The sequence below is a fragment of the Erythrolamprus reginae genome, chromosome 2 (assembly GCF_031021105.1).
Source record: "Erythrolamprus reginae isolate rEryReg1 chromosome 2, rEryReg1.hap1, whole genome shotgun sequence".
In the NCBI taxonomy this organism is placed as follows: Eukaryota; Metazoa; Chordata; class Lepidosauria; order Squamata; family Dipsadidae; genus Erythrolamprus; species Erythrolamprus reginae.
In genome coordinates, this window is record NC_091951.1 from 87,155,985 (window position 1) to 87,228,073 (window position 72,089).

At 36.4% G+C, this 72,089-nt stretch overlaps 1 protein-coding gene across 1 annotated transcript; it reads right to left on the reverse strand.

The window, feature by feature from the left end:
* Window positions 1-27,748: 27,748 nt before the first annotated feature.
* Window positions 27,749-48,218, reverse strand: SLC6A1 (solute carrier family 6 member 1). Its single transcript, XM_070738604.1, has 14 exons — window positions 47,981-48,218; window positions 44,917-45,048; window positions 42,684-42,784; window positions 39,329-39,438; window positions 39,091-39,223; window positions 38,577-38,711; window positions 38,314-38,417; window positions 37,244-37,368; window positions 36,308-36,420; window positions 34,531-34,662; window positions 32,508-32,610; window positions 31,069-31,169; window positions 29,651-29,818; window positions 27,749-27,853 (listed from the first exon to the last, which is right to left on the reverse strand). Exons 1-14 carry the CDS (start codon window positions 48,216-48,218, stop codon window positions 27,749-27,751), a joined length of 1,800 nt encoding a protein of 599 aa, XP_070594705.1.
* Between the last annotated feature and the right edge of the window lie 23,871 nt (window positions 48,219-72,089).

Genomic DNA, 72,089 nt, shown 5'->3' on the forward strand with positions numbered 1-72,089 from the left:
AGGAACTGTTTCTGCACTATGGTTGCAGAGCAGCAACAGTTCCAATTGCCAATTGGTCGGACCTCTGCATGGGAGTTTCAAACTCCTGCATGGAGGTCTCAAACCTCCTGCGCTATAGCACACAGCGCAGCTTAGGGGGAATGTTGACACCAAATAGAATACTCCTGTATTTTTATTGCACCTGTTCCTAAACATATATCATCAAGCAATGATCCATCTATCTATCCTCTTTATAACTACATATCCTGTATGGTTCATTATCAACAGAATAAAAAAGCTTTGTTCTATCTTATTTTTTCTTACTGTTATAATCAAAAGCAGCAAATAATAAGTAATATATAAACAAATGATAGAACAAAAAAACCCTAACATTTACAAGGAGTTTTATGTCTTTGGCAAAGCATTCAGTTTAAACTTGGCATTTACCTTTAGTTTTACTTCCTGCTTGTTTAGCATGAAATATCCATTAGCTAACTTAACCATAGTTTTTTCAATTAACCCAATTTTCTGATTACTTAAAACACCTTAAATGTAGAGAAGTGGTCTATGCAGTGCAGTTATAGTAAGCTTGGTCAGCTGGTGGTTCAGTGTGTCATTTAATACAATTCTTAGGCTGGAATAATGGAGTTCTATTGCTTTAGGATTATGTGGCTCAGATACAAATCCTGCAGGCCCATCAAAAGTTGCTAGAAAAGTGGGGGAAAGTTTTAAATATATAAAGTATGTAGTATTCTGAATGCATTTACAAATTTAGTTTTTGCTTTGGTTCTACTTATTATTTTCTCTAAGTCTATCCCCTTGTTTGACTCCCAGCATGGTACCCCAAAACTAACTCTGATAGTTTTCTATGGAGAAAAAATGTTTTGCTTGCCTAGGTTATAGCTAAACAGCAGAAGTTAAATGGAGCTGTCTGGTTTAGAAAAATCAGCAAAAGCAAATGGAGGAATTAATTTCTGGACAAGAAGAACATAGTGTTCCAATATCTTTGAAAAATCAGCCTCCCTCTATGGAGCTACGAAAGTAATGCTTGACTTGAACAAATAGAAATGACAACTGCTGATCTGATTGGGGAGTTCAGCCAGCTTTGAAAGACTTTGATGACATTAGTATGATTAGCTTGCAAATGGCAGACTACAAGGAGAGGAAAATATGTCCAAAGGTTTTGAACAGTTAGCCTTTCCCCCCCCTTTTTGCACAAAAGTCAGTGGGGTCCTATTGTGTGACAAAATAGTTTCCATTTGGAATTTCTGACCTGTAAAAACCTAATTTTGACATTTCCCCCCAGGTTTTGACTACTTATAATAACCGAGAACTGCTGTGAAAAATATTGGTGATTATTCTGTAACCACTCTCAAGACCTCAGCTGAAAGGAGGTTTAAGCATTTTAAAACCACTCAATAAATGTAATTGCTTTGGAGCTGCAAATGCACTTGGCTGAAGTTTTATCTATGCCATATTTAAAGAAAAAGGAGAGCAAAATGTATGTGCCACACCAGCCTTTTGCCTTGGCAACAAAATGGAAGCATTGAAGTAGCAGAAGGCCAGACCTCCTGCTGGTTTCCATGGAAACAGCTGGGCACTGCTGGACACTCGTCAGTTCCACTGATTTGTATTGCAAGCCAGAGAACTCAGGACAAGGATGGGCAGCAGTTCAACTCCTGTGTTCTTCTGCTGAGGGAAGGAAGAGCATGGAGGGAACGAAGAGGCCCAGGTGACTTTTTAGCAGGCTCAAAAAGAAATGTTTGCAGTGTTGGGCCATCCGCAGTGTTGCAATATAACTTGAATTAATATAACCACATAGAAGGGTCAACAAGGAGGAAAACCTGAACTGAAATCCACATCTTTTATGAGCAGTTGTGATCTTCCACTCTGTTGCAATTCAGAGTATAAATGAATAATTTGAGTCACAGAGTTGCCTGTGATTAGTTGTACATGATACTACATAGTTAAATAAACATATAATTTGTAGGGTCAAGAGCATTATGGGTATTTTTAATTTTTTTAAAATTTATTTATTTTGTCCAATACACAATGAGGGTTTTAGTGGGTATATATCTATATACACATAGTAAAATACATGATGAAGGTTATAGAGGAGATACACATAGTAAAATATATCTAAGAAATAATAGAAAAGAAGATATAGGAATAGAATATATCAATGAAAGAATAGAAGAAGAGATACTTCCTAAACAATTTATGTAGAAGAAATTGAGGCCATCAATGGTTCCTGAATATCCTTTGCCTGCCTGTTTTACATAAAATTAAGCTATTTGGTCACAATATCTTCAATTGGTAAATCAACTTTTTCCTACAAATGTCCTACCCTTATGGCATACACCTTTCTGGAGTTGTTTCCTTTGATTCACAAACAACCTGTCTCCATGAACAACAACTTTTTCCAACTACGTTGATAGTGGCTGCGTTTACTCCATTCAAAATGGGATGCAGGGTCAAATTGTTTGTGTAACAGTCAGGCTTATCGGCATTCATGCTTCTCAAACACAAAAGCTCTGATTGTAGAAAGTATTATTTCTGAACATATGGATGTGCTGTGTATTCTTTCCCATACTTATTATTTGCAAAACAATTCATTATCCATGGTCAAATATATACACATGTACGTCTCTGTAACCCTATATAAGGACTTGGTTGACCAGTGTTTGGCACTCCCACTCTTAATACCAGGAGAAAAGTGACACAATTTAAGTTTTACTAACTTTACTTAAACAGTAGTTGGATCATCTCCAATTGTTGGTGTGTTCTTGAGTTTTTGTATCCACAACCTCCTTTCTTTTTTATATGCTGCTTCTCATATCTTTATTTTTTTCCTCTCGATATTTTGAATGATGTTTTTGTTATATCTATTTCCTTTGAGAGCTCAAAGCAGCATATGCAGTAGTTTTCCATCTTTACAATTGTACAAAAAATTTGTATAGCTGGATTAAGAAGAGTAATTGACTAATTCCATCTAATTTCATTGCCAAGCAGGACAAGAACCAAGGCTCTTTGGTCTCTGTGTAAAATTGTAAGCATTTGTAAGCCCAACTAGGCTAAGAAAATAAAACCATTTAGTACAGGACTCTTTTATTATAACAGCTACAATAATACAATCTTACAAGTCTGAATTGTCTCCCTCTTCCTTTACCTTCATGTCACTGATGGGCTCCTAGGGTATGGTCAGGTATGCAGAACCAGTAGAAAAGTTTTGAATTTTTTTCTTTTTTCCCCCTTCTGGGCTCTGGGTATGTTTCTCCGATAGCAGTAAATGAGGTTGAATGTGTATAATTTTAGAAGAGCTATGTGTGCGTGTGTACATACACATACAGTTTATATAGTAGATAATGTATATTTTGGTGTGTCTATGTGTAATATGTATGTACACATATAACATATATACATAGAATTATATAGTATATTTTGGGTGCTCAGTAATAGTAAATACATAGGGAAATTGTATGTCTTTGAGGCAAGGAGAGGCCAGGCACCCTAACCCAAACCCCAAACCAAACACTTGACGTGATGACTTGTGAGTGACACAAGACTTAAAGGTCTTATGACTTTAAGCCAGTCACAAGACCTTTAAGCAACCCCCATCACATGAGCACCAAGTCACTCACACCTGGTCACATGGCTGGCAAGCCACACCCACAAAACAAGTCACCGCCCATAGTGTGGTAGTAATATTTTTTGCAGCCCTTCACTGCTTCATGTGAACTAAAGAGGGTCAAGTCAAAAGGTTTTCTCAAGTTGTTTCCTTTGCCTGAACTCAAGCCCCCTTTAACTGACCATTTCCTTGGCACTAACTCTTTCTCTTGTCCTTCAAGGCCATTCCTTATCCACTCTACCATTAAAAAAAATTAAAATAAAGCACGAAGGTTCTTTTTTCAGAGATTTATTGTAGAATTATGATGTAGTAGATCTGCCTGATGGGGCCTGATAGAGTAAGAGAGAAGAGAGGGCTGTTTTCATTTCATATATGCCCACTGCAAAGGATATGTGAGAGATGCTCTCTGCTTTTGAAAACAAACAGCCCTTGAATGGAAATGGCTCATTTTCACTACTTTTATTTCATCCTGTGGACTCATGCTGTTCTAACATTCTGTGCAAAGGATGCCTTGGGAGCTTTGCCACTAACTCTGACTATGCGTTAGGCTGTAAAGCACCCACTCTCCCAGAACACAATTTTTGGTGTTTTGTTTTCCAAATGCAGCTGGTGCTGGAGCTCTCAAATTTGTTCCAGCTGCAGTGCTCATGTGACATGGCTATTAGCTTGATTGGTAGGCTAAGCAAGATGTTTTAAGGACAGTTTAATGCGATAAATTATTGTGTTGCAGGCTGGGTTTAAAAATACTTCTAAGTGAAACAACTTCCTTATAGAGTTCTAGAAAAGGTCCACTGTGTTATATCACCTGATTTCCAGGCTTTGTTCAAGAAGGTATTTTTTGACTTCTGTTACTTTTTACCCGCCTCCTCTCAAAAATATTTCAAGGACAGATTATGATAGACTCTATCACATAGATTCTGTATACACAAAGGGATTAGTGAACTTTGAAGTATTATTATGTAGATGAGAAGAAAAAGAAACTAACTGGATGATTTGGAGCATCTGCAGGCTCTAAAATTTGGGAATGGGGACATTGAAGGTATAATCAAAGGCTTCTAACAGGATGCAAAGAGGCAAGGGAGAGAGGGGGAGGCATAGGGAGGGAGAGAGAGTGAGTGAGTATAAGGAGATCACAGAAAGCCCTAGAAAATGGCAGAATGGCCCTAAAATATGTTGTTCTTTATAAGTTCACTATGCCCTCATATAAAAAAACAATAAGAACAAAAATCTCTATTGAGTCTTGTATTACAAATAGATGTGAGAATAATCCAGGGGCAAGAAAAAGAAGGATCTGAAGACTTAAATGACAACAACAACCTGCTTTCAGCTAATTGGAGAAAACTGAATGTCAGCATCAGCGAGGAGGAAGAGGAAGATGAAAACTGACAATAGTGCTGGAGTGAATGTTACCTGCCTGAAATTTTGTGACCTATGAACAGCCAACATTCTTCAGCTGGCTGTCCATTGTTCAACTGGGGGATACGTTAGAAAGAAGCAGTCAGAACAAGGCTGTGACGGACAATATTGAGATAAATCATACCTCCATGGCTTTGGGCTATATTTGTCCTCAGAGACTTTTTAGCTCACCACTCTGTAAGTATCTATTCCTCTTCACTCGTCTTCTCCCTCCTGATTTATCAATGAACTTTGCAACACACCATGTTTATACTAATATACATGGATTTCATGACAGTAACAATCACTCTTGATCAGGATCAAATTTCTAAATATTCCAATTCCTTACTGCTCCCACAAACTCATCCCCCGCCCCTGCAATATTCCTCCTTTTCATGGAACAAAACCATCTCATTCTTTCCTCAAAGAATGCTGGAGGCTTTGAGGGAGCCATTAAACTTGGTGATTAGAAAGTCTGAAGTGTACACATAATCCAATCAATATCAATATCAACTTTATTTGATTAGTCAATCGACCATATCAAAGAGAGGAGAAGGACCACATTGGTCGTCATAAAACTGTGACTGGTTAAAATACAATAAAATTGGCTAAAATAGAGGGAATTTGAATAAATAATAAGTTAAAATGCAGTATAATATGCTAAAATTGAGTAGTAAAACATGAGAATATAACTTGTGCAATCCAGGAAACGTAAAACCATCATGTTGGAAATAAAACATGCTCATTTTTTGAGTAAGGGCGTGAGAATTAACAATGCTTCATTTTATCACTTGACCCTTCCTCATTGACAGGTAGCAAGAGGTACAATTTGGCTTCTGCAGTCAAAATTTGGAAGATGTGTTCTGTACTGCCAAACCCCCCTAATAGATGAACCTTCCTTTTAAGAAACTATACTGTATATGTAACATAAGCTAAATGAAGCAGTCGACTGGAGTTATGGTGTTCTCACAATACAGTGGACTGGTGAAATTAATTGAAAGCTACGTAAAATTAGGTTTGTTTTGAGGAAAGTTCTATGATTACCAGATTTTGTGGAAAGGCAGTCATTCATTAAATCCTATAGCATCATTTCTAAATCAGGAGGAAGTAAGTAAGTGGTTAAGATGCTGGCTTAGAAACCAGAAGATGGTGAATTATAGTCCTGCCTTAGGCATTAAAAGTCAGCTGTGCAATTTTAGAGTTGTTCTCTCTCAGCCCAAATAATCTCACAGGGTTGTTAGTTTGAGGCAAATAGGAGGAAGGGGTGTTATATAGTCTCACTGTCTATAATTATTTGTAATCACGGTGGAATTAAAAATATTCAAAAAAATGAAATAAATATGAACAAGTATCACTTTCTCTTACATCAAAGAAATATAACTATGGGGAGAAAATAGGCTTGTGCATAGATTTATCCACATGTTTATAAGCATGGGTGGTTTCTACTGCATCATCAAGCATTGTCCACAACCCTAGGGGCTGAATTGCTTGTCCATCCATGGATCACAGGAACATAAGCCTTGACATAGTATAATGTAGCTTCTTAAACATCTATGATTTGTTCTCAGATCAGCCAATAGTTGATAAAAGGGTATGTTTCAGATTCAGAACATTTCAAAAATTATCCAAACAGGGTGTTTTCCCCAAAAACATTGAAACAACTGTTTTGAACTCTGAAGAGACCAGTTCAGATTTGAAATGTTTTGCACCCTACTAGTTAGCAGTACACAATCTAGTAGCAGAGGAGAAAGGTGATGACAAAAATACTCGCACTATATATTGGATATTAACACAATTGAGAATGTCCAGAGATATTTCACGAGAAGAGTTCTCCCCTCCTCTGTTCTCAACAGAATATGCCACCAGACTTGAAATTTTGCTCTTAGACCATTTAGAACTAAGCCACCTTCGATCTGATCTACGTGTAGCTCATAAAATTATCTGCTACAATGTCCTACCTTCAGCCCAGCTGAAAAACCTGTCTGGCATCTAAATGGTAAGATATCCATATAGTTATCGTGAGGCAGCCGTCCCTTTGAAAACTTTGCCCCATATGGAGAGCCTAAATCTTGGGGTGGAAGCGATCACACACCCGGAAAGGTGGTGATCCCGAGGATCCTCCCAAGATTCCCATACCATCCCTCCCATAACTTGCCCATCAACCACCCCAAAAATCACGGGAACAATCAGTGTTGGGACGCCAGACATACAGACTCCTGACAGGCAGACAATAAATAAACACACGCACGCACAGATTAAAATATAAAACTCCCGCTCCTTCTCCAAAAAAGATTGTTTCAAACAGGGAAGGCAATGAAAAGAAACAAATCCTCTGATTGCCTGGCGGCTAAGTGTCCCCTGCGCCCAAAAGGCCAGGGCGAAAGGGCTTTTGAGACCTATTTGGCGAAAGGGCCAGGCAGAAAAGGCAGCAACCAATGGCTGGGGGGCAAAAGGCCGGGCACGGAACAGGCTCGGCCAAGTGGAGGAGGCTAAACGTCCTAGACTTCTCCAAACTTAATTTCAAAAAATATGACTTCAGCAACGGAGTGGTCAATGCCTGGAATATATTACTTGGTTCTGTAGTTTCTTCCCTCAACCCCCAAAACCTTAACCTATAGGCTGCCTGTTTTTACTAATATTTTACACACACAGAGTTTCAAACAAAGTAGTGGTAAATTTCTGCACTCAGGGAACAATATTCCTAAACCCTGAACCAAGATGTATATGTATAAAGCTAGAAGAAAGAGTAAATATTTCCAACATTTGCATATCCAAAATCTAAGTTTTATCTGAATCTTAAAAACCTTTTGATGTGGCAGGTATTAGATTATTGTGAATACTTTTATCTCTGATTTTTCTTAATGCTAAAAAGTATGCAGAATTTGCTTTTGGAGGGCGCTAATTCTTACTTTCCTATTGAAGTAAGGAGAGTAATCATTGTGAATCACATACAGATTATTTATTTGATCAATTATCAAAATAATAAGAGTTGGACAGCAAAATTATAGCATAATTTTGTCATATAGCCTAATAAAAACTGATTTAAATTATTTAGATTATATGTAAAATTCTGATTACATTACATGTAACATAACTGACACTGAGCAATTTTGTGCTTATTTCTTAGGCATTTTATTGTCAGAAAATATTCTGAGCACTTTTCTGAAATGGTTGTTTGCAACAAATGGCAAATTTAGTTTAAAAGTGAAAACAAATGCACATCTGAAAAAATGGTTCTGCATTCACTATTAATGACTTATATAGATCAGTACTCAGAAAAAAGGTTCTTTGTTTCTTATGTTTAAAATTCCTTTTATCTCACAAAACATACCAAAGGACTTTGAAAAATCAGAGGTATAACTGAACATCTCAAAAAATAAAGGGAATACTCAAATAACACATCCTGGATCTGAATGAATGAAATATTCTCATTGAATACTTTGTTCTGTACAAAGTTGAATGTGCACAACAGTGTGTGAAATTGATTGTCAATCAGTGTTGCTTCCTAAGTGGACAGTTTGATTTCACAGAAGTTTGATTTATTTCTGTTATATTATGTTGTCAAAGTGTTCCCCTTTTTTTTTTTGAGCAGTGTACATATGATTAATTTTTCTGATGGCTTTATAAATCTATTGTTATTTGACTATTTGTTTGTGTTGTTTGTTTCTGTTTCTGCCTAATGGAATAATCACATTTTGAAAGTGTGGCTGTTCATCCAGGAAAGTTGGAATGATAATGTAATTTTTAATCTGACAAAATAAACACAGTATTTAACCTCAAATAAGACTAGTAACACATGGCAAAAGACAATCTGACAGGAAAAGATTTTTACTGTAATATTGAGAAAAATTTCATAAATGAGTTGAGATTGTGTGAAGAAGGAATTCCACAAAATAGAGGCTACCATGACCACTAAAACATTCAATATTTCTGAAGGACTACAGACATAACAAAAATAGTTACTTTAGAATTATATAGGAAATTATAACAGGCTTTAATGGGTATTCCATTAAGGGGTGATTGAAGTCAAAGAAAGAGAGGAAACTAAAACATAATTCAGGTGATAAAATTATGCAGAGATAATTATTATTACGATATTTGCCTCAAGCAGTATAAATGCACATGGCACATGCTATATTCATAGGCCCTTTATTGACCTCTTTTTAAATAAAAAATTATAAAACAGAAGGAGGAGGAGAAGGGAAAATCAATAATCTGGGAAATTTCCAGTAAATCTAATGGAATATATCACAAATTATAGAAACATAGAAACATAGAAGACTAACGGCAGAAAAAGACCTCATAGTCCATCTAGTCTGCCCTTATACTATTTCCTGTATTTTATCTTACAATGGATATATGTTTATCCCAGGCATGTTTAAATTCAGTTACTGTGGATTTATCAACCATGTCTGCTGGAAGTTTGTTCCAAGGATCTACTACTGTTTCAGTAAAATAATATTTTCTCACGTTGCTTTTGATCTTTCCCCCAACTAACTTCAGATTGTGCCCCCTTGTTCTTATGTTCACTTTCCTATTAAAAACACTTCCTTCCTGGACCTTATTTAACCCTTTAACATATTTAAATGTTTCGATCATGTCCCCCCTTTTCCTTCTGTCCTCCAGACTATACAGATTGAGTTCATTAAGTCTTTCCTGATACGTTTTATGCTTAAGACCTTCCACCATTCTTATAGCCCGTCTTTGGACCCGTCCAATTTTGTCAATATCTTTTTGTAGATGAGGTCTCCAGAACTGAACACAGTATTCCAAATGTGGTCTCACCAGCGCTCTATACGTATCAAATATGAGTTAAGTGTAAAAAATGAAGACAGCTATGATGGCCAAGTAGGACCTGAGGAACATACCACCAGAATACAAGATCAATTTAAGGAACAGAATGTAATATGCTAAAGTTATGCTAAACTAATAAACTGTGCTAAAAAATAAATACCAATAATAATAATAATAATTAAACAAAACAAAACAGGGAATAAAAACATCAATGGTTCAAAGATATCTATAACTTTCAGAACAAGCCATTCTTGTTCTGAAGCACAGGAAAGATAAAAGTCTTGGGCAGAAAAAAGGTCAAGAAAGGATATAGGGGTATCTGCAAGGCATGGTTTAAAAAAAAGTCAGGATGGTGGCTGTGATGATGTAATTGAAGCTCCATCTATTTTTTAATGTGCGCTTTATGTAGGTTATCTCAGGCAAGAATATCAATAAAAAGGAATATAACAAGAAAACATAATTGAGATAAAAAACAAATAATAAATGTATAGTTAGATAGAATTAATTTGAATTTAACATGGAAAAGATTAAATAGAGGCACATGTGACTGAAGGAACTATATTTATACCATTTAGAAATGTGATTATATAATAGCAAAAATATTTGCAGAGAGAGAAAGAGAACATCCAAAGACTAACTTCACAAGGAAGTGAAATATGCCTGGCAGGATATCAGCTGTCAAAGAGAGAAGTATTGAAGTGTCCACTGAATTTTTTAAGGTTGCAGAAGTTAAAGCGTAGTAGTGTTTGGTGTCATTAGATATGGGACAAGATTGCTGGCCAGAAATTGGAAATATCAGTGTATATATTGTATTTAGAGAGCTCATATAAACTGGATAACGAAGAAACATAGAAACATAGAAACATAGAAGTCTGATGGCAGAAAAAGGCCTCATGGTCCATCTAGTCTGCCCTTATACTATTTCCTGTATTTTATCTTACAATGGATATATGTTTATCCCAGGCATGTTTAAATTCGGTTACTGTGGATTTACCAACCACGTCTGCTGGAAGTTTGTTCCAAGGATCTACTACTCTTTCAGTAAAATAATATTTTCTCATGTTGCCTCTGATCTTTCCCCCAACTAACTTCAGATTGTGTCCCCTTGTTCTTGTGTTCACTTTCCTATTAAAAACACTTCCCTCCTGAACCCTATTTAACCCTTTAACATATTTAAATGTTTCGATCATGTCCCCCCTTTTCCTTCTGTCTTCCAGACTATACAGATTGAGTTCATTAAGTCTTTCCTGATACGTTTTATACTCTAGACCTTCCACCATTCTTGTAGCCCGTCTTTGGACCAGTTCAATTTTGTCAATATCTTTTTGTAGGTGAGGTCTCCAGAACTGAACACAGTACTCCAAATGTGGAAAGAAAGCATACAGATACCAGAGCTTCCTTTGCATTATTGACTGCGCAGTTCATGTTAGAATGTGAATGCTATTAAGATTAATGGGATGGTTGACCATCTGATTCTTCTTCTGAGGAATCTTTATAGTAAACAAGCCACCAGAAAACCTGATTTAGAAAACCAAAGTGTTTCACAGAAAGAAAGGTGCTGAGACATGCAGATTGTCAATATATCTACTTCTTGCTGGTTGTTAACAGCTTACAGCAGGGGTGTCAAACTCAAACTCACAAACCTGGGACTCTCACTGCCTCCTAGTCAACCACATACATATCATGGGGTTACAATAGCAACCCAAGCTGCCTGGATTGCATCAAGTGATGAAGTTATGGGGTGTTCTGCTTTATAACCTCATCACTCAGTAACAAGAATCCTGGTCCAATTTGGACTAGAGTTAGTGCAAGGCATAATGACAGAGTAAGGTCCCCGATCCAAGGAATGGTACATGAGATGAATTGTTGATTTACAGAAAGTATGAAATGGTGAATTTATTTTATTTAAGTTTCATGAGACTGCTCATCTCATTCAGAACTCCGTTTGGTTTGGACAGGCTCTGGGCTGGAATTGTGGAGTACTTTTAACAAATATGTTGTTGCTGAATAGATAAAAGCAGTATAGAATAAAAATAACACATGTAAGAAAATAAACAAAATTATTAGTGAATGGTTCAACAGTTTAAAAAAAGGGAGGGGGGGTAAAACAAGAATGTATGATATGAATGTGAATATGGCTGATGCTAAGATGTTGGCTTAAAAAATATTTACTGTGAATGTGAGGTAAATTGTATGCTACAAAGAGGAGTATGGATATCTGAAAAATAATATATCAAAATCCATGGAATGATTAAGAAGTAGGTATGGCAACATATGTATAGATAGAGTAAGGAATGAATGACTGAATATGGATTTGTTCCAATAGCATTCTTGAACTGGTTTACTACCCCAAAGACTATGAAGAGACAATAACATTAGACCAGACTGCTGCTGAATCTTTCAAAACATTTGTTATTAACCTTGCAGCTATTTAAAGCAGGGGTCTCCAACCTTGAAAACTTTAAAACTTGTGAACTTCAACTCCCAGAATTCCTCAGCCAGCAAAGATATTGAAGTCCACAAGTCTTAAAGTTGCCACAATTGGAGACCCCTGATTTAAGGGATTAGTGACTTCTTGTCATGACACAATAAGTGGGTTAAAAGATGGAATTCCTCATTTCTTTTCCTGCTCTGCAAATAATTAATGGTAATGGGAAGAAAGAAATAGCACTGAAATTCTTCAGTTTATTAATCAGACTCATAGAGTTGGAACGGAACTTAGAAGTCATCCAACCTACTGCTCATTGAAGACCTACTAGAGCAGGGGTGTCAGACTCATGGAGTTAAGTTGTCATCACATGATATATTACAATTTTTCTCCTTTGCTAAAGTGGAGATGAGCATGCCCAGTACATGGTGTATCTAGCCCGTGCACTGTGAATTTGACATCCCTGTACTAGAGCATCTGCAGAGAAAGTTAAATACATGAAAAGTGGGAACAGAGACAAATATTCATCCTGTACATATTTTGATTGTATTTGATTGCAGACATTTTTGCATTTTATTACATTTCTTATTCTATATAGTACTGTGATGGATTTTTACTGACTTCTATTTTTTCATAGCATTAAGTTTATAGTGGTATTGCTATCAAAATAGGGCTACATTTTCTCAAAGAAGACAAAGCCATTAGTGAACTAGGGTGAAGGGGGAAACTGGACTGTAGCTCCAACAAATGATGTGTGCATGCAGCTGTCAGACTAAATCAGCATCATCTTGACTTTGACATTTACAGCACTGTTTTTCACTGGCAAAAAAGGAAGATAGAAATTTGACAAATTAAGGACAATATCTACTTTTTCTTCCAATAATTTCAGGATTTTCAGCCAAATAAACTCCAGAAATGTATACTCATTAAAAACATGAAATTGATTTCAATCAGATGGGAATTCTAACATGATTTCTGTGAAATTCTCACTTCCAGGGAGACAATGTATTAGATTGCAGTCTTATAGCTCTTCTATTAGCAGCCTAAGCTGCTAAATGTCTCTGGAGATTCTCAATCATCCAAATCATAGTTGTCCCAATGGTGCTTTTTCAAGATGCAACTGGACTTGCTTGTTTTTCTTTAAAGACATTTTATTTCTAATCCAAAAAGCTTATTTAGCTCTGATTGGATAGTGGGGCATGGAAGGATTTATCCTTCCAAGAAAACAATAAACAAAGCAACATTGTCATTCCATATTTATTTATTTATTTATTTATTTACTTACTTACTTACTTACTCACTCACTCACTCACTCACTCACTCACTCACTCACTCACTCACTCATTTATTTATTTATTTATTTATTGTTAGAGTTGAAAGGGACCATGCAGATCATCAAGTCCAACACCCTGCCTGAGCAGGCATCTTAAAACACTCCAGCCAAGTGGCAGTCCAATCTCCTCTTGAAAGTGTCCAGAGTTGGGGAGTTCACAACCTCCGCAGGCAGGTTGTTCCACTGGTTGATCGCTCTAACCATAAGGAAGTTCTTCCTTACTTCTAGGTTGAATCTCTCCTTGGTCAGCTTCCAGATGTTGTTCCTCGTCCGGCCCTCTGGTGCTCTGGAGAATAGAGTGGCCCCCTCCTCTCTGTGGCAACCCCTCATATACCTGTATACAGCTATCATGTCCCCTCTGGCCCTCCTTTTCTCTAGGCTAGTTAAATTGTTAACTAGGGGGAAATAATGTGGGGGAGCTGACCAGACTAAGGATGCTAGCTGCCCCGAGTCTTTGGAGAAGGGCAGCATACAAATCTAATAAATTGAATTGAATTGAATTGAATACCTGGTAAGGAGATTCTTTCCCAAATTTTCCTCCACAAAAACTAAAGTGCATCTTATACTCCTCTGCGTCTCATATTCCAAAAAATATAGTAGTTAGAAGGCAGATAATTCTAATTTGCATTTGGATTTTCTGCCTTATTTTGTTGGATTTTGTGTATGTTTAAAGTACTTTATCATAAGTTATTAATTTAACCTTTAGTGCCATTCAGAAGGAAGGGAAACAGATGTTCTGAAGTGAATAGAAAGTTGTCTGCATATTGATCCTATGAATAAACATCAGGCACTAGAGTGAAAATCCTTTATGGAACCAATTTCAGTATGGCTTGATACTGAATATGTAAGCTTTTAAATAAAACCAACCCCCCCTCCTTGGGTTAGGAAATCAATCAAACAATACTGTAATTATAGTCAAGATCAAGGTTATGCACTTATGCAAGTAATTTAAAGAGATTTGCATAGTTGCTGGCTAACTGCATATACTCTTTTCAATTTTAAAAACCCACAACGCTTCTTACTCTACAGTTTTAATTTTTCACACACAAAGCAGAAATCAAGGTTTACGTGAAAGAAAGATTTCCACGTTCACAGATACAGTTTCCCAATCTTTAAATGTATTCTATGCTATCTTCATGCATTTCTTTTAATTGTTACATTTCTGCATATTTTGTTAGAACATTTGTATACTTTGCAGATTGTTTACATGATGCTAATTTTTTCATTTTAGTTAAATAATTTCAAAGAGAAGGGTTTCTTCAGCAAAGTGCTCATGGATGTCAAGAAAATAGGCAGTCAAGAATATGTACAACTTCTTATTTACTGACTGTTCTCTATTAATTTGAATTATGAAGAACTTAATATAAAATATATAGATCCATAGGGAACATCCCCAAAATATGAACAAGCGGGATGATACCTCCTGCCTACCAGACACCTGGAAACTAGGCCTCATTAACAAACATCCCAGCCATAGAAACTGAAACCAGACTCAGAACACACATTGCAAAACAATCAAGTAGCCTGCAAGCTCCAACGACTCAGGATATCATGCCTAATCCACAATCATTAACTAATCAGCATACCTCAGTTACATCAATGACCCCAGGTGTTACCCCACTGACTCACCAGGAAGTTTCTACACAACAGGCAATTGCTGAGCCATCAAACCACACCCAGCCACCAGTATTTATAGAAGGAAGGCAGTTCAGGTCTTGCTGTGTTCGCCCTAGAACAAGGACAGAAGCACCAGCCTGAAGATGACGAGTGGGACCTTGTCGAAACGTCGCCAGAAATTTCTAAATCCTACACAAGAAGAAACCTGAATATGCCAAGACCGTCATCCATAGGGAAGTTTCCACATCTAGGTAAAAAGAATTCTTAAAGAAATCCTGACAGATCTTTTGTGATACTGAGAGGATCGTTTATAGATTCAACTAATATATTCCTAATTTGATTAAATTCTGGTTTGAGAAAAATGTAAAGGCACTTGGATGTGGTTGTTGTGATAGAAATAGATCTGGTTGGCTAAAAGACATTCCTAAATTAAACCAGCCTCTATTTTCCAGGAAGATTTCCTCAATTTAGCTATACAGTCTTGATATAAGGTGTAAACCTTACATATAACTGTGGTACTTTTGCTGCTGCAGCATAAGATTTTTGTGAGCAGATGAAACAATTATTTCAGGAAATACCGGCAATAATTCTACATAGAGAAATAACAAATTGATATCCCTATTTATATTGGCCAGGTGATTTCAATGGAAAAGTTATACATTTTAGGCATCAAAATGATCTTGACACAGAGTTTAATAAACGAAAATATTCATATAGGACAGATTCACCCATTGCATGCCTTAGATATAGAACAACAGGTCCCCAAATAATGTTGATTCTAGGAATATACTTTTACTCTCCTGACTGGTAGAAGTGAAATTCAGGTGGAAGACGAAAGTAAAAAAATAAAGTAAACAAAGTGTTGGTAACAAAATATTTTACTAGGCAAGAACAATGTTGTCATGAACTGAAAATCTGGTTTAAAAAAATATAATAGTGAGAATATGTGATTTTTATACTTGAAAAGTGAGTAAAAATTATGCACAAGATTTGAAGCAGAATTGGACTGTCACTTGGGAATGACACGGATATTTATTTATTTATTCGATTTTTATGCTGCCCTTCTCCTTAGACTCAGGGCGGTTTACAACATGTTAGCAATAGCACTTTTTAACAGAGCCAGTCTATTGCCCCCACAACCTGGGTCCTCATTTTACCCACCTTGGAAGGATGGAAGGCTGAGTCAACCTTGAGCCGGTAATGAGATTTGAACTGCTGACCTACATATCTACAGTCAGCTTCAGTGGCCTGCAGTACAGCATTCTACCTGCTGCGCCACCCCAGCTCAAGATCAGAATGAGATGAGAAAAGAAGACCTAAATTATTATTGAGTTAAAATAATTCCCCAATAAGAAATTCCCCAATAAGAAAATGTTACACTACAGTACAGCACTGGGGTCCTTTGGACATGATATAAATATATTAAACCATTTTCTAAGATATATGGAAAATATGGGCAGAAAGTGTTCTTTCTCTCCCAGAGTAACAGGTTATCCATTAAACTTAGATCTTATAGCATTTAATACATCAGATGTTTGATTAACTTGAACTTTTTATTTATTTATTTGTTTGTTTGTTTGTTTGTTTATTTATTTATTTTGTCCAATACACAATGAGGGTTTTAGTGGGTATATAGTAAACATAGTAAAATACATTATGAAGGTTATAGAGGAGATACTCATAATAAAATATATCTAAGAAATAATAGAAAAGAAGATATAGGAATAGAATATATCAATGAAAGAATAGAAGAAGAGATATAGGAGATATAGGAGAGCAATAGGACAAGGGATGGAAGGCACTCTAGTGCACTTGTACTTGCCCCTTACTGACCTCTTAGGAATCTGGATAGGTCAACCGTAGATAATCTAAGGGTAAAGCGTTGGGGGTTTGGGGATGACACTATGGAGTCCGGTAATGAGTTCCACGCTTCGACAACTCGGTTACTGAAGTCATATTTTTTACAGTCAAGTTTGGAGCGGTTAATATTAAGTTTAAATCTGTTGTGTGCTCTTGTGTTGTTGTGGTTGAAGCTGAAGTAGTCGCTGACAGGCAGGACATTGCAGCATATGATCTTGTGGGCAATACTTAGATCTTGTTTAAGGTGTCTTAGTTCTAAACTTTCTAGGCCCAGGATTGAAAGTCTGGTCTCATAGGGTATTCTATTTCGAGTGGAGGAGTGAAGGGCTCTTCTGGTGAAGTATCTTTGGACGTTTTCAAGGGTGTTAATATCTGAGATGCGATATGGGTTCCAAACAGATGAGCTGTATTCAAGGATGGGTCTGGCAAAAGTTTTGTAAGCTCTGGTAAGTAGTGTGAGATTGCCAGAGCAGAAGCTACGTAGGATTAGGTTTACAACTCTTGAAGCCTTCTTGGCTATATTGTTGCAGTGGGCTTTGGCACTTAAATATTTTGTTATTAGTATACCAAGGTCTTTAACCGAGTGATAATTTGATTATTCAGTCCGAATTTGAAGTTCAGATTCTTCTTCCCAATGTGTAGGACAGAGCATTTGCTAGTTGAGATTTGGAGTTGCCATGTGTTAGACCACTCAGAAACAGCGTCAAGGTCTTTTTGGAGAGTAGTTGTGTTATCGGTGGTGTTGGAGAGTTTTACATCGTCGGTGAAGAGGACACAGTTGCTTGTGATGTAATCGCAAAGGTCATTGATGTAGAGAATGAAGAGCATTGGTCCCAGTACACTAAAAGAGTCCCAGTAAACTTAAAGAGGTCTGCAGAAACTTATATTTAGTTTTTAATCTTGATGACTGCATTTTCTTGAATCATTACAATGACACTTTAAATGTGAGCTGGTAGGGATGACAATGAAAGAAGGCTACCCCTTGCCTTTCCAGGCTTGTCAGTTTCCTGTCAGGGAAGCTGGATTAGATGGATCTTTGATTATACAGTATTCAGGTTCTTTCAATTTTTAGGTTGCTAATGATTTTAACTAGTAAATCATAGCAGATTGTATGAAATATTATTATAGGTTACATTTGGAATGCTACTATTCTATTTTAGATGTTGGAGGATTTTAGTATTTTTAATATATATATAATGTGGCATAAAAGTGGCAAAAAAGTGGCATAAAAAATTCTGAAACAGAACCTAATAATTCTGCTTCACTCCAGATAGATAGCTATTTATTACTTTGCTCTTGAAAGAAAAACTGAATCATGATTAAGTACCACTGTGAGTGGTACTTAGGATGATTAAGTAGCACTGTAGGTAGATGTAACTACATTTAATCACCTTCTCCACAAAATGAACTGAAATGGGGACCCACAATCCTGCTTTTAAGATCAATAGACCTATGTTGCCTAGCAACAGAAAGTGGCATAAAGCAGTGGTAAAATTGCTTTTCAGAAAGTTGTTGTAGGTAACACATATTCATTTGGCCAAAGAAAACAAATTCTAGTGTTTGTTTTGTTGGTGTAAAAAGTAGTGGGTTTATTTGTTGTTGTTGTTTCTTTTTCTGAAAGTGAAGCAAAGCTAGAATTTCTCCAATTTCATGATACTGAAACATCTTAAAATGATAAATGAATTAATTTAATTACTTTATATAATTTAAAACCAATGATGCCACTGAGGTTGTAGCCTGAGTAATAAATAAACCATCTGCTTTTAATAAGTAAGTAAGTAAGTAAGTAAGTAAGTAAGTAAGTAAGTAAGTAAGTAAGTAAGTAAGTAAGTAAATAAATAAATAAATAAATAAATAAATAAATAAATAAATGTTATTCTAAATATAAAAAAGATGGCCTTGAGGAAGAAAGGGACTTAGGAAGAGATGAACATGTCAGAGATGATGAGGCAGAACTCAAAGTTGGGGTCAAAAATGTCATAAGTTTAGAATCCTTATGCAGCCACAAGAGAAAAGTCCAGCCCCCTCACAAATTCTGTTGACTTTTATTTAGTGCCAATTTGCTTTGACCATTGGTAGATCAAATATGTAATAAAGTCTAGTAATTTGAACCAAAAAATGGGAAATGGTATTGAATAATTTGACATCATCAGCAAATAGAACACAATTGCTAGTGATGTGATCACAAAGGTCATTTATGTATAGTATAAAAAATGTTGGTCCTAGGACACTGCCTTGAGAGACACCACTGTTCACAGGAGCAGGATGAGATGGGGCACTTCCTATTTTGACCACTTGTTGTCTATTACATAGGAATGCTGTTAACCAATCATGTAATAGTCCAGAGATGCCATAGGATTTAAGTTTCAGAAGACATTTGTTATAAACAATAGAGTCAAAGGCTTTGCAAAAGTCAATATAGATTGCATCAATTGAATTACCCTGGTCAAGTTGAGTGGTACAAATGTTTAAGCAGTATAAGGGTTGAAGGTTACAGAATACTTTTTTTCTGAAACCAAATTGTTTGTTGGAAAGAAGGTCATTACCTTCAAGGTGGAGTGTAGTTTATGATTGATTCCATGACTTTGAAGGTGATATAACTCTATGGTAATTTTCAACATTGCTTGGATCTCCTTTTTTGAAGATAGGGGTAACTGTGGCAGGTGACGATAGTGTGTGTAGGGAGCTACTACTGAAAGATTTATTAAAAATTATGCTCAGAGTTTCAGCTAAGGTGGAGGAGAGCTCTTTTAGGAAGTATGCACATAATCCATCAGGTCCAATAGATAATGATGGTTTTAGATTCTGTAATGTCTTTCTAATGTTATCTTCTGAAAACTTAATTTGGGTAAGATTATTGAGGTTATTTGTGGTGCAGCTAGGAAATGTTGGGCATGAGCCATTGTTATTGACAAAGACTGAGTTGAAGGAGGTGTTGAAGAGGTTGGCTTTGACTGATTCATCATTATGGTCTATGTTATTTGGTCCTTTAAGGGGTGGGATGGATCTAGACTCTTTGAGTTTATTGTTACCAAAGTTATAGAAGGCACAAGTAGATTTAGTACATAGAAGGTTTACTTCTTGGGTGGTGTGATAATGGGTGAATTCGGTCTTTATTTGGTGACACAAAGTTTTATAGCAGCTTTTAAAATTTGAAACGTGGCCTGATTTATTTTTACGATAAAGAATTCTTTCTTTGGATTGGAGCTTTCTTATTTTTGTGGGTAATTTGTTTTTCTTAGTTTTGGTGAATATTAATAGTACATACATTTGATGACTCTTTGGATTTCAAGTAAAAATACGTTGTAATAGTCTTCAGTAGAGATGCAGTTGAAGAAGATTGTATGCACGTCAAGAAGTGTTAGATAGGCTTTGATGTGATCGTAGTTGGCCTTTTTGGTAGTTGGTAGTCCTTTCATTAAGTTGATTTCTGTGAGGGCGAATGTTCAGATAAAAATCAATCATGCTATGGTCACTGTTGGAAAAGGGTTCTTTTATTTGTAGTCCATAAATAGACTATTGCAGAAGATGAGGTCAAGACAATTGTTAAGACTAGTCTTGTCAGTAATTAGTTGATCTAGTCCTAGGCTACTAATGACGTTGAAAAGGGTTGAATGTATGGACTCAGTTGAACATTCATTTAGGGTTCAGTTTATATGTGGTAGGTTTAAGTCTCCAAGAAATAAAAGACGATGAGGGTGGGAGGTTGCCCACATTAGTAGTGAGGTTAGTTTTTTTGTGTGTGTAATGTCATAATGCAGAGCTCTGTAACATAGAAGGAAGCTAAGTGTGGTATCTAAGGTCAGTTCACAGATGATGGTTTCAGGATGATAAAGTTCTTGTTTAACTTGCACTTTTTTAGGTTGAGTGATTTTTGTAGAAGATTGGAACTCCACCTCTTCTGCAGGTTTCACAGTCAGAACAGTAAGCTTGATAGTCACTTACTATGATAACAAAGTCTGGGAGGGAATTGTTTAACCATGTTTCACAGATAAATATGATGTCAAATATAGAAGATTGTACTAAGATAAGGAGTTCAGGTATTTTATTAATGATGCTTCTTGAGTTCATCAGTTCATTTCAGATTAGCAGTGGATGGTGTTGAGGAAGTAAGGGGCATGCATACTTAGTCTTGTTTTATTGAGAGTTGGTTTTGAGTGGTGATGGAATGGAAGTTAGGATAGTTATGGGCGATAGTGGTTTGAAGGGGTTGGCTGGTGGATTGCGTGATTTAGATTTAATACAGCCAGCACAGTAGTCAATATAAAGGTCAGTTTGGCCTTGGTCTTGACATTTTTAAAATCTGCTCATAGTTCATGGAATTGGATGCATTGTAAAATGGATATGTTGCATGTAGAGCGAAGAGTTTAAGGTTTGAGTCATCTCAATGAGTTTAATGAATTTATGGTCTTAATGAATTTGCGTTTGCTAAGTTCATTTGTGAGAACCACTCTGTAGAATTTGGGGGCCACTGAACCATCTCTGTATTTGAATTCTGGGCCATCTCTGGTTACTTCAATGATTTCATCGGCTGGAATATTGGGAGTAATGATTTTTCGAATTTGGTCTATATCATGTTCGTTAGTGACTTCAAGTCCAAATAGAATTGCATTAGTCTACTTCTGTTCTCATTCCAGGGTGTCTCTGATGAATAGGGAAATATTGTTAAGATGGTTTGTGGGTTGTTGAGGTAGTGGATGTTGTGGATGAACATATAGTGGAGGTGGCAGTTGATGGGCGTATGGTTGAGGGAGTGATTGTTGCTTAGATAGAGTATGGTTTAGATGAATTGAGTTTCCTTTTGATTGTGCTATGACTTTGTTATCCAAAAGATGTGAGTTATGTAAGTTAATGGAAATGTTGTCAAAATCTTCTCCTTCCGCCATCCCAGCACTGAGGCAAAGGGGGAAGAAAGAAAGAAAAAATCCACTCATAATGAATTACATCATTTTTTGTGTGAAATCTAAAATGTTAATATTATGTACAAGAACTGACAGTATTGTCTAATTTAAAATGTATGCTAATTTAGCATAATTAGAGAAAGATAAAAGGATTTAGAATATTCAGTGTTAAATATTATCGGGAAACAATTTTTTGTTTATGTTTTATATTGTAGCCTTTTCTGGTAGAAGATTGAAAGTCTGTGTACAATGCGAAAGAATTTGTCCTTTATACCAGAAAGATGAGTTTATGATAGTAAATGCATCTTCAGAAGAGTTTATCTTGATAAACCTACCAATTGAACAGACCCGTAATCTGCTTAGGACTTTTTGAAGGGCTTTCACACAAAGGGGAGCATATATTTCTTCCTTGAGGTTTGGAAATGTGGGAATATAGATTGATCAGGCTGTGACTTATCTTACTCAGTGCCTGATTAGGGGAGTCCCTTGTACTACAAAAGCAATGGAATGTACACCTTGACTCTGAAAGGCTTTCAACTTATTTTTAGTACTTGTGAAACCCCATGGAGTCTCAGCATTTTGCTAAATTTGTAGGAGACATCATTAACAGTTGGTGGAGAACAGCTATCAAATCCAAAGCTACCTTATAGATCACCTGATTCCTCAGATAAGTTGCAAGAGATAAAACAGGTAATAGAGACCAGCATGATAGAGACAACTTATTCCTCTAGTGGTCATCATAGATTTACAATATTTTGCTTGGCATATTGTACAGCCTTTATAGAACAAATAACATTCTCTTCACATATGGAACAAGAACCATCCCGTGTTACAAATCTAGATTCATATCCAAGCAGATATATCCATTCTTCTCTATGAAGTATTTATCACTTTCTTCGCTGCTATTTTCAGTCAGATTTGACACAGTTTTTCTTCACTTTGATTATGGAATCTATAAAGTCATTTATAGAAAACTCTGAAACAGGATCTTCTCCAGATTGTTTCAGACAATTCTCATTGGGAGAACTGGCAGTAGTTTTAACCATCTTGTAGGTTAGAGCCTTATCCATCTTGCCTATTTCAACTGTCATCTCCATTCTTGAAGACACTTGGTAAACATCCTTATTGAGATTTGAATATTGCTAATAAGTAGTCCTTGTTCAAGGCATAGGGTTTCTTTAGTCTACTATTCCTTGAATTAGCAACCAGCTTATAATCTTTTAATTTTAAAGACGTTAACTGAGAAGATATTTGGATAGTTTTAGAATAATGTCATTTTCATTTTTGTTTTTAAATCTAAAGCAGCATGGCTTAGTTTTGGATGTGGTAGGGTGGTTTCTCACCTCTGTTTGTGTTGAATTTCTGTTGGTGATGGACAAAGACCAGTTGGTTATCCTGCTGTTATCAGATCCATAAGATGATGTTTTATATTCTTGACCATAGGTTGCGGGTGAAGAGAATAACCATGGTTTTGCTTGGTTTCAGTCTTATTCAGAAAATTGTATTCAGTAACGATGGTCACATTTTCATCGATATCTGCCTGTGTAGTGTTCCACATGGTTCATATTCTCATCTTTTATATTTAACAAATACAGTACATGCAAGCATCAGGAAACTTATATAGAATCATATAAGGTACAGTGTCATATATATAATGATGTAGGGTTATTTCTCCCTGATATATGCACAGGATATAAGCAGAGAGAAACATCGGGAGGATATTGATGTATCATTTTTTAGGAACTCAGTATACAATTGGCTGCATATAAATCAAATTATGGTACTTAGAATGGAATTTAATCAAGGTATTGAAAACCATCACCAAGTCCAATCTCAGTATGCCCTGGGCATAATTGTGCAGATACTGTATCTTCCTTGCCACCTGTGGGTAAAATGATAGCTGGGAAACCAAAGAATATTACTAGATCAAAATCTGCTTACTCAGGAAAAGCATAACTCTATCCAAAACATTCAGTCCCCAAGTTTACATCACTACACAGTAATTTTGTCTTATTTGGATTACATTTCTGCTTTTTCCTTCTCATTTCCCTATATGATACTATAGAGCAATTTTTTTCTTGCTCTATAAAACAGTTAGGACTGCAATAGATTTTCAAATATAAAGTATATTGGCCTGGAATATACCAGTCAGAGTATATTCCTCTCAGAGTTTCTAAGGCAGAGCTCCGCAAACTTGACAACTTTAAGATGAGTTGTAAACTTCAACTCCCAAAATTCTCCAGCTAGCATAGCTGAAGTTCACAAGTCTTAAAGTTGCCAAGTTTAGGAATCCTTTCTCTAATGGAAATGGGAAACAAACAAACAAACAAACAATACAGCATCACCTTGCAGCATTAGTATGCTTTAAATTATCATAACATACCTAATATTCACATAACTGGAGTTTTCAATTTACAAGAGACAATATTAGTAGAAATGGGTACTATTACTGTAAATTTTCTTATTTTTTTCTCATATTTTGGCAGAAAGGACTAACATAATGATGTTTATGTATATTAAAGAAGTTGTGAAATGGCATTTACGGGACCGTCTCCTGCCGCATACCTCCCAGAGACCAATAAGGGATCACAAAGTTGGCCTCCTCCTGTCAACTAAGCAATGCAGGTTGGTGGGGCCATGTGGCCGCCCCGGCTCTCTGAAACCCCCGATATCCGTACTGCTCCCACTCTGCTGGCCTTTCGCAAAGCTACGAAGACCTGGCTTTGCCGACAGGACTGGGGGCCATAAATTCACAGCTTGATGGCTAACTGTAAGAATGGTGTATATATATATGAGTGTGTTTTTCTTTTTTTATATAATAACTTTGTTATGTTTGTTTTTAGTTTGTATGTTTTAATCTCAGGTAACTATTCGACTTCTTTTACTGTTTTGTATTTATTCTTATATTTGTACCGCTGTTGTCAGCTGCCCTGAGTCCTTTGGGATTGGGCGGCATAGAAGTCAAATAAATAAATAAATAAATAAATAAATAAATAAATAAATAAATAAACAAACAAACAAACAAACAAACAAACAAATAAATAAATAAATAAATAAATAAATAAATAAATAAACAAACAAACAAACAAACAAATAAATAAATAAATAAAATAAAATAAAAACATCAAAGGAGATGAGAAACACATTTGGATGAGTCCTCATTGTTTAAAGTTAGATCATGTACTCTTACATTCCCATGAGACTTTCTTTTGGGAACCAAATTTGATTGAAATCAACCTTATTTTATGATTAAAGCACAAATAATCAAATTAATGTTCCATGTAATTGAGAACATGAATTCCTTCAGGGAGATCTAGTCCCAAAGGAAATAAATGACCTTCTCTGCATTTTCTTATTCATTTGCTTTTAGGATGTCTTCTGGATGGAGAAATATCCTTTTGATTAGTATAGAAACATCACAATGTAAATTAAATCTTATTCACCTAGTTTTTCTTTCTTAATTGTTATATCTGAAGTGAAGTTTTTTCTGATATTGAAATTTGTTTCACACTACTGTAAATAAGCATATACAAGCCCCTGCCTAATTACAAAAAAAAGAAAATTAAAGTCATATCATAGAATGTATAATATAATCTTTATTTCTTTTCTCTAGCTTTTGTAAAGTTACATAACAACCGTGCTTTAATTAAGACACTATTTGTAGACATTTAAAATGCATTTTAATTTATAAATATTGTACATTTGGTCCATAGAACATAGCCATTTTTTTTAAATTATACTGTACTCTCTTTTAAAACAGGTTCTATATATATTTTAGAATGTGTATATATTACATATATATTTTTATATAGAGATAAATTTGCTTGATGTTTAGAGAATAATTTATTATTGCAAAACCATATATGATCATATATTCTTTCTTTTTAAAAGGGTAAATACTACAAAAAGTTACAGCTATTCACAGTTTACACACAGTAGTTCTACCACACTATTTTTGTGCTATATATGATACGTTTGTGCAGAATTTTGCTAGAGCAAATCTGTCAAACATCTGTTATAAGTGTTATACAATCAAACATTGAATACTTCATTTTTCTTGGAACAACATGGGACCTGATTACATAAACAATAAAGAGAAAGTTTGAATTTGTAATGCATGTGAAACATGTAAAATATGACATTTTATTTTTCTTCTAAACCCTGAAAATCTACAATATTTGGATCTGAGACTTCACTTATAGACATTTAGTTTCTTATAGATTTCTTGATAATTTACATTTGATCTACTGTATGAAACAATTTAGAATCTACTAAACAATACTTTTTATAAGCTTTTATTATTAGATTGAAATGTGTGTGCATGTATATATATATTTATATATATTTATATATGTATGTATATTTGCTACAATAATGTGCTTGACATTCTGAGAATAATACCTTATTGCAAGAACATATGTTTGTCACCTTCAGACAAAAAACAACAAAAAACCAACATTCACAGTTAACATGTTGTTCACACAGTAGGTCTACATAAATGTATGCTATCTAACACTGTATGTTGCACAAGATTTTGCTGAAAAGTATGCTTTATTGGACATTTCTATCTGTCATTTAAAACCACTTTCCTACGATCCCCACTGTCTGTTCCATAGCTGCCAAACAAGAATTGCTATTGAGGTCTCTCAGAGCTTTGCAGTTTTCTACGCTGGAAGAAATATTTTAAACTCCTGTGGAAAATGCATACTAGAGCCTATCCAAAAAAAAATTACATTGTTTCCATCATTACCATGAAAAATACATACATAAAATATATTTTTTAAAAAACTAAAATTCTTTTTTCAGAGTGCTTTACAATATTCTTTCCAGCAAAAACACCTCCAACAAACCAACTAAAGAAGTGCTAAGTTTAAAGCCCTACATTGTATTCTACGGGAAGTGTTTTGATATATAAGCTATTGGTTTGGCTCTTTTCAGTATATATGTTGCACTTATCAGTGGTATAACTATATAATATAAAATTAAGTAAAACCTGGTTTGAATGATAGATAATGTATGCAGTTTATATAGGACCAACCTTTGAGAGGGACTCATCACAGTTTGAAATAGGTAGTCATATTGCCACTTTTTTGTTTTATTTAAAAAATTCAGTAGTTTGAAAGATGTTATACTGAAAATATTCTGATAGTTATATTACTACAAAATAATGTAATATATTAAATGCCAGAGGCCCAAAAGATATTACTAGATAGTGGAAGTATTGCCTGTGGCAGTTGTATAAGAATGATTAATACATAGATCCATGTAAAGAGAAAATTAGAAAAACCAACTCAATAATGAAGTTGGTTAATACTTCTAGGGCAGTATTATTTTCACTGGAAATTTCTTTCATAAAAACACTTTGCTGGTGAATATAAAACAGCTTTCCAATTTAACTGTTCTCTGAAATAACAGCTTGGGAATCAAATAGTAAGAAATTTATTAATAAAAACTAGCACAAAAGTTAAAATTGTTGCACTAAAATGTAAAGATTAAAAATGGTCTGCCTGTGTGTGCTTTTAATAAATTCCAGATACTCCACACTTACTGAGAGAGAATAAAAATGTTAACAGTCTATGGATTGCCAGAAACACAAAACATTGTTAACAACTAAGCCCACAAAATGGTTTGATCATACCACATTGCTTCCTATATAGTGGTGATGGTCTTTTGTGCCACTAGAGGTAGGTTATTTTATTCTCAGACATAAATTTGTGGTAATATTCAACCATGATTTTTTGTGTGTGTTTGTGTATGTGTGTGCTTATGTATTTGCCCTCAGAGGAAGTTTTGAATCATTTCAAAGACTGATTTTATATATATGCTTCTTTGTTTGCAGAATTACTCTGTTGGGCTTGTTCTGGTCCATTCTCAGGATGAGTAATATCTTCACTTGGTTGAATCATTACTTGGATACGCTAACATAGACAGGGAAAGAAAAATACAACATCATTATTTATTACTTGAATTTGAATATTTAAATTTCATTTATACAATTTTACTTCCTTCCTCAGGCAGATGGATAAAGCAAGGAAATACTTCACCAGCGATTTGCTGTGCATTATGATTCTTGACGAACTTATCTTTTCTTTTATCTACACTAAGAGCATATGCACCAAGACAAATTCCTTGTGTGTCAAATCATACATTGCCAATAAAAATTCCATTCTATTCTAGATTGACTCTGGAGTTTCTTTGAGGGAGCAAGCTGTAAAGCAACAGGTGTTCACAAACCAGCAATTGATCAATTACTCAAGTCTTTACAAAATTAAATATGATCAGAATAATTGTTGCATTCATGTGCTAATAGTTAGAAAGTATTTACAGGTAAATGTTGGTTATTCCTATTTATTTTCATTTTCACATATATTAGATTATAAAGCTTTGGAAAATTGCAAAAACAAACCCCCCATAAAGTTTGAACAAATGGCTCTAGATGTTGCAGCTCTATTGCTAATTAGAGTATTAAAATCAACATGGTAGGGCCAGAGACTAATCAATGTCTCTTTACACCAAAGGTGATGGTAATGTGGTTTTTCTTCAAGAAGTACAACCTGGTCTCTAAATTTTTGGAAAACAAAATATGGTTTCCCAAAATATGTAAATATAGTTTCCTTGGACAAGGATTTTCTTACACAAAACATTTCGAGCATAATTGTAAGGCAACTTTCCATATCTATTTCCATTGGGCTCCACATGTATCTGCAGTGTGGAAACAGCCTTAATTGAATTGCTCGATGGTCATATGAGAGAAATGCCAACTGCTATAATGATGATTCTTCTGGGCTTCTTAGAATCGTGGACATTTCATCATTTGCTGGAGCAGTTCAATGGGATGGAAATTTGAGGAATTGGATTATGGTGACTCTATTCCCATCTAAAGCATTGCCAGAGCTTAGTAGTAAGAAAGTTCTTAAAGAGGCAAATTCTTTTTTCCCTGCTTATAAACATCACAGGCAATAATCATCTAGAGATCTGAAACAATCAGTTTCCAGAACATATTCTAATCTATCTTTCCTATCTATCTGAACTATGAAAGGCTGTATAAATGAGGTTTTGATGGATTATGATAAGGAACGTAAAGATGTAAGAATCTTAAGAAATGAGGAAATGATGCCATAATCTGCTGCAAAGTACCCCAACAAAGGAAGAAGGAAATGAAGCAAAGCTAAGTTAAATGAGCATTCAACTGCAGTCTATTTATGTGGATAAAATGGAAATACAGTTTTAGTTTAACATATTAAAAAGTAACTTGTAAATCAATTTCAGCATGATCATATTTGGAAGTTAATTACTGAAGAAAAGAATTGGATGAACATCTATAGTCATTTTATATCAGGGTCCTCAAAAGTGGCAACTTTAAGACTTGTGAACGTCAACTCCCAGAATTTTCCAGGTACCTATGCTCTTCTAGACCCTTGTTCTATATTGTTACATTCTTTGAGCTCAGTTAGGACTTTTTTCTCTTTATAGATAATATATATATATATATGAATGTAACATTATACAAAATATGTATTTGACTATTATTTCATAGAAAATATATTTATCACTACTATTATTTAACTGGTCGAGAAGATTAGCTTTAAGAGAAAAAGTTAACCAAAATACATGGTCAGAGGTATACTACATTTTTATATTTTAATTCAAAAAATAATAGAAGTTGGTGGCCACTAAATCTAGAATCTTGAGGTATTGTGTAAAATACGGCTTACCTGTTTTAAGGAACCTTTTAAAGTAAGGAACATGTAGGCCATGTAGCCTGGAATCAGCACCATAGAAGAGAGAGCCATAAACCAACCAACACCTTGGCCCCATTTGGGGAAAACATAATTCCCCAAAGTGAGAGGAGTCATTTGTACAGCACTGAAGATAAACACACCCTGAAAAATGTTACAAAAGATTAATTAGAATGCAAACTGTATTTAGAATTTAGAGTCACACTGGTTCATATAGTGTCATGTTTTGTTTGAAACAGTTGAATGGTGAGAATTGGACATATTCACAACAATTATTCTAAGCGCCCAATCAATTGATGGAATCAAAGGGAAATCAAAGGGAAAAAGAAAAATCAAAGGGGAATCAAAGGGAAAAAGAAAAAAGGGAGAATTTACCAATGTGATGATAGAAAAAAATAGGAACAGAAAAATTAGTTTTGCAGTTCCTAAATTCCATGCTTCTCATATTTCAGCAATGAACTATTCACATTATTCATCATACACTATGTAATTTCTGATTTTTCTGCTTTGCAGTGCAGAATCAACATACTATAATTTTAAAATGGGAGCAGGAAGCCAGAGCCCAGCATCTCAGAGAATTGGGCTCAAGTTTTCCAAACATTGTTTCTTTGCATATGATTGTCATCTTTTAACATTTGTTCACAAACTGAAGAATATGAAGATACCTTCTTTCTCTGTATCTATTTTTGGTTCTTTTACAAATTTAACAATGTTTCTAGTAATTTCTAGTAAATTAAGTAATATGTTATTATCTAAGCCATGGGTGTCAAACTCGATCGTGTCACATTTTTTGCCTTTGAGGAGCCGGGGTCGGTATGGTTTGTGTCTGATGCATTCACCTATAGGCTACTAGTTTGACATCCTAATATAAGATTAAAAAAACAGAGCTTTTTTGAAGTTCCAAGGGTTTTAGGAGCATACACTATTTTTCTTTTAATCCATTTAAAATATTAATTCAGATAAATTCCTGCTATGGTGTTGAATATTGGAGTCTATGAGAAGAAACAATGGCCACAGATAACTTTCCCCTCTTGGCATAATTAGGGGATGAAATGAACTCTTCCTTTACATTTATGGTACATATATAAAGGGTCAATAAATGAATCCTCATCAATTTAAGAGGAGAATATCAAGTTGTCATCTTTTTTTCTGTTGAATGTATAACTATTTCCCAAAAGTTGCAAACATTAATCACTCAGTCATGAAGTATGATGTATTATTTTTAGGAACGAGATGCTTTTAAATCCTCCTTCAGTTAATTTATTTTGAATATGAATGTTCTGTAAGTTACAGTTCAAAAAATTACAGAAAGGTTTATGTAAAACTATACTTTTGCACAACCGTAAAGTAAATTATTAGCTTTCATAAGATAAAACAATATTTTTATTTCTTACTGCCACAATGATTGGAGTAAAGAAAGACCAACAAAGCTTCCACCAAATGCAGGGCTTGTATCCAACCATCTCTTGGATATTATCATAAAAGCGGTTTACGCCTAAATAAATAAAATAAATAAATATTAGTTATCTTCAATAATTAATGCATTTGATAAGAGGTGTGTGTGTTTGCTTCATTCAATACATTATGGAATTTTTATAACAACTCTTATAGTAGAAGTGGTTCCAATGTCATCCATACAGTAAGCTGAATGTTTACTCAGGAGATATTTATGCACCATTCAGCAAGATCTTGCTGAAAAGAACATGATTGAAGGGAGGATTGATTTTAATCCTATTGAAATGGAAGCCACGTGTGCCTTGTAAAGAGGCACAAAGAGAAGAGTAACAGTCCAAATAACAGCTAATATCTAGCTATTTTTTCTTACAGGAGATAGTATGAGCAACAATTTGTGTCCAGCATTCTAGAAACAGAGTTCCTCAGGGGCAGTAGCATTAGCATGTTATGTAGGTTAAAGTCTTTCTGTAAATACAGTGCTGTTTGAAGAGAATACAAACAAGATCAAATGCATCTTTTTCTTCTCTAAGATACATTCATATTACAAAAACCAGGAAAAACAACAAATTCAATGTTAAAATTTATGAAATTTGGTTAATAAGTTCATATAGAAATGCCCTGAAAATAGTGGTTTTGGGAGGGGGGGGGGGAGAACTTTGACTTTGTGAATTTTCTGCATCTGACAGACCATAAAAAAGATCTGGTATTTGGATTACATCCCTTTGACAAAATTAAACTGCAACTATTGGATCTGAATTGGTACAACCAATTGGTGTCCTCCTAACCATTGGCAGGTATAGGGGATTTAGCACAATCTGTTGCAATGGTTCTATTCCTTCCTCAGTAGGTGATCATTGGGAAAGATCACTCCAATATTACACCTTTGCAGGGTGTTGTGTGGCTTGTTTTTCCCCCTCTCCTATTTACATAAAATTACTGGGAGAGGTCATCTGGCAATTTGAATTTCAGTATTATCAATATGCAGATAGCATCCAGCTTTTATGTCATTATCTCAGGCCAGCATTTTCTAGCATCTGCAGATTGTAAGATTGTAAGAATGGAAAAGAACAGGCTTAAATTGAACCCTAGTAAGATGTAATTGCTGTTTGTCCATCAGCATAGTGGTCTGTCCTACATCTCGTTAGATGTACGAGGTATTATCCTGAGGAATGCACTACACACCTTTCTATGCATTGGACAGGAAATACCAATGTACAACATTTGCAACAGGACAAAATTGAACTGACTTAAGGGCTGACCTTTTTTTCCTCTCAAAATTTAGGTTGTTAATATAGGATTGTTTGAGGGATAAAATGACTGAAATACTCCTACGAACTGCCTTGAACTCTAATCAAATGAAACACCAAACATGACATACCGTAACACCAGGATATGGAGATACACTCAAAGAATACAAGAAATAAAAGACTCATCCCACTTGCTGAGTAATAGTCAAAAAGTTTGAACACGTAGAGCCCACCCTGCAGTGAGAAAGAGACCGTCAGGCTATAAGGTGTTTTCTAAGATGTCTACTTCTGTTTATCCTTACTTTCCATTGAGGTTTTGTTTATGTTATTTTGTAATTTGAGCTACAATAATGCATTTATAGGATTCTCTTACAAGCAGTGTTCCCTCTAATTTTTTGGGGGGGTGGGCGGAAAAGTATAGTGTCTGAGCGGCAGTCCCTTCAGGACTGGGCGGCACAGAAATAATAAACAAACAAACAATCAAACAAACAAATAAAACCCCCCACCCTGTTTTGCCTCAGAGAATTTCAAAATAAAATACTGTACTGTGTGTCTATAACTGAGCTCATAATAGGGCAACTCTATCAATATCAAAATGCCACTTAAATAGTTGAGCTAGTTTCAAACTAGATTTTGATTTTCTTTCTCTCTTCCTTACTCCCATTCTTTTTCTTTCTCTTTTCCTTCCTCTCTTTTTTCTATCTGTTTCTCTCTCTTCATCTCCCTCTCTCTCTCCTTCCCTCTCACTCTTTCCCTCTCGGCTTCTGGGCAGGTTTGGAAAACTCTGAGTTGATGATGATTTTTAAGTGAGCGATTGCTCACTGCTCAGCTTAGAGGGAACTATGCTTACAAGTTTGATTCCCCAACTATATAACTTCATTACATGTTGCTTAATGTTCTATAAGTACTGGTATACTCTCCTCCCCACCCAATTCTTGATTCTGGCTTTTAATATAAGGCTTTTAATATAAGGAAATAGACAGAACTGCCTTTGAAAAGAAGGTAAATATGATTTTACTTGTGCATTCTACATTTTATCAGTACTATTTACTTTGGATTATATAACATACATACAAGAAATTGATATTTTATGCTTTCTCAAACTGAACAACGGCAGAATTTACAGTATTCACAATAACAAGGTCTTTATTCTTGATTTTTCTAGCTGAGATTATTGGCTAATAATGGAATGATTATGTTTTTGCTGCAGTCTTGTTCCTAGGAATAAGTCCTAATGCTTAATAGGATTTCCTTTCAAAAACATGTATAGTTTGAATAAAACATGTTTCAGTGTTCTGTAACCAACCACACTGTGCTAATCTCAAATTATTTAGATGACATTAAAAGCTGAAATCTCTCCTATTAGAAAACTCTGGGCTAAACAAAGGTCCATATCATCAGAGGATCTATATATTGTGAGGAAACAGCTTTGCAGGCTTTGAAGACTTTTCTACAATACATCTCTGAGCAGCTAGAATTGGAAAGTGTTGCTGATTTTACCCATTTCTCAACTACTCTTCTGTTTGGTCCTGATTTCTGTGGTAAAAATTGCATCTAAGAAGCATAGATAAAACTCTTAACTGAAAGGAGAAAATGGAAGTACAGTGATACCTCGTCTTACAAACGCCTCGTCATACAAACATTTCAAGATACAAACCCAGGGTTTAAGATTTTTTTGCCTCTTCTTACAAACTATTTTCACCTTACAAACCCACCACCGCCGCTGGGATGCTCCGCCTCCGGACTTACGTTGCCAGTGAAGCACCCGTTTTTGTACTGCTGGGATTCTCCTGAGACTCCCCTCCATGGGAAACCCCACCTTCGGACTTACGTTGCCAGTGAAGCACTCATTTTTGTGATGCTGGGATTCCCCTTCAGCATCGCAAAAACACAGAAGTCCGGAGGTGGGGTTTCCCATGGAGGGGAACCTCAGGGGAATCCCAGCAGCGCAAAAACGGGCACTTCGGCTGGCAAAAGGGGTGAATTTTGAACTTGCACGCATTAATCACTTTTCCATTGATTCCTATGGGAAACATTGTTTCATCTTACAAACTTTTCACTTTAAGAACCTCTTCCCAGAACCAATTAAGTTTGTAAGACAAGGTATCACTGTATATCAAATTTGTGACAGATAACTCCCAAAATATGACTTGCCTGAGTAATATTTGACAGTCCTATTAGGTATGACACAACACACACAAGAGCAATGAAAAGTTCTCTTCGACTGCGTAACAGTTTTGGAAATTCATCCACTAGCGCTGTTATGAATCCTTCAACAGTACAGAACTAAAATGGGAGCAGAAGTTACACACAAATCAAACAAAAAAAATTAGATTTAGGTATTCAAACATTCACCTTATTCTCCCCCCCCCCAACCCCCTTCATTTGGGATTAGAAAAGCTTTTCAGTGGTGCAAACTGTTAGATTTTGTAGTGTTACAGCTGATCAAATAACCTATTTCTGCTAAAATGAATATTTGACTAATTCATAATTAGTGTAAGAATGCTTTCATACTACTTAGAACAGTGTTTCCCAACCTTGGCAACTTGAAGATATTTGGACTTCAACTCCCAGAATTCCCCAGCCAGCGAATGATCTAGAAGCTTATTTATGAATAACTTTTATATATAGGTTAACATGTAACTAGTAGAAAAAAATAAGGATATAATTCTAATCTGGGATATGAGACATACTTTATTTCTATAGGAAATGCCTCTTGGCAGTGTAGTTTATTCTGCTTAGTTTTTATTGATTTTTAATAAACGTTTTATTTTAATATTGACAAAAGAGGATCTCTATGGACAATTCTGGTTAGCAAGAAGTGAAATTTCTAGAAGTGGGAAGAGATAACAATTTTTACTTTCAACTTTGATTAACCCCGCACGGCATTTCTTAGCCAGGGGAAACTGTGCTTGGAAGCTTTTCTGTTTACTGGATATTCACACAGACAAACCTGCTTTGTAGTTTTTCAGTGTTTTGGACAATTTCTAATCATTTGTACTGGCACAATTGAGTTTAGAGTAAATGGAGCTGCATGTGCTAATGTGTGCACTTGCTGCTTACATGGAATCATCCACTCTCTTCTCCCCACCCCCACTCCTTTTTGCCATTACAACAAACTGGAAAGGTTGGGGACTGCCAGTTTAACTGATGAAAACTTCTTGGTATGGAACCATGACATAATCTCATTCCCACAAGAGATTCTACAGTTCACCCCATTTTGGAATTTTTTGAGAAAGATTCCATATCAGCCCGACTTTATAGAAACATAGAAGACTGACGGCAGAAAAAGACCTCATGTACCATCTAGTCTGCCCTTATACTATTTCCTGTATTTTATCTTACAATGGATATATGTTCATCCCAGGCATGTTTAAATTCAGTTACTGTGGATTTACCAACTACATCTGCTGGAAGTTTGTTCCATGGATCTACTACTCTTTCAGTAAAATAATATTTTCTCATGTTGCTTTTGATCTTTCCCCCAACTAACTTCAGATTTATTTATTTATTAAATTAAATTTAAATTAAATTGTAGGAATATAGGCCAAAATTAATTTTAATTGTAGGAATATAGACCCCAAATTAATTTCTCTGTAATTAATTATCTGGGCAAGTCTCTCAAATTAAAGATCTAACACATAAAAGTTCTCTGAAGGTTCTCTCTTTTCTCAGAATTTCTAATAAAGGGCCAGAAGTTGCTCTTTTGTGATGGTAGGTCAGACTGTACATGTTGATTATGTTGGAAATGGCCTCTTAAACTTCACATCAATCTGAACACCTGCACTCATTCACAGTTTCTAGCCTCTATGCCAAAGGTGATCCTACTTGAAATGTCATGTAAAATTCCCAGAAATAATTACATGAGATGGAGTATATACAATGGGCTCATTAATATTAATAATGAAGAAGAATACTGAATTTTTATTACCTGACTGTCAATTCCAAGCATAAGCAACATAGAAAAGAACAGTATTGCCCATAATGGAGAGATGGGAAGTTGTGTTACTGCTTCTGGATAAGCTAAAAATGCAAGTCCTGGACCTAATAATAGAGGGAAAAATACATTGGCTCTGAAGTTCTATTTTTCAATACAAACTTATTGACATTATTATTAGTAGTAGTAGTATATTTCCAAATATAACGATAAATTTACTGATTGGAATTGAGATAGTTGACCAATGGCATGCAAATTAAAATGTAAACCAAAGCAGGGTACAGTTAATATTACAGGGTTCTTTTTTAAAATTTCCAAAGGTTCATATAGTAACAACATCACCATAAATATCTATAGACATACGAGTCATGGTTGTCCCAAAGTGCTTTTTAGAAAAGGAAATGAAGAAGCTTCTTGGATGAGAAGTGAAAACCAAGAAAGTCCAGTTATGGGAGGTTGTTTTTGCCCTCCCGAGGCTTCAGGAAAGCCTCTGGAGTTTGGGAAAGGTGAAAAATGGAATGAGGAATGAGTTGTTTCTGGACTGCGGAGGCCTACGGAGGCCTACGAGGTCCAAAATGGATCACGAGGAGTTATGTGCACATGCATGGGGGAACACAGGGGGATGTGCATGCGTATGTGGGGGATGGGGCACCGCTATAGAAGGAATTATTCAAATAAAAGATTCTGGTCTAAGAGATATTTTGAAATACATTTGCAATGCCCTACTATCAAAAAACTAGTAGACTTTTAAGATTAGGTTGCTGTCTGTCTATTTCATTGTTTCCATATTTAAACAGTCAGTTAGTTTAATGTTACCTGGTTAGACCAACACATGGTGAACAGTAGAGACTTGGGAGAACTTAGCAAACTTTAGAATTCTTCAGTTTGTTTTGCCAATAAAACAATAACAGAGAGCAAGGAATAACATACCTGATTTTGCAACTTCTTCAATAGGCCGTTTGGTTACATAAGACATAAATCCAACAATGGAGAAAATAACAAAACCAGCAAACATGCTTGTGCAAGAGTTTATGCAGCATACTATGATGGAATCCCTGGGAGAAAAGAGAGAGAGGGATGGAGGGATAATATACCTTCAAAAACCAAATATTTTATTCATATTCCTACTGGCAGGGAAGATTATCCATAGTATATGACACCGGATGATGTTTTTTCTAATAGGAATGTGCAAGTTGCAGGGACTTTGCATTGATAAAATGTTTGCCAGGAGAAGATCAAATTAGATTATTTAGATTATTATTGGTGCTGGAAGGGACCTTGTAGGCCATCTAGTCCAACCCCCCCCCCACTCAAGCGAGAGTCCCTACACCATTTTGTACAAATGGCAGTTCAATCTCCCTTTGAAATTCTCAAGTATTGGAATTTCTCACAACCTCTGCAGGCAAGCTGTTCCACTGCTTGATCGCTCTCACAGTCAGAAAGTTCCTCCTTATTTCCAGGTTGACTCTCTCTTTGGTCAGCTTACAACCATTATTCCTTGTCTGGCCTTCTGGTGCTTTGGAAAACAACCTGACCCACTCTTTGGTAGCCCCTCAGGTATTGGAACACTGTTATCAAGTCACCCCTAGTGCTTCTCTTCACCAGGCTGTCCATGCTAGTGTATTACAAAGATGTATCACAATGATTGGATGTGATAAAAGACTACACAGACTTGAATTAGTCCAACTTGCTGAAGAACTGAAGGGGTGAATCTTCCTCAACTGGTCCCTTTAAAAATCTGCATAACCCTATAATGTATGTCTTTTTCACTGGTAAAAAAAACTACGATATAGATCAATTTCTTAAAACTTTAATATCTAGGACAGTGTTTCCCAACCTTGGCAACTTGAAGATATTTGGACTTCAACTCCCAGAATTCCCCAGCCAGCGAATGCTGGCTGGGGAATTCTGGGAGTTGAAGTCCAGATATCTTCAAGTTGCCAAGGTTGGGAAACACTGATCTAGGATACAAGGCTACTGCAGAATGGTAACTGTTTTACCTGTAAATATTGTTGTTGAATGTGTTGTAACTTCCAAGGGCAATCAGTGAGCCAAGACCCAAACCATAGGAAAAGAAGATTTGTGTGGCAGCATCCAGCCAGACCTAATGAAGAATTATAAAGCAATTCCAATAAGATTAGGATAGGTAGCTTATATTGTAATTCAAAATGAGAAAGAATGTCAATAATGAATACAGTGGGAGGAATAACCACGGGATTGCAGTAATAACAATTACAACAAAATCATTTATGGGGCCACTTACCTCAGAGTCCGAAAGTTTCTCAAACTTAGGAGTTACATAAAATAAAATGCCATCTTTTGCTCCAGGTAATGTTACTCCACGGAAGAACAAGATAAGTAACATGACATATGGATATGTGGCAGAGAAATATACCACCTAATGTAAGGAATAAGAGGATAACTTGAAAGTGATTGTTATGCTAAGCTTTTGCTAAATTAATTTAAAATTGGATTTAAGAAATACAATACATAATGTTCCTAGTTTGCTGACTTGAAATATTTCAAAGATACAATACTATTGTAACTATTTACTATAATATTAATAGTATCACCTTGCACAATACAATGTATACAGTGACAAACCCAACCTATATGTAATATGTACATAGGTGAAAAATAAATATTAAAAAATACTACAGCATTTAAAATATAATGTAAATCTCTTTAGGGGATGTCCCTTCAAGAGAACCTCTATCTCTATTTTTCATAATACTGTACTGATTCAGCCTGCAATGCATGGTTTTATATTCCTTTACCTTTCCAGTCCAGCCTACTCCTTTCCAGATACAGAAATATACTAAAATCCAGGCAATTGCCAGAGTAATTGCTAATGGCCATCGAATCTGGCCTGGTTTTTCCAATCCATCTGTCATTTGATGCATATTCCGCCTAAAAACGGAAAACAAATATAGAAAAAATTATATTCTATTTGGTTTTGAGAAAGTGACAATGGACATTCATAGAAAGTAAAAAGGTATAGACTTCTTGACTTACTCCCAAAATTCCACAACAGCACTTGTCATGTTGGTGTTATTTACTATGCTGTAGTTGGAGAAACACTGGTTTGTGTTCCAGGAATTATCACAGTGACTCCATGGAAGAGTCTGATTTAAAAAACAGAGAGAATTGGAATAGAAGAAAAAAAACAGCGTTTGAGAGAGCAATATAACTTAGATTTATCTACTTTTCTATAATAGTGACCAAGATGAAATGATGAACTACTACAGTAATAAATTCTGCATTTATGTCACCAGTGTTAGGTCAAGCCAAAGATGGGACAGCAGGGTCCAGTCAAGTTAAAACCTTTATTTGCTTACATCAATTAGATCTTGCCAAATTAAAGTTACAAATTTCTAATCCTGAGAGACTCTAGAACAGTGATGGTGAACCTTTTTGGCACAGAATGCACAAACTGGAAGACACACGTGCATGTGCTCAAGGGCGTGTGTGCCAGAGCATCAGAAACCCAATGACCAACTGGTGAGCAAATGCATGCATTGGGAATACGACAACGAACTGGCTGAGCTGGAGTGATGGTGCACATGCCATAGAGAGGACTCTGCGTGCAACCTTTGGCACGCATGCCTTAGGTTCGTCATCATGGTTGTACAGAGGGTCCATCCTGAATCTAATTGTTCTTCTCTCCAGCTCATAATTGTGTGATCTCAATCCAGATCTCATCCTGGGAATTTTCTGTGTTGGTCAAATCTTCCCCCTTTGTGACTGCAAATGCACTTTTCACCACATTTGCTATGAACTAGACCTTTTTCTTTCCAAAAATTTTTTCCCCAACGTTTTTCTTTTACATTTTGTTATATTCTAATTACACATGCACCTTTCTAAACATATATAAATAGTGTGTAATAAAGAATATGAACAATGCATGCAATTTGGGGATTTGTTTATAATTAGTGTTGGGCAAACCCAACAAAGTTCGGGTTTGGGTTCGGCACCCAATTTTTTTAAAAAAAGAGCCCGAACTTTTGCCGAACTTTTGAGTTTGGTGCTCGGGAAAGCACCAGGAAGTGCCGCCGCCCAGCTGTCACCTTCTAGAACAGCCGGGGCACTTCCTGGCACTCTCCCAAACCCGAACTTTTGCCAAACTTCCGAATTCGGCGTTCGGGAGACTGCTGAGAAGCGCCCCGGCAGTTTCTGAAAGTGACAGCTGGGCGGCGGCGCTTCCCAGAACAGGTGGGGAGCTGTCAGCCGTTCAGGAGGCACAAAAGGAGGTGGGGAATCCCACGAAGGGATTCCAGGGGCAGAGCTTTGACGTCACTGCAATGTCCTTCCTGGAGCCCCCATTTCAGCCAGCCAGGAAGGAAGTCTCAGTGACGTCAAAGCTCTGCCCCTGGAATCCCCTCGTGGGATTCCCCATCTCCTTTTTCGCCTTTTTCGCCTCCCGACTGGCCAACAGCTCCCCGGCTGTTTTGGAAGGTTACAGCCGGGCAGGGGCGCTTCCTGGCATACTCCGGAGCCTGAACCCGAACCTGAACTTTTGCCAAACTTCTGAGTTTGGCATTCGTGAGAGCGCCGGGAAGCGCCGCCGCTCAGCTGTCACCTTCAGAAACAGCCGGGGAGCTGTCGGCCGGTCGGGAGGCAAAAAAGGAGGTGAGGAATCCCATGAGGGTATTCCAGGGGCGGAGCTTTGATGTCCCACAGAGTCGGCCTCCTACAGGTCCCATCAACTAGACAATGTCATTTGGCAGAACCTAGGGGAAGAGCCTTCTCTGTGGGTGATCCCTGCCCTTTGGAATCAACTCTCTCAAGAGATTTGTAATGCCTTCCCTCCTCACCTTTTGTAAGAGTCTGAAGACTCATTAATGCTGCCAGGCCTGCAGTAATTAGACACTGCCCCCTGGCCGACGAATGCATTGTGAGCTTGCTGATTGAATGGGTATGAGAGCATTTTAATTGGTTTTTATAGGTTTTTTTAGATTATTAACTTTATTTAATTGGATTTGGATGTACACTGTTCAGAGAGGGGCGGGATATAAATCTGAATAATAATAATAATAATAATAATAATAATAATAAATAGCATAGATCTGTGATGTTGAACCTTTGTCTTCTTGTGTGCCAAAAATTGGGGTGTGCCACATCCCATGCAAATGCCACACTGCACATGCGCGCATACTCATGCATGTGCCCCTCACAATTGGGCCGTTTTTCAACCTCAGGTTTCCCTGAAGCCTCTGGCGTGCAGAAAATAGCCCAACGGACAGTTCAGAAAAATAGATTTTTGGTTTGCCCACTGGCCCATTTTTCTCTTTCTAGAGGCTTCAGGTAAGCCTCCTGAAGATTGGGGAGGATAAAAACAGCCTTCCACAAGGCCGAAAATCAGCTGGTCAGCATGTACATATGCACTGGAGCTGATATAGGGCAACATCTCATATATCCTCAGATACCTGCCATAGGTTCGCTATCACAGGCACAGATCCTATTTATCCTAGGTGTTTGGTATATCCTATTTTGTGTGTGCACAAATACAGTTTTGCAATTAACTAATTGAATAGAGAAGGTTGAAAAGTTCTATTATTCTAATCATTTTTAAAACATACATATTTCAAATTATTTTATTACAATTTAGCTATGATTATGCCACCGAAATATATTTAAATTGACCTTACTCTTCTTTGTAAAGAGGAAAACATATTTCAGTTCTGTGTGGGCCCAAAACTGATGGTTTCATCAAATTTCAGCTCAAGCAAATGACTTACTGGGTGTGCCCGGGCAATGAATCACCCCTCATTTTTCAGCAGGAAAGATTAGCATGAGCAAAAGGGTAAAATGTTGCATGGCAGTTTTTATTTGGTTGCTCTTAAGAACTTTCTCAGCAAGCAGCCGAAAGCAAATTTCAGTGTCAGACTAGAGCAGATGAAAATGTGGTAGTACATTACACAAAATTGTGTGTGTATGTGCGTGCCTCTCTGTGTGTTAGAAACATAAATTGATATTCCACTTGAATACCATAGATAATTGATAGATGGAGAAGTTTATTTTTCACTTACCCATCTCATGTTAAATATTGGCTAGCTCTGTGAGTATTTTAATAGAGTATTTGATTAGCTTCTATCTTGCTGATTGCAATTTTTAGGTAGTGCTTCTCTTTCTTCTTTTTGTAGATATACATATTTTTGCTAAGACAAATAAAACATTCTGGACTCATTCTTGACAATTAACAATATTTGATTAAATCTAGCCTAAAGCAATGAAATAGACAAGTTTAAAATAGATAGAAATACAATTATTGGATCTAAGTCAGTAACTTAACATACCTTAAGGCACTATGAATCAAACCAAGCCTTTTTTAAACATCCATTTTAAAAATAAAATAAGAAGGGTTACTTACTGTAGTAAAAGAGTAATATAAGTAATATATGGCCCAGGAAATAATCACAATGTAGTAAATGTTAAGCCAGAAGGACAGAACAGCAGCAGCTAATCCCACACCTGTAGGAGAAATTAGCACGTGATTGTTTTGTTTATTTATTTATTCATTATTAACAGTGCAGCATAAGGCTATTAAAAAAACTTTTATAAGACTCTGCTTCAAACAAGATAAAATACTTTCTTCTCCATTTATATTTAAACCAAGAATGAATATTATAGCCACTCTTAACAGAAGAAAATCTAAACTATCATTCAAAAGCATCTTAACATTAAACTCCACTTTTTGTTTGGGTTCAAAGAGTTAAAAATAACTTGATAAATTAACTGAGAGTATATGTACTGGAGAAAGTAAGAGGGAATGAATAGTTATTAAATGACATTCAGAAATTGCATGAAAGTGGACAGAAATTTGGCTGGAGGTTTAAAAAAAGAGAAGCCAAAATATTATGAACTGTCAATAATGAAAGGGAACAATTTGCTGTCCTGAAAGAATGATTAGCATTACATGGGCAGAGACTACATTGAAGTCCCCTTTGTTCTGATTATGTGGCATCAAGTAGATTTTCTCTGGAAGGTATGTGCTCGGCATAATACTTTGAGTCCTCTAATGGTTTATCCATCACTGCTGCAACTGAGTCTATCCATCTTATTCTTGGTTGTCTTCTCTTTCCTTCCATCTTTACCAGAATTAAAGTAATCTCTAGAGTGTTTTTTTCATAATGCAGTGGTTGTCAACCTGTGGTCTGTGGACAATGTAATCACAGGGGATCCATAAAGGCTTGATGCAGTCTAGTGCTTTAAATCTTTATTAAGTCTTGGTGGTCCAAGGTTATGGTCCACAGCCACAAGAGGTATTGAAAGGGGGTCATAATGCATCTGAATATAATTTCAGCTTTGTCATTTGTGCTTCAAGTAAAAACTCTTGACCCCACTTGTTTTCTCAGTTTATTTATGATATACTCAGGTTTATTCTCCAACATAAAGGTTCAAAAGCATCAATGCTCTTTATGTCTTGCTTCTTCATCCAATTTTCACTTCTATGGAGTGTCAAGGAAAAATTAATGCCTGCATAATATTGGATGTAGATATAGATACATCCCAACAGCTGGATATTTTTATCAAGGCTTTCATGGTTACTCAACCAAGTGCCAATTTCTGCTGGTTCTTTTTCTGTTGATAGTCAATCCTAAAATACAGACATTATCCACCATGTCACTAACTTTTGTGCTGTAAGTCACCCAGATTTGTTGAATATAATAGGGGTGGAAATACATTTATTGTATTCATTGCTAATTCTAAGGCTGGTTATTGCATCTATTGACATTAATTCTGTCTTGTTCATATTTAAACAGTCTGGTTTTTTTCACAGTGACACTTGCATGAACAAGCCACATAACATATAACAGATTTTTAAAAAAGTAAAAAACCCTCTAATATAGATAGTCAAGATCAGGGGTGTCAAACTTTCATCATCACAGTGGCATCATGTGACTTCCCCTTTCATTAAACTGGATGTGGGCATGGCCAGTGTATAATGCATCCAGCCTGTAGGCTGTGAGTTTGACAGCCCTGTCAAACCTCAACTAATCCTCAACTACTATCTCAGTCATTCAGTGAAGTAGACATTAAGTAAAATGTCCGAGGCACTACGTTTTTAAATTGCCATAATTCCTACACTTCTTGTTCCAGTCTCTTGAGTCAGGGGTAGGCCAAGTTGTCTCTTCTGTGACATATGGACTTCAACTCCCAGAATTCCTGAGCTAGCATGATTGGCTCAGGGATTCTGGGAGTTGAAGTCCACAAGTCATAGAAGAACCAAGTTTGCCTACCCCTGTCTTGGGTCATTAAGCAGAGTGAACGAGTTGCCTTCCAGGACCTGAAATTCACATGGACCTGAAATCTTCCTGGCAGCCAGCCATTTTCTCTCAAATACTGGAATGGGGGGGGGGGGGGATTGTTAACCAGCCTGCAGCAATGGAGATGAAAACTTGTAACACTATTCTGAAATCTTGAAATACCAAAATATTTCCCCTCCTGAGGGAAGGAATTCAACTGAATAATAGAGCTCCATTCCTGCAGACCATTAAAGGCTTTCAGAATATATGTTTTTCCCTTCCAATAACAGTTGGCATTCCCTACATTTGCAAGACTATTTCATAATTAATAGAAATGCATATGATACAAAATTATACCTTTGAACATTGGCGCAAGCTTCCAGACTCCAAGACCTCCGATGGATGTGAACTGGCCAAGTGAGCATTCCAAAAGAAACAGGGGAACTCCCGCAAAAATTAAAGTAAGGAAATAAGGAATCAGGAAAGCCCCTGAAATGATACAAAAACGGCTCTTAAGAATGAAAAATACTAGTCAGAAAAATTAGGAAAAGAACATTAACTTTAAATGCAAATAAAAACATTGTTTATACAATTTGGATTGCCCCCCATCCCCATTGAGTTATGAAATATGAGAACACATTCCTTTTATTTTTATTTTGCGCATCTTGCAACCAAAATAAACCTTTTCTAGATCCATTGGTTTTTTGTGTGTGTGAGGCGCTGCTTAGGAGTACAGTGTTCCCTCAATTTTCACGGGTCCGAACTTCGCGAAAGTCTATACCATGGTTTTTCAAAAAATATTATTTAAAAAATGCTCCGTGGGTTTTTTGCACACCAAGGGTTTTCTGGGGCTGCCAGATGTACAATATTCTGCGTTTTAATTCTCTTCCTCCCACCCTCTACCTCAGTCATCCTGCTTCTTTAAATAAAAGTTCCGTTTCCGCACCAGTCTTCTGATCCCTCCCCTTTAATTCTCAGAGCGTTGGTACGCTCCAATTGAAGCCAAGCCTTACTGCCACCTGCCTCCACTGCAGCGAGCACAGCAAAGCCCCCTGCTTGCTGCCCTGTTGTCCCTGTGGGTTCTGGGGTTAAGTAAAACCAGGAATGAAGGAGGGAGGGAGAGGAAGGAATGAAAGAAAGGGAGCATCTCTACTTAGCGGAAATTCGACTTTCACGGGTGGTCTTGGGACACATCCTCCGTGAAAATCAAGGGAACACTGTATAGACTTTAGCTTTAGAAATGATAACATGATTATGGTAAGCTCTCCCCTCCCCCTACATACAGAACACTTACTTTTCAAATTATATTTTTCTCATGTGTAATGGAGAAATCTTGTATCTGAATTCCCTTCCAGTTTTTATTCAAGAACAAAGCTTAAACAGTGGTACAAAGCTTATAACAAAAATAGTTAATAGTAACAAAAGCAGGACACTGCTTTCCACATATTTAGGATGAGCTTTGAGCAGCCACCCAATTTAATCTTGGCCCCTTAAGCCACACAATTTCTAATGTTCAGAAATCAGCTCTGCCAAGCTAGTGTTGCTTTCTGGTTAAAGACTATAGCAGATGCTTCCAGAATAAACAAGACAAAAATTAGCTGCTGTTCATGATAATTATATATCATTATATGAAACAAACACAGTAGTCCTCATGATATGGAAGACAAAGAGTAAAAAAAACCAGCCACTATTATACAGCTACTGTAATTTTGATTACTGGTGGTATTGTTTCTATTCCTCTCTGAAAGATGTAAACATAGATAATAATTCAAATACTGTACATTATCGTTTGTTATGTAAATTTGTTCAAGGTGAAGTATCGCTGATTGCTTTATTGAATTTTTCCATTGTCATATTCACTTAGGATTCATAACTACTTACAGGATAAAAACTAATATAACAAACTAATAAAGGCAATATATCATTACATGCATTGCTATGCTAGAGACATCTTCAATTATTAAAAGCTCCTTTAGGTAGAACTGTTTTCACGAGTGTTCTAAACTTCAAGAGAGAAGGGTATGCCATAAATTTAAGGCTACTACTAAAATGCCCTGATTTCTACCCTTCCAAGTCTTCTCTCAATGGCAAGTACACTTTCAGCATCTCTATAAAAGAATTGGAACCAGACAGCAGATACAGTACCTGATTGTAACGCCAGTGATGGTGAAGCTATGGCAAAGGTGCCACAGGAGGCATACGGAGCCATATCTGCTGGCACATGAGCCATTACCCTAGCTCTGCTCCAATGTGCATGTATGTGCCGGCCAGCTGATTTTTGGCTGACACAGAGGCTCTGGGAGGGTGTTTCTGGCTTCCAGAGAGACTCCGGAGGGTATGGGGGAGGGTGTTTCTACCTTCTCCTGCTCCAGGGAAGTCTTTGGAGCCTGGGGAGAGCAAAACATGAGCCTACTGGGCCTGTCAGAAGTTGAAAACAGGCTGTTTCCAGACTCTCGGGGGGTGGGAGAAAGTTGTTTTCGGCCACCCAAGGCATTAAATTATGGGTGTGGGCACTCATGCGTGCACAATGGAGTGCATGCACACTCTTTCAGCACCTGAGGTTTGCCATCACTGATCCAACTCTGAATGGTACCTGGAAGTCAATTGGCAACCATTGCAAAGGTCGCAATACCAGTGTTATATGCCTTTATTAGCTCTGCCCCACCTGTATTTTATATCAACTGCAGCCCCAAGAGAGGACACTGCAATAATTGATAAAAGAGATGAGAGGACATGAGTTTTCAAAAGGCTTTTTCTCCAGGCAGGGCCATAGGTTTTGCACAAGCCAGTCTTACCAAATACTTTTGCAAATAGGAGAAATGAAATGATCACTGTTAGCAACAAGATAATGAGGGGTGGGACAACTGCAGTAGTATTTCAAGTGTAAAATTGAAAAAAGCCTGTCATACATTTTGATAGTTATATTAAGATATGATATACAGTGTTCCCTCGATTTTCGCGGGTTCGAACTTCGCGAAAAGTCTATACCACGGTTTTTCAAATATATTAATTACAAAATACTTCGCGGGTTTTTTTCCTATACCATGGGTTTTCCCGCCCGATGATGTCATATGTCATCATCAAACTTTTGTCTGCCTTTAATAAATATTTTTTAAAATAAACTTTAATAAATAAACATGGTGAGTAATAATCTAAATGGTTGCTAAGGGAATGGGAAATTGTAATTTAGGGGTTTAAAGTGTTAAGGGAAGGCTTGTGATATTGTTCATAGCAAAAAATAGTGTATTTACTTCCACATCTCTACTTCGCGGAAATTCGACTTTCGCGGGCAGTCTTGGAATACATCCCCCGCGAAAATCGAGGGAACACTGTATGAATCATTTGTCTTTTGTCTGTATTCCTCAAACAAGGCTTTGAATTCTAATCAAATATACTCAATACAAATAAGTTAAATATGTACCTCCTCCATTTTTCCCACACAGATACGGGAACCGCCACACATTCCCCAAACCAATTGCATAGCCAACACAAGACATTAGAAAATCAAATTTTCCCTTCCAGACATCTCTTTCTGGAATATCTCCTTTTTTCTTCTGCACCTTCACTACTAGAGTCTTAGGCTTATCATTAGTAATTGAGGCATCACTGAGTTCTGTGGAGATTTGCCCATCAGCTACTTTTGTTCCGTTTGTGGCCATGTCTCTAGGTTTAGATGGAGAGGCCCTTGCAGATGGACGAGAAGCGTCAGCACCGGTCCACGTGGACAGCAGTTTTGCGGTTCTTGGTGACCAAATTAAGGATTGATGGAGTTGTTGAAGTACCAATACAAGCGATCCTTGATTGCGTTGAACTCAGAACAGATGTCCAGTCATACGTTTCTGCATTAATCTGTAAAACAAATTATAATATATATTTTACTTGCACTTCTATAGAAATCGCTAAGAAGCTATAGAACATAGAAACATAGAAACATAGAAAATTGATGGCAGAAAAAGACCTCATGGTCCATCTAGTCTGCCCATATACTATTTCCTGTATTTTATCTTAGGATGGATATATGTTTATCCCAGGTATGTTTAAGTTCAGTTACTGTGGATTTACCAACCACGTCTGCTGGAAGTTTGTTCCAAGCGTCTACTACTCTTTCAGTAAAATAATATTTTCTTACGTTACTTCTAATCTTTTCCCCAACTAACCTCAGATTGTGCCCACTTGTTCTTGTGTTCACTTTTCTATTAAAAACATTTCCCTCCTGAACCTTATTTAACCCTTTAATATATTTAAATGTTTCGATCATGTTCCCCCTTTTCCTCCTGTCCTCCAGACTATACAGATTGAGTTCATTAAGTATTTCCTGATATGTTTTATGCTTAAGACCTTCCACCATTTTTGTAGCCTGTCTTTGGACCCGTTCAATTTTATCAATATCTTTTTGTAGGTGAACACAGTATTCCAAATGTGGTCTCACCAGCGCTCTATACAGCAGGATCACAGTCTCCCTCCCTCTGATTGTTATACCTCTAGCTATGCAGCCAAGCATTCTACTTGCTTTCCCTATCGCCTGACTGCACTCTTCACCCATTTCGAGACTGTCAGAAATCACTACCCCTAAATCCTTCTCTTCTGAAGTTTTTCCTAGCACAGAACTGCCAATACAATACTCAGATTGAGGATTCCTTTTGCCCAAGTGCATTATTTTACATTTGTAAACATTAAACTGCAGTTTCCATTGCTTTGACCACTTATCTAGTAAAGCTAAATCATTTGCCATATTACAGATCCCTCCAGGAATATCAACCCTATTGCACACTTTAGAGTCACCGGCAAATAGGCAAACCTTCCTTACCAAACCTTCCCCAAACCTTCACTCACAAAGATATTAAAAAGAATAGGACCAAGAACAGAACCTTGTGGCACACCGCTTGTAACCAGGCTCTGCTCAAAATACTCGCCCTTAACAACAACCCTCTGATATCCTTGCTTCAGCCAGCTGCTAATCCACTGAACTATCCAGGGATTAATTCCAATCTTCACTAATTTATCTATCAGCTATTCATGTGGAACCATATCAAAGGCTTTGCTGAAGTCCAGATAGGCAATATCCATGGCACCACCTACATCCAACACCTTTGTGACATAGTCAAAGAAATCAATGAGACTAGATGATTTGCCCTCAGTAAAGCCATGCTGGGTCCAATAAGTTATTGGTTTTTAGGTGCTGATTTATCCTCTTTTTGAGTAGAGTCTCCATCATTTTAACTATAACTGATGTCAAGCTAACTGGCCTGTAGTTACTAGCCTCTTCTCTACTACCCTTCTTGTGGATAGGCACAACACTGGCCATTCTCCAATCATCAGGAACATCTCCTGTTAAAAGGGATTGGTTAATCAAATCAATCAGGGGGGTAGCAATCACATATCTGAATTCTTCAAAAACTCTGGGGTGGATGCCATCTGGACCCATTGCCTTATTTGTCTTTAAACTACTCATTAATTTTAAAACTTTAAGTGTCAATTTACCAAGTCTCATCACATAGTTTCATAGTGAAGCACTTATAATAATCATAACTAGTCAATTAAAATAATGCAAATACTGTCTTGCTTCTATACAATACTGTCTTTCTTCTATATTGCAATTGAGACTTTGATAATCGATATTATTTCCATCTAAGGTAAATTGTTCCTTACTTTATTTCCGGGGTTGCATCTCAGAGCATATGAATTGTTCTTGCAGAAGTCGCTTCAAATTTGCTGGATAAAGTAAAAGAGTGCAAAAACAATTTAGCATGCATGCTTTTAGTCCACAGCTGTATTCAGCTATTAGCATCCAGCCTTTTTCTTCTTTTGGTATTTCAAATTGCCTTTGTAATACAAACCTTGCTGAATATTATTAAGATTATATTGTATAATAAAAAATATATATGCAGAAATCTAGTGGATTAAGATTTATAAAGACAAGCCTTCCATCTTATTGTAAAGGTAAAGGCTTCCTCTTTCAGTCATGCCTGACTCTAAGAGGCAGTGCTCATCTCCATTTTTAGCTGAGTGAACCAGCGCTGTCCAAAGATATTTCCATGGCCAGCATGACTGCATGATGAGGCACATGGAACCCTGCTACCTTCCTATTGAAGTTGTACCTAGTTATCTACTCACATTTGCATGTTTTCAAATTGCTAAGTGGGCAAGAGCTAAGCCAAGGATGGGAGCTTACTCTGTTGTGCAATGCTTGGATCTCAAACTCAACTTTTCCAGCTGACCTCAGCATCTATAACTGATGAGCCATCTCTCCCCCTTTATTATTTACAACTTGGTTATTTTATTATAAATAGCTTATTTGATTTGCAAAAGTTCTTTGATCTTTACAATATTTTAGGGATTTTAAAATCCATTATAATCGTATAATATAAAGAACTAATTTTAGGACCAGATTACCTCAGGGACCGCCTTCTGCCGCACGAATCCCAGCGGCCAGTTAGGTCCCACAGAGTGGGTCTTCTCCAGGTCCCGTCAACTCAACAATGCCACTTGGCGGGACCCAGAAGAAGAGCCTTCTCTGTGGCAATCCCCCCAGAGATTAGAATTGCCCCCACCCTCCTTGCCTTTCGTAAGCTACTTAAAACCCACCTCTGCCGCCAGGCATGGGGAAATTAATACTTTTTTCTCCCCCTAGGCCGTTACAACTGTATACATGGTATGTTTGTATGTATGTTTGTTTTTTATATATTAAGGAGTTTTAATTTGCTTTTAGTATTGGATTTTATTACATATTGTTCATGATTGTTGTTAGCCGCCCTGAGTTTTCGGAGAGGGGCGGCATATAAATCCAATAAAACTTGAAACTTGAAACTTAATTTTACTATAATCTTCCATTTTATTTTCCTGTGTAACTTCTGTGGTAATTTTAGCCTACTCTATCTATATTTATCAGATCAATTTCATATTATTTTTATTATGTAAAAAAGTAAATGAAAGTACAACTGAGTTAAGCTGAATTGATGAACTACCAGTATTTCAGTTTTAATCCCACTCAATTTTTGAAAATTTTTCATTTAGTAATCTGAATAAATTATTCTGGAATTTGTGAGTGTTCTGTTAAAGTTAGAATGTGAGAAGATTGTATTTCTTTCTGAAATGCCAATTAAATTAAATTAAATGAATTTGAAATGAACACATTATTTATCTCGGTAAATATATGTAAATGTGATTCCCTCCTGCCTTATCAAACAATAAAAAACAAACAAAAAGTAATTTAAATTGAAAAGTCTATTTTTTGTTCACCGGAAATGTCAAAAAGTTATCTTACTTTACATATAACATATAATTAAGAATAAAATCTGTGGATGTAGTATATTAGAACACAACAGAAATAATGCATTTATATAAATTGTATAGTCTCTATAAATGCATTGTTTTCCCAATTTCATATTTGTAAAAAAAAAATCTTTTTCCAATTTAAAACTTGAATATATGTCTTAGATAATCTCCCTTTTTCTCAATATGCAATACCGTACTCTGAAAAATGTATCAACTAGACATACAAAATCCTTATTTGTCCTTGCCGAATATTGTGGATGCTATGCAGAATCAATATGAGTTTTCTTTCTAGGCCAAGGGAGTGGAGGGAGTTATATCCCTGAATAACATCAGAAACATGTCAGAAATAGCAAATGAACAATTTTCCAGCACCATCTATTGAGGAAAATAATAACTTCACACGTGGTATTGCTATTTCATATCAATACATTGCTATAACCAAAAAATAAACATATACCTGCAAAATGTCATTTTTTAGCATCTAGGATTTGCTATGATATCTATCAGATGGCTAAGTTAGACCATGCAATAATGAACAAGTAGACCACTAAAACCCACAAAAAACTTCAGAACATGTTCTTAGGTATCACAATTTTAAGAAATGAAGCTGGCAAGACTGGAACCCATCAGGAGACTGTCTAGGCCAGAGCTGTCAAACTCCCAGCCCAAGGACCAGATGTGTCATGCGCTGGTCACACACACACACAGTTTAGTGAAGAGGGGAAAGTCCTGATATTATATGTGACACCTCCTTGATACCATGTGTTTGACACCCCTGATCTAGGCAATGAAAGTCTTGAAATCATGTGGGAGGGAAGAAAAGAAATATATAAAAAATAAATTTGAGCAAAAATCTAGGCAAACATTCTCGGCACATCTTCAGTAGTGGATTCATGGTATCCAGGTAAAGTTACATCTGAGAATTTTCTGTCAAATCTGCCAATTTCTAAGTAAGAGGGTTAAGAATTTTGACAGATGATTGTAATTAAGCCTGATAGGAAGCCTGACAAAAATATAGCTTTATTTTCTGCCTTATTTTGCAACCCTATCTGCTAACCACAATTCTTAGGTAATTGCTATTTCTACTTGAGAAAGCTAAAAGGAAGATAGAAATATGCAGTGAATTGTTAGACATGATTTGATCTCAAGTGCTTGAGCAGTCCGTGAAGATGGAAAAGCTATATTTACATAACTGAGCAGTCTATTAATTTTAAAAATACATAATTTTTGAAAATTTTCATAAAAATAGAAAATAACCATAGAATGGTTAGCTCATATGAACACCACTGTACCTTCAACATCAAGGTTTTCAGAGAACCAAGCACAGCATCTTGTAAATATCCCAAGCCTACAGTCCAATTGTCATGATAGAAATTCAAAATCTTCTTTGAATTCATGCCAGGTCGAGTAAGAAGAAATACAGAATTGTCATGTAACATTTTCAATGACCATGGCAAGAATCCATTTGGGAAAGTAGAATAATTAGACTGAACACAGTACTTAGTTTTGCATATTTTGAGATCATCAGAAAACTAGGTCTTTATTGCCCAAGTGATACTAAATTTGTTTATGTTTTACATTTCTAAACATTTCAAATACTTTGTGTCCTAAACTTCAAACATTTTTCTCTGCCTTCTAGTAGAAATTAATCTGGGCTCTATCATCGTATCTCTACGACGACTCTGTTACTCAGACTGCTTCCAGTCATTCCCCACCACCAATTGGGGGGGTTCAAATATTTACAAGTACCGTATATATTCTGTTATTTCCTCAGCTCTGATTTCCATTTATTTACAATTCAAAGAGTGATTGGAGTTTATTTTTCATCTTTTCATCGCAAATTTTACTTAACATATAATCTTTCACCTTGTCCCATCGTTCCATCAGTTTCTCCAGTATGTTTAGTCGGGTGATGGGAACAGATGCACAGAGCACTGTTGTATGTTGTTTGTATTGTGTTATGTATGTGCAAAAACCAATAAAATATTTTTTTTTAAAAAGACTGCTTCCAGTCCATTGTTTAAGGTTACCAGATCCTTTCAGACATTCAATGGACAGCAAAGAATTAGAGAATAAGATTTTAATGTTATTTATTGAATACATTTATATGCGACCCATCTTACTCTGAAAGATGAGTCTTTTTTTATATAGGTTTTTTTGGTGTTTAGTATTTATTTTGACTTTTGCATCCCATCTTTCTGTTGGCTGATGGATGATTGTAGGAGTGAGTTTTTGCATCTTAACTAGTAGTACCTATGGAGCAGCGGTGGTTTGCTCCTGGTTCAGCCCGGTTCTGAAAACCGGTAGCGGTGGCAGCGGGAGGCTCCACCCATCCACCTGGGATGCTTCTGATGCAGCACCTAATGCAGAAGTATCACAAATGCAAGAAAGCACACATATGAGCCAGTAACAATGGGATTTAGAACCCACTAGTGCTACAGAGTACAGAGAACAAATTCACAAAATTTGCACAAAGGTCGCGAATCAAGTGTCAACATTTTCTTCATTTGTTCTCACAGAGGAATATTGTACTAATATTTGATAAATTAATATTTGATAAATTAATATTAAATTAATATTATTGTTCTTCCAAATGAATAGAATATATTTGGTTTGGTGAAAGGAAAATATTCAATGCAATGGCTTTTGAAAATTGTATTTTTACAGACAGCTTCAAAGTTACATCTAACCCAAAAAAGTAAATTTATGAGCCAGATTCAAAGTTTTGATAGTCAGGCTCCCTTCAAGATCATGTGACCGAACTTCAAATGCTGAGCATCGTGGCTGCATTTATAGCCATTTGTAGCATCCTGCAGTCATGTGACCATATTTTTTTAAATTTACTCACCCACTATTCATTTATTTATTTATTTATTTATTTATTTATTTATTTATTTATTTATTTATTTATTTATTTATTTATTTATTTATTTATTTATTTGTTTGTTTGTTTGTTTATTTATTTATTTATTTATTTATTATTTGGGTTTTTAGGCTGCCCTTCTCGGTAGACTCAGGGCAGCTTACAAAACAGAATAAATACAATAAGAAACATGTAGAAACCCAAATGTTAAAACTAATCTATGTCAATCTAAAAATCCATTAAAAACAAAAACATTCATCCACATTCATTTCATTACGATCATACATGTGGCCGGAGCAAGATACCAGTGTTACAAGAGTTTTTACAAGAAACAGTTTTTCTGAGCTCATTTAGAACTGAACATAACTCTTTCAGTTTGTGAGCTTCAATTGTACTTTTATATATTTTCTGTTATTACTATTTTTATAAACAACTCAAGTCAGCAAACATGCACACATATTCCTTCCTCTTATTTTTCTCACAACAACTCAGTGAGTTGGGACAGATGAGTTGGGCTGAAAAAAAGTGTGACCCACCCAATGAAGGGCTACCAAAAATTTTGCCACCACACTGGGCGTGGCTTATGCAGGACACCCTGCATTTTCTTTCAACATCTTTCAGTGCAAATTGGGTGCTCTGGGGTGGAACTTCATTTTCACTACCCCACTGCACTCCCCCTGCCCGGTCCGGGCACAGCAGCCCACCTCTAGACCCATTGAGAAGTCAGCTGGTTTTTGATACCTCAGGCAGGACAAGAAATCACAATGGTTTCTAGTCTGGTGTCTTAACAACCACACTAAAGTGGCTCTCAATAAGAACAGGGATTTGGTATTTATTGGACAATGTTGATAGAATCACAGAGTTGAAGGCAATCATAGAAATCATCTAATCTATTCTTTCTTTGAGCAGGATGCAAATAATCATCCAAGCTTTTCTTTGATGACCTCTAGAGAGGAAGAGTAGCTATTACTTTCGCTAGCTAAAACCTGATATAATCAGATCGTTCCTTTAGAAATCTTCTTTTTGTAGTTTTCACACACTGGCTCTGGTTTTGCTGTTGTCTCTGTGTGTGTGTGTTAAGAATAAGTCTGCTCCTCTTCTGTGTGACATATTTGAAAACTGCTATCTTCGATGTTCCTTTAATTGGTTTTTCTGTTGGCTAAGCACGCTTCATAGGATTATTCAGAGTTATTCTGCATAGCTTTGTTTTCAAAATTTATCTGAGTGGCACTGAAGCATTTTTCTGCATGAGAAGAAAAGGGGCCACTTCACAAACTGGGGTCTCAAGAGAAAGAACAGCTAAAGCACCCAGTTCAGAATAGGGCTAGCAGCAACAATTCACATACTCTCACTCATGAAGTACATGTATGAGCTTAAGTGACTGCTTATAGATTGCTTTAGATATCTGACCTGCTTCTATAAGGTTCCATTTGCTTTTTCCTATTTCCTATTTAAGCAAAATGACTGAGATGTGAGCAAATATATTGCATACCAGATCAATATATGCAAATCAAATTGTGATTCATTGATGTTTTTTGTAAATTAATCTCTCTTTGTTAGAGTTAGTTACAAGTTAGAATTCTTTATTGGCCAAGTGTGATTGGAAACACAAGGAATTTGTCTTTAGTGCATATGCTATCAATGTACAGTATATAAAAAGAAAAAAATACACTAACCAAGACTCATAAGATACAACACTTAGTGATAGTCTAATAAGTAATCAAATCATGCTAGAAAACAAATAAAACATTATATCCTTTAAATTTAAAGTATAAAAAAACCCTTATACTGTATACATATTAGAGACTGTCTAATAAGACTTTTTTTCTGCTGCAAAATTTCTCAATAAATGGGCCATACAGCTGGTTCTAATAGATTGCACTCCCCTATAGGTAACAGCTATATATTGTACTATTGTACTTTATTCAGCAAATTTGAAGTGACTTTTGCAGGAATAATTCATATGCTCTGAGATGTAACCACAGAAATAATGTAAGGAACAATTTAGCTTAGATGGAAATAATACTGATTATTATCAAAGTCCCAATTGGAAATATAGAAGCAATACAGTATTGTAAAGCAAATACATTTTCATTATTATAATACACTAGCTGATACCAGTGCTTCACTCTGAAACCATGTGATGAAGCTTGATAAATTGACACGTAAAGCTTGAAAAATTAATGAGTAAAAAAGGGATTGTACTATTTCGTTAGTTTCTGTACTGAAGACATTATTTGCATAGCACAGATTTTCAATTCATCCCTCAGATGAATTGCTCAGGACTTTCCTGTAAACAACATTTCTGGTTTTGTTCTCTGGCTGGACGATGACCAGGCTGTCAGGTGAACTGACTCTGGAGCATGCCACATAGAACTAACCATAGAAAAAACAGGCAGCTTCCCTTACTGTATTTTCCTAATTGCATGTGTAAATCTTTTCCTGCATTTTTGCCTCTTTTCGCTTTAACTGATGTTACAGTAGAAGGAACAGATTCATCTGAACTGATGAGAAAAATAAGGGGCTGGGATCTGTCCTTTTTGCAGTAACATAAAAATTTATGATACGCAATTACTATTTAAATGATATGCAATTACTATTTATGATATGCAATTACTATTTATGATATGCAATTACTATTTAACCATTCATTGTTAAATCATATTTTTGGGCTGCAAACTGCACATTCTTACAACAGTTGATAGAACACACAATACACAATACACCCATACTGCTGAATCAGAACAATCCTTTCCCTTATACCAATGATGGTGAACCTTTTTTGGTTTGGGTGCCAAAAGATGGGGACATGCATGCATGCCCATACCCATAATTCCATGTAACCCCCATGTATACACACACGACCCCTCTCCTTGCATGTGATGGCACACCCATTTTCACTCTCCCCAGGCTTCAGAGACTTTTTAGGAGCCATCCAGTTTGGAAACAGGCAGTGATGGGCTACAAAATTTTTTACAACCACACTGTGGGCGTGGCTTATGCATTTTGTTTCAACATCTTTCAGTGCAAATTGGGTGCTCTGGGGTGGAGCTCCAAATTTTGCTACCAGAACTACATTCCTGACTGTTCCTGTAGGAGCCCATCACTGGAAACAGGCCATATCTGGCCTCTGGAGGGCTTCGGGAGGGGGGAAGGAAGGCCATTTTTGCTCTAAAGCCAGGGGAGAGCAAAAAAAAAAAGGAACTTCTGGTTCAACTGGAAGACGGCAAACATAATGTTTTCAGCCTCTGGAGGACCTCTGGTGGTGATGAGGAAGGCTGTTTTCATCCTCCCTAGGCTTCTAGCAAGGCTCTGAAGCTTGGTGATAGCAAAAAACAGGCCTCCCTCCCTCCCTCCCTCTGGAGGCTGAAAACAGGCTGTTTCTCAACACCCAGTGGGCTCAGAAGGCCCCAAAATCAGCTGGCTGGCGCACCAGACTTCAGCTTGCATGTCCACCGATATGGCTCATTGTGCCACTTGTGGCACACATGCCATAGGTTCGCCATCACGGCTTTATACTGAAACCAGTTTTCTTCATTTATAGCCAGATGTCTAACAAATGGTTTCAATATTTAGTGCTGGGTATATATCAGGTTAGATGACAAGCTGGTTAGTTAATTCTTGTAGTAACTGATAGATCAATTATTCATTGATCCTAAAAAGCAGATTCCACACTTGCAGGAAAATGCCCATATTTCTATTTATTTCTTTTATTGTTACATTTATATTCTCTTTCTACAGGATTTCCTAACAGGGTACATGAGAAAACTAATCCAGGTAATCTTAATTCATTCTTCCAAAGGAGTCCTGTGAAATTTGTGAAGCTAAAAAGAGTGACCTAAAGAAGGAGATCCAAGGTCAAAGAAGGTTCCCTTGACTGAGGGTGGCATTGAATCGAGACTACCTCAGTCCTAGTTTTACACATTAACCACTATATCACACTATTCTGTCTTGGAAATAGTTTTCCAATTACAGTAATCTTCTATCAGCTAAAAACATAGGTTTTATTAACCAAATTCTTCAAACTAGGCTAGCAATTGGAATACTGTTTGAAACTTAATAAATGTGAGTCTCAGATAGAGATTATTCATATTTTCCCTCTGATTACTCTGACTCTAGTGCCCAGTTAGACAATTTTATTAACAATGAAAACTATAGCTAGTTAAAAAATGCATTTTTCCCAGATACATAATGCAGTAAAAATAGGGAGAATTTACTATTATTCATAATACTAGGAATGGTATAATTTTAAAAATGAATAGGAGCCAAGATCCTTTTATACCTTACGAGGTACCATATTAGAAAATTAAGAGATTTTTCTTACAGAACAATCACATTTGTTCCAATTTGAGAATTCATCTGATAGTTGTAATGCAGGAGTCTTCACACTTGGCAACTTATTGATTTCAACTCCAAGAATTCATCAGCCACCATCAGCTGGGAAATTTTGGAAGTTGAAGACCACAAGTCTTAATGTTGTCAAGTTTGGAGACCTCTGCTCTAATGGGAACAAACAGACAGGACAGAAGTTAGGATGGCTCATTGGAGATGATTTCATATAATTTGAGGACAGGATTGCATTTATTGGATCTTGAAGCCAATAGATGGGATTGGCATGACTTTGGTAAAATTGTTTCATAAAGTTATGGTCCTCTTTCCTAGGCCCATATTAGCCAGTGGGTAGACAAAAGGTGAATCTGGTCATTATATGTGTTTTAATCTGTTTAATCTGTTGTTAATATTTACAGATCCTTCACACCCTGACCACAAACTGTTTCAACTCCTACCCTCAAAACGATGCTATAGAGCACTGTGCACCAGAACAATTAGACATAAGAACCGTTTTTCCCCAAATGCCATCACTCTGCTAAACAAATAATTCCCTCAACACTGTCAAACTATTTAAGTCTGCACTACTATTAATCTTCTCATCGATCCCATCAGTGGTGGTTCCTCCCTCCTGGTTTGGTCAAACTGGTATTGACCTATTGGTGATATCACAATGATGTCACTGACCTGATTTGGTCAGTGGCAGTCCATGGGTGCTGCCATCTTTGAAAAAAAATGATTTTTTTTCTTCTGAGCATGCGCAGAAGCCGAGGCACTGTGCATGTGGTTGCCATCTTATTTTCTGCTTTTAATTCCCCCCCCCCCGGATTTTGGGCATTGTGCATGCATGAACGTGGCATGGGAGGAAGCAAACCAACGAGGTAAGTAGGAATTCACCCCTGATTCCCATCACCCGTCTCCTCCCGCTAATGACTGTATGGCTGTAACTTTGTTGCTTTTATCCTTATGATTTATATTGACTGGTTCCTAAAATGATTTGATTGCTTATTTGTACCAGGACTATCATTAAGTGTTATACCTTATGATTCTTGACAAATGTATCTTTTCTTTTACGTATGCCAAGAGTATATGTACCAAGACAAATTTCTTGGGTGTCCAATACACTTGGCCAATAAAAAAATTCTATTCTATTCTATTCTATTCTACTCTACTCTACTCTACTCTACTCTACTCTACTCTACTCTACTTACTCTACTCTATTCTGTAATAGGGCAATCTATTGGTTATAATAGAATGTTGTGATGGCCCAGTAGTGAAGATGCTTGCCGTCCACTTGGGAAGTTGACAGTTCAATCCTAGTTAGAAGCAGATGTCTTTCTCTTAGGGTGCAACCCCCCCCATTTCCTATGAACTCAGCATAGGCATCAGGAAGGGCATCCACACTAAGCTTCATCCAGTCACCCCAACTCTACCCTGAATCTAGGATTGCAAAAAAAAAAAAAGGTTTATTTTTATTTTTTGGGTTATAATATTTGCTGCCAAAGAAAATGCAACTATGTCACACATAATATCGCCCTACCCACAATTTTAAAGTCACCCCAATGCATTTATTATTTGAAATAATAGACCATTACTATACTACTTGCCTAAGGAACAGGGCTGATAATTATTGAAAGGGGTTTTTTTTGAACAATCATGACTAATCATTACTGAAGAGATTACCAAACTAGTTATGAAACATCTGCAAGTGAGTGAGCAAGTTCAGAGAGCCCCAAGGATTCATCCCTGAGATACAGATACTCCTTTCTTTTGGATCATGACCATGATGATAGATTGAAACATATAAAGTCCTATTATGAACACAGAAGAAGACAGATAATCCCACTTGGTCTGAGTACAAGGTATGGAAAAAGCAATTAAATGTAACTGTTATTTATAGCTACCAATTCAAGTTAAATCTAATATTCTTTTCCTTCTTTCCTTTTGATCCTCAGGCTTCAATCAAAACCTTTAAGTTTAAATGGGATTGCATTTTGAAATGAAAGCAGTTTAAATGGAAATAACAAATCTCCACCTCCTGTCAAATCAGGAATTTAATAGTTTGTGCTGCTGAAGTGTCTAGCAATCTTTTCAAGTTTCTGGCTTGAAGTGATAAGAGTAAACAATCAGTAAGCTTGCTCTGAAGGTAAGAGATAAACTAAAGCATTGCCTTTCATGTCACTTCAAAAACTAAGAATTTAAGATAAGTTTTTATTTTTTGCACAAAGTCACTAGGTGAAAATGGTCTGCTTTTTCCTTTGCATGCTCCTTGGATTTCATTAATGTACTGACAAAGATACATGCATTTTTTTTCTCAGTAGCTGTCATAGTTTCAGCATTGCAGTCTGTTTGAGCTGTTGTAATTTTTCCTTAAAACACTCTTCACTACATTGCTAAAAATAGAAGCTCTAAAGTTTTTTTCCTAGAACAGATATATTAAATAAATAGTTATACTATTGTACTGAAAATAAACATGTCCTGTCCTAAGTCTGTGTTACTACACCGAATGTACATTCTCAATAATCTTAAGAAAACCAACAAATTGAAGGAGCTCCAAATGATGGTTTTATTAGCCCAAAGATTACGTTAACTCACTTGTGTGTTGCATCCTAACAAAAAGGAAGAGCCACAGGTGATGCAGACGTTATGTAAAAATTGATCAAAGACAGTTTCAGAATGTATATACACACTAGACAAGGACCTCAATACAGCAATAGCTTTGCAGCTGGTTAATGAAACAAGATAACTATAAAGGGGAACATGAACATCCCAAAATGTGAACACAATCCTAGAAAAGAACAGATGCAGCTTTGATATATCATTTATTCTAAAAAGCAGAAAAAGGTAAGGATTTATGTAGTATGTACCTTGGAATTGGCTTGTTCTCAAGGTATGAATTATGTAACTAATTAGTCATTACCATGTATGTAATGGCACACACACCATGTCATTACATGAGAGATACAGCAAAAAACATAATACTCCATTCATGTAAATAAGCAGAAGCATGACTATTCAATTGATTCAACCTGAATTCTTATCTTAACTCAACACAGTAGGAAGTGGGCAACATGTTGAATGGCAAAGCAGTCTCTAGATTAGAGAGTCTACTTTGCCTACCAGAATCTATAGCTTTCTGTAGAAAACTGAGCCTAGGCTGCATTAGTTGCAGAGCCATAATGTGTCAAAACTGTTATTATGTTATTATACTTTTTGCTGTAGTCCATCAGTTCAAATCTCACCAGGCTCAAGGTTGACTCAGCCTTCCATCCTTCCGAGATGGGTAAAATGAGGATCCAGATTGTTGGGGGCGATATGCTGACTCTGTAAACCACTTAGAGAGGGCTGTAAAGCACCGTGAAGGGGTATATAAGTCTAAATGCTATTATGCTTATATACTCAACTAAGGTAATCTGGTAAACAGTAGGCATGATAGTTGTCCTTTTTAATAAAACATGTTTATTTCAGATTCAATTGACTGGAACCATAATAGGAATCAGGAATCTAGCCAGTGCAGTGATAAGATATTCTGACTTACATTGTGAAAGGAGCAAACAATTAAAAAATGGGAAGGCAATAAAATTAGGGATAGAGAAAAGTAAGGGCCAGATCTAAGCAATCTGCAGGCCAAAAGGTTCGCCATCACCTCACGGCGAGCTAGGTAGCAAATAAAATTAACAAACAAATAAATAACAAGACTTACATTTACAATACTATGTTTTCTTATAGGAAAATTTTAAAAACCAACATAATTCAATACTGAGGGTGAAAATTTCAAAACAGTCTTAACTTCATCGAACATACACATGAATTATGTGTGCCTGTAACTAGGTAGCACGTCTAAAACTTTTTTCAAGAATTGAACTTCCTTAGAGGAATGATATTTTTATAATTTGGTAACTTTCACTATAAAAACCTCTCCTTGTTAAACAGTGGCAAACCTAAAGGAACTGCTAGATTTCTTTTCAGATTTCCCAGCTATTTGGCTATAAGTGTTCTTTTGAAATACTTTCTTAAGAGAATTTTAGAGGAGAATTTAGGTTGCTGCATCAAGCTGCATCTTGTTTCAGACATTTATGAAGTCTGAAAAAAAATCAGATCAGATAAATTTCAGACAAATACTCAGCTAATGTAGGAGGTCCAATTCTCTTCTCTTGAATTACTTTCCACAAGTTTCGGTCCCTAATAAAAGAATCATCCCATCCTCATCGCCAGTGAAATAACCTGGAACACGGTGGCTAACTTTAAAATCTTTATTCCAACAGGAGCTTAACTATACGCTAATACAATTACACCCGAACGCGAGTTAGAGAAGAGCGCATAACACCAGTGGCACTCTCCTTTTATACTTTCTCGCCCGGCAACAGAAGATGCTTGACAGCGCTACAATTTTGGCGCCAAGCCGCAGCAGCCAATGAGGATCAGGTAAACAACTTTCAATACATACAGCTTATTCTGCTTAACAACTCCATAGTTTAACTCTTTCCCCAGTAACAGAATCTTCTGGACATAACACTTATATTTTAATCTATATATTAAACAAAGCTTTCTTTTACTTCCTTGACATCCATTCTTACTTAGAAAATACTATGGCAATAGCTTTACATTTTTGTTTTTAAAAGTATTACTAACATTAAAATAAAATATGAATTTTGAAATAAGATGCAATAATGTTAAATGCTGTGGTAGTTTATTAAACCCTGTTAAATAATGCATGACATTGGAAATGATTTATAGGGCACCAATTATTGTTGCAAGATGAATATTGTAAAACACACCATATTCAATTCGTGCTACTTTTGTTAGCAGGAAAATAGAAACTATTCTAATCTCTTTTACTCTATACTTTCCCCCTTCATTTTAGAAATGCAGGCACCACATTATTGTATTTTACAAAAGGGGATTATGCTGGAAAAGAATAGATATCTTTGGTTGGTATGATGCAGTAATTATGAATAAAAAATTAACATAACATACGTATTAGGCTATAAAATACATTTATTTTATTGCTGCTTGAAATTCAGAGCCAGAATGAAACAGCTATGAATTTTTAAAGATTTGAACCACCATGAATTCAATGTGGCTGAGTCCTAGCAGACTCTGTGCTATCAGACTACTGTATTTCTTTATTGCCATCGAGTTGCAAAATGTAGAATTGATTTATATGGAATTAAATTAGGAAGCAGTTTGTTCCTGTTTCTTTAATTTACACTAAAGCCTTAAAATGTCTTCTTCATCTCAAAGGTATCTGATCCATCCAAAAGAGATGTGGAGAGGAGACACACTACTAAGATAAAAAGGCAATGCATTAGCCCCTCAGGGAAGGCATAATAAACTTGGCTCATTGTTTTAAGTACAGTGATATAAAAGTGGTCAAGTAAGAAGTGATGTTGTGATTCGGTCAAAGTCATAATGCCCCAAAGATGTCTTGCAGTGATAGATTCTGGACTTGTGGGATCAAGAGGATGGCCTGAAATAAGCACTGTGTCATTTTGCAACAGACAGGTCCTCCCAGGCTCAGCTGGCACTCTCATTGTGGTTGACTGCCAAAGAGGATAGTGGTTTTATAAGCCTGAATCTGAAATTTGGTGCTTCTCTACATACACTCCTCTGCTTTTCATTTAATAGGAGCAATGATACTTAGTGTTTAGAGCAGAAGTGAGTTCCTCTCGGTGTGGACCAGTTTGCCCAAACTGGTAGCAACCCACTGATGATGTCAGAATGATGTCACAAAAACAGTTTGGTTGGTGCTGGTCTGTGGGTGCTGCCATTTTGTGGGAATTTTTTTTGTAAATTTTGGGGGGGAATTTTTAAAAAGTTATTCTTTCTTCTGAACATGCACAGAAGCATTGCGCATGCATGGCCATCTTGTTTTCTGTGTTTGAGGAAGCGAACTGGTTTAGAGGCTATATATCCAAGGTTGAAGATGATGCACAGACTTGTTCTGTTTTCATTTCCATTCAGGAAATCCAGGCTACTGCTGCTGCCCCAACTAATACTTTTAAGATCACCTCCTCTCCTAAAGAGGAACACACGGCGGGCTTATCTCTGAAATGTTTCTCTGCATTTTCTTCTTTTGTCTATTCTATCTGTACCTGATTGTTCTTCCTTCATGATACAATGAAAAGGAGGAATTGTCAAGCCGGTTGGTGATAAATCAATCGCTTATCACACTATCTGTAGAAGGCCTGAACTTGGGAAGGGTGATTTCCAGAGGAAGCAGGACTTCCGGCTGGAGCACGATCGCGACGGGGGTGCGGAGACATAGCTCTGTCTCCGCAGCCCACCTTTTCAGGGTTGTAGGGTGCAATTTGCATGCTGTTGATGCCCGGAGGGATTGGCACAGGACAGGGGGTCTCCCGAATCCCCCGGGGCGGATCACCATGGTCCCGGGGGCCAGGGAAAGCCCCACAGCTACATCTATGAAGAGCTTTGTCCAGGCGGCTGCCTGGGTGCAGCCATAGCGATCTCCAATAGAAGGAAGTAAAAAAAAAAGAATACAGAGGTCTACGAAGAAGCGGATCAATAGAGAAAGAAGATTTACAGCACGACGAGTCAATCTTTTGGTATACCGATGAGCAAGTTTTAAAAGAGAAGATTTCAGATCGAAAAGGTGAACATAAACAAAGTGAAAAAACTGTAAGTGATATCCATACGCTCAGAAGAAAAACGTCCGGAACTACTTGTCTTTGTTAATATTAACAGCATGCGAACTTTCAACTAGGTGGGAAGCTCAGATTTGGATTCCCAGTGTAAGTGCCAGGATGGTTCCAGGATGGCTCCAGATAGAACTTTGAGGAATGCCTTGATTGGAATCTGATTTAAATTTGGATGTTAGCTGGAACCTTGACAATTAATCCAAATCTATTACTACTTCAATGAGGAAAAGGATCAGTTAAGGATTAAAGATTATATTTAATATTTAATTTAATTTATTAAACTTGTATTCCACCGGACTCCCAATGACTCCATTTTAAATGTTAACGCATCATCACTAGGCAAGAACATACTGCCGGGTAAAATTTCTGCAGCATGAGACAATCTCATGACTTACGATAAGGTGCAAGTATGAAAATGTGGAGTTTTGTCATGACATGCTATTTTTGTCCTCAGAGGTAGCTGCAGGTGCCCATTTTGTTCCCATGGTGAGTGTTCACATTTTTATGTACTAGAAATTCATCCTCCTGAACAACTAAGCTCTACAGTACCTTACATTAGCACAAAGGAAAAGAGCCATTTCTTTCTGTCTCATTTGGCATGAGGGTAAAAAAAAAAAAATCAAGTTCAGGATATTCAGAGAAGGGATAAGGTCTTGTTAAGTCAAACCAAAAGGCCTCCCCAATCACACTTGGCCTTTGGGCTAGAAGAGTATTTCTTGAAATGTAGTCCAATGACCTTTGGGGATTTCCCAAGACTCACTCCAGGGTCTACAAAAATCATTCTAGATATCTTTTTTGATAACATATCTTTGTTTTAAACAAAAGGACTTAAATAATAATAAAATAAGCACTAAATATTGTTGATGTACCTTTTCATATGAATATCCTGTGTTATCGTTAAATAAAATTTTAACCATTAAAATTACATTATTTCCATTTTTTTTAAACAAAAACTTTTACTTTTAGATTGAGCCAGTCCAAGACTTACAACCATTTGTTCAATGACATCTGAACTGACAACCCCCCTGAAACCACTGCTACATCCCAGGGTCACGTTAATCCTATTTGTGACCTTCCCAAGGGGACTTTTAACAGGCAAAGACAATGGGGGAAGTCAGAGTCATTTAACTAATATGGCAAAAAGGTTGTAAAATTCACCACTCACTTAATGACCATATTGCTTAGCTATTCAGGTTCCAGTCCCAATTGTGATCATAATTTGAGGACTGCTGTATAATTGCCATCGGTCCCATATTTCTGCTCATTTGGCTTCAATAGAAGATTGAAAAGACATGTCTAGAATTGCACAGCAAATCTGTTAATTAATTGGCTAGTTCACTGAGTGGCAGAAAAGTATCTCACACATTGACCATGGCTTGATATTTATATTCAGTTCAGAATATTAAACTTTTAAAAATAGTTTAATGGAATAAGAAAGACACTACTGAAAGAAAAAATAAGTTTAATGTTCTCTGAGACACAGTGGTAGTGCAAGTTCATTTAATATACTTGAATATTTTTAAAATAACTTTCAAGAGGATTTACAGTGTGGAACCATAATGAAGACTCCACTGGTTTAAATTAGAATCAGTTATTAAGTTATCAATGCTTCCAACACCAATTAATAGACAATTCTCAAGGTTATCTATCCTCATGAGATTTAAGCAACTTCAAAGAAGGCATCAGTGATGGAGACTTCAATGTTTTCTCAAGATTTCTTTTAAAACATTGTAAAATTATAGCAGTTCTCCAAAGAAGCTTTTGTTTTTCTCAAAATAAAATACACCTAATATTAGTTCATCTCTAGATAGATTAGCTAAAGGTAATGTTTGTTTGAGAGAGAAACATGTCAAATCCTTGACATAGCAAAAACAGTGTGCGATCCAAAAGGAAAGGATACATGTAAAAGACTCATAAAGACAGATTACACCAAACACATTTAGTGGAATGAAAACCCTGTTATATTTTGTCTTAGTATTTTAGCAGCAAAAAGATCACTGAAGAAATGCAGAACATTTCAGAGTAGTCCGCATTTGTCCATACAAATTTCGTTACATTATCCCAGGTTCTTGTATTGTAAGGAATCAAATACTATCTTTTTTTGTTTGTATGATGTGTAAGTTTATACAATTCTATCATATTCTCTTTCATGTTTTCCTTAAACTAGGAAGCTCCATTGCAATTTTCTTGTAAAATAGTCACTTTCAGTTTGGCTGCCTTTACTCATGCTTCCCTTTTTGTTGTTTATAGATTGTTCTGTAGGAGTATGCCATATTAGCCCCCATTTAAACTAAATTCACATAGAATTTGGCTGCTGCTGCTTATTATTATTATTATTATTATTATTATTATTATTATTATTATTATTATTATTATTTAGATTTGTATGCCGCCCCTCTCTGTAGACTAGCTTAGGTATCTTCCCTAATAAATTATTTTGTTTCATTAAGCTAGTAGTGTTTCAGTTCTGCTATTTCAATTCAGTTATTTCCAAAATAAGGCAACAAAACTTTATACACTGGAGCACCCAGTCATATTTTGAACAAATTAAATACATTTTTTACATAAGTCAAAAGAACAAACTTTAAGTATTCAGTATTTCTTAGAATCAAACACCTACTGTTTTAATGTGCATTGGCCCCACATTGTCTGTGATCTCTTCAAGTATCTGAACATTTTTTTCCTCATAATAAACAAAACAAAACTAAGGCTAGATAACTTAGTCCCCAAAGAGAACATTTACTCTGGCAAGGATAAGGAATAAAAAAAGATGATTTTTATTTATCAAATTCTATGTTTGATTTGTCCCCAAAATGTATCTTCACATGAAATCCATTCAAACACAATCTGGTAAACTGACTGAAAGGAGAATATGCTTTGTTCTCTCCATCAATAACCCAGAATGTAATTGTAAACCTACCCAAAGTCATTGGCAGTATACCAATTTAATAAATATAATAAACATTAAACTATATATACAAAGAAAAATGAAATAATAAATGTTCTATAATATCTTAATTTTAGCAAGTACATCTAATTGGATGGGGCATTTATATTTCATATCTGATTTAAAACCATGCTTTATAATTAGATTTTTCAGAAGCTATATATTTTACAGTGCTTTATTTTTTAAAAAAATATATGATGCCAATTCCAATTTTCTGAACTGTATAGAATAGTTTATTGGTCTACAATAGTAGACTAATAAAAAGGCAGCCCAGTTGCCTCATTTAGCACCACTGAAATTGAGTTTACTGTAAAAGAACACAATAGCTCCCACATCTGAGGCATTGAAAGCGTATTTAAAAAGGGAAGACCTTCCCCATTTTCTTCAGTGTTAGATTAAAGGTTGGCAGGAGGTTTAATGCTGCCAAGAAGTCATAACAGGACTAGAAGGGATCCCCAGAAATAAAATTTAGTGGGTAGGATGGAAGTTATGCAGTACAGGCAAATATTCAAAAGAATCTAATACTGCTTCTTTCAAGCCATGAAAGAGCTGTGGTGGCACAGTGCTGACTGGTAACAGTTTGATTGTGACTGGCTGAAGATTGCCTGAATCTTCCATCCATCTAAGGTCAGTAAAATGAAGACCCAGATTGTGGGGCAATATGCTGACTCTGTAAATTGCTTAGAGAGGCACTGTGAAATGGTATACAAATCTGAGTGCCATTTCTAAATGCTAAACCTCCTTCCTCCATCGAGGCATTTATTGAATCCAACCATTCACTCCATCCTATCAACCTAAAAGAGCTTGGTGTGGGATATAGATCTAATACATCCCTGGATAGGCATCACCGTATAACCATGAACCTGGGTATGTCCAAGTTATATTCATGCGGTCATATGTAGTGATGGGCGAACTGAACCCACACAATTCGGGTCCGTACTGAATTTTGCGGTGTTTGGTATGCCGAACACGAACCCAAAATTTTTTCACACTTCGGGCAAAGTTCGGGGTCGTGTTCGGCGTTCAGAGCTTTGACGTCACTGGTAGGTTGCTAAGGACGCCAAGGTGATCACTTCCTGGATTCCATGGAATCCAGGAAGTGATCACATTGGCGTCCTTTGCAACCTGCCGTTGACGTCAAAGCTCTGCCCCTGGAATCTCTTAGTGGGAGGGATTCCCCGTTCGGGTTCGAGTTCGGGTTGAGTTCGGCTGAATTTTGCATAAAGTTCGTCCGAACTTGCAGAACCCGAACACCATTGGGTTCGCCCATCACTAGTCATATGCTATCAGTCCTCTAGGTATACTTTCATCTGTTTCATTTCCTCAAACTAAAGAATGAACCAAGGTGCCCTTGCAGTTGGAAAATGTTATTGGAGGAGCAACCTGGTCAAAAGATCTCTTCATCTCCTTATGCCAGAGACCATTTAGGCTCCAAGTTAAGCAACCTGCATGATCATCAGGAAAATCCCCCAAATGTAGCCAATTAATCTGTCAGATATCTAATTAAACATTAGAGAAATAAAGCAAATTATGTTGCAACCTCTGTCCTTAGAAAGAATAAATGCCTCTGGAGTTACCTAGTATTAGTTCAAATCTTAAATATAACCATATTCAAACTCTGTATCTTAATTTACTAAATGAAAGATGGTATACATTCTTATTTCAATAAATGCAACATTGGCTGAATTTGGTGACCATTTATTAAATAGTATAATCTTGATAAAGTATTGTTTTTCATTCAAATACTACACAAGTCCCAATGCCAATAAAGAAGATGTGAAATCTAAATAGCAGTAAAAATAAAGTGTCAATTTCTATTAAGTGAGAGCCAGTTAAGTGTAATGCTTAAGGCAAAAGTCTATAAACCAGGAGACCATGAGTTCTAATCCCACTTTAGGCACAAATCCAGTTGGGCCATTTTGAATTAATCACTTTTCCTCAGCCTTTAGGTTTGCAATTACAAACCACTTCTGAAAAATTTGCCAAGAAAACTGAAAGGACTTGTCCAGGGAGTATCAAACAGAATTGACAAAATTGAAACTCAATATTTTCTAATTTGGTTTTTACATCATTAACAAATTGAAAAGAAGAATACAGTCCAAGAATACTTTCAAGGATATGTGGATATTTATCAGCATGTCTCTGGTATAAAGCTATCTGAAATGAGAGTAGAAAACAAATATCAAAATAATCAACTGCCATTCTAGATAAAATAAATTGACACATCAATCAAGTGAGGCAGAGTAATACATAAAATTGTAATTTATTTCAATTTCCATAGATTTATATCGCTACGTGTGTTGTGTGTACCATTTGTTAACTAAAAGAATCAATACAAAATAATGGCGCAAAGTGAAATATACTTTGTGATAGTCTATTTATATATTCATATATTTGTCATAATTCAATATTTTTCATGGGGAACAATATTTTCAGTGCTAGATACTTGTTCCATTTTCTTCTAGCTTGTAATTCTCTTTAGATTTCACGTCAAATATACAATGTTTTTCTTGAGAGACACTTGTATATCACAAGTTTCTAGTTAAGCAGGAAGAATAAGAAGTTTGAAGAACTCTATGGAGTTCAAGCCCAGCATCAAGAGTCAGCACTGAGGGTCAGCCATCAAGATTCTCAGCATCTCAGAGGGGCTATGACAATCTCACTCACCGCTGGTGACATAGTTTACTCTATTACCAGTCCACCCACTGACTGGCAAGCAGCAAAATTAGCTGCTGCAGCTCCTGCTGGTTCCTCAGCATCTTCTTCTTTCAGATGGCATTGTGTAAATTAGATTTGCAATTACCCATACAGAAAAGGTTGTTCACCTCCATTGCTTGCCAATGTTTTCATCCATCCGCTCTGTGAATGAAATCTTGAAGAGCAGTAATAATGATAACAGATGTGAGCAGGAGCCACTGAAAGGTCATGCTTGCTTTGTTTTTCTACTGTCTGAGCATGTGTGAATGGACAGTGATTCACACCTCTCTTCAGTTAAGGTGGGCAATCTGAGGACACCTCTTTTTATACCCTTCAGAATTATATTACACTTGTACCAATAGTTGTAGATTCCTTGGAAGTAACCTCAAAAAAACTGGAGCATCACTTGAACACCATTGGCATTGACAAAATCACTATCAGTCACTTGCACTTTTTTGGGAATAGATTATGTTATGGTTAGCTCTGGCCCAGCTCCTGTCCCAAGGACTGTGGATGTGGGGGAGACATCCACATGCTGCAGGCCTGTTTTGCCCCCGGTGGAATCTGATGATGAAGGCTCCTCTGACCAAGAAGACATGAGTGACAGGGAGGAGGAGAGTGTGGCAGACAGCTCAGAAGGAGATCAATTATCTAGCTCCTCCTTGGATTCAGAACAAGAGTTAATGATACAGTCATGCATGCGGAAAGCGATGCATAGGCAACAACAACTGAGAGATTATTATCAAAGAAAATGAGGCCA

What these genes read in the sequence shown, in the direction of transcription:
- SLC6A1 (XM_070738604.1), bottom strand. Translation starts at nt 48,218, where the DNA reads ATGGCCACAAACGGAACAAAAGTAGCTGATGGGCAAATCTCCACAGAA. An exon ending in GCTGTTGTGGAATTTTGGGA is followed by an intron (nt 39,224 to 39,328) that starts GTAAGTCAAGAA and finishes TTCCGTTTTTAG; the next exon opens with GCGGAATATGCATCAAATGA. An exon ending in TTCAACAACAATATTTACAG is followed by an intron (nt 37,369 to 38,313) that starts GTAAAACAGTTA and finishes CTTTTCTCCCAG; the next exon opens with GGATTCCATCATAGTATGCT.